General features: G+C 31.1%; 6 protein-coding genes and 1 pseudogene across 11 annotated transcripts; 3 read left to right on the forward strand and 4 right to left on the reverse strand.

Annotated features, from left to right (window-relative positions):
- Positions 1-1007: 1007 nt before the first annotated feature.
- LOC100801305 (dnaJ homolog subfamily C member 15-like) lies at positions 1008-5330 on the reverse strand. Of its 4 annotated transcripts, none has more exons than NM_001252832.2 (3): positions 4949-5035; positions 4224-4396; positions 1008-1397 (listed from the first exon to the last, which is right to left on the reverse strand). In NM_001252832.2, exons 1-3 carry the CDS (start codon positions 4949-4951, stop codon positions 1241-1243), a joined length of 333 nt encoding a protein of 110 aa, NP_001239761.1. In that variant the 5' UTR covers positions 4952-5035; the 3' UTR covers positions 1008-1240. The 4 variants fall into 4 exon arrangements, with proteins under 4 accessions (NP_001239761.1, XP_014618051.1, XP_040861538.1 ...); XM_014762565.3 differs by having other exon boundaries at positions 1016-1397; positions 4224-4405; positions 4949-5171; XM_041005604.1 differs by lacking the exon at positions 1008-1397 and adding an exon at positions 3214-3360 and having other exon boundaries at positions 4224-4405; positions 4949-5330.
- Positions 5331-6849: 1519 nt separating this feature from the next.
- Positions 6850-10539, reverse strand: IQD35 (protein IQ-DOMAIN 35). The gene is made up of 6 exons (NM_001357599.1): positions 10379-10539; positions 9577-9680; positions 9201-9500; positions 8631-8852; positions 8401-8520; positions 6850-7902 (listed from the first exon to the last, which is right to left on the reverse strand). Exons 2-6 carry the CDS (start codon positions 9652-9654, stop codon positions 7198-7200), a joined length of 1425 nt encoding a protein of 474 aa, NP_001344528.1. The 5' UTR covers positions 9655-9680; positions 10379-10539; the 3' UTR covers positions 6850-7197.
- Positions 10540-16549: 6010 nt separating this feature from the next.
- LOC100803434 (beta-1,4-xylosyltransferase IRX9) lies at positions 16550-18890 on the reverse strand. The gene is made up of 3 exons (XM_003537218.5): positions 18134-18890; positions 17591-17822; positions 16550-16771 (listed from the first exon to the last, which is right to left on the reverse strand). Exons 1-3 carry the CDS (start codon positions 18775-18777, stop codon positions 16604-16606), a joined length of 1044 nt encoding a protein of 347 aa, XP_003537266.1. The 5' UTR covers positions 18778-18890; the 3' UTR covers positions 16550-16603.
- A 992-nt stretch (positions 18891-19882) lies between these two features.
- LOC100809124 (importin subunit alpha-9-like) lies at positions 19883-22609 on the reverse strand (annotated as a pseudogene).
- Positions 22610-26511: 3902 nt separating this feature from the next.
- LOC100806625 (lipid phosphate phosphatase gamma) lies at positions 26512-30651 on the forward strand. Of its 2 annotated transcripts, none has more exons than XM_003537221.5 (2): positions 26512-27345; positions 30289-30651. In XM_003537221.5, the coding sequence occupies exon 1, from the start codon at positions 26665-26667 to the stop codon at positions 27340-27342; it is 678 nt and encodes a 225-aa protein (XP_003537269.1). In that variant the 5' UTR covers positions 26512-26664; the 3' UTR covers positions 27343-27345; positions 30289-30651. The 2 variants fall into 2 exon arrangements, with proteins under 2 accessions (XP_003537269.1, XP_003537270.1); XM_003537222.4 differs by having other exon boundaries at positions 26525-27372.
- A 2822-nt stretch (positions 30652-33473) lies between these two features.
- Positions 33474-37569, forward strand: LOC102659621 (uncharacterized). Of its 2 annotated transcripts, XM_041006336.1 has the most exons (5): positions 33474-33991; positions 34733-35187; positions 35752-35980; positions 36297-36470; positions 37001-37569. In XM_041006336.1, exons 1-4 carry the CDS (start codon positions 33607-33609, stop codon positions 36431-36433), a joined length of 1206 nt encoding a protein of 401 aa, XP_040862270.1. In that variant the 5' UTR covers positions 33474-33606; the 3' UTR covers positions 36434-36470; positions 37001-37569. The 2 variants fall into 2 exon arrangements, with proteins under 2 accessions (XP_040862270.1, XP_006588767.1); XM_006588704.4 differs by lacking the exon at positions 37001-37569 and having other exon boundaries at positions 36297-36788.
- A 2851-nt stretch (positions 37570-40420) lies between these two features.
- On the forward strand, positions 40421-41317 carry LOC102660188 (uncharacterized). Its single transcript, XM_006589761.1, has one exon. The coding sequence runs from the start codon at positions 40421-40423 to the stop codon at positions 41315-41317; it is 897 nt and encodes a 298-aa protein (XP_006589824.1).
- Positions 41318-58947: the final 17630 nt, after the last annotated feature.

Here is a 58947-nt window from a genome sequence, read left to right on the forward strand (position 1 = left end):
TTGATGAATAAGTCCCTGTTTATATACGTAGTCAATTTGGGTTTGTTAAAAAAATATGGCTTTTGATAAAATTGGTACGTACCGGGCCGTGTAATATAGTGTTTATGGTGAAAAAAGTACCGGATATGATCATACTTTAAGCTTTTTTATTTTGAAAAAAAATGTTTTGTATTTTTAGTTTTAATCATAAGAATACTTTTTATTTATAATGATTTATTTTGGAATTTTTATTATATAATTTTATATGAATCTTTAAAAGTAAAAGATAGAATGAAAAAAGTTAATATTTTTTGTAATTAAAAATAGTAGTTAATAACAAATACTTTTTTTCAAATTAAAAGGGAGAGATTGGCTGTTAAGGAGTATGAATTGATGAATAATTAATTGAGCATAAGTAATTAATATATTAAAATTAAGATTAAATCGTTTGGATATTACTTAAATTTAATCTTTGATTTTGGTGAAAATAATTTTTTTTTATCAGATTTTACTTTTCTTCTGATTAGTCGGGTGTTTCTTTTTTCCGATGAATCAGAATGAATTAATGTAACCTCATACTTCATCGATGTGTGTGCATGTGAATTGATTGCAATTAACAGAATATTTGGTGTCAATTGGTCTTGTGATTAAATGATTAATTTCATTTATGCACAAATTTAAGCAATAGAACAAGTGAGAGAATTGTTTTCATCGATGTTGAAGATCCATCGCAATGTAACTGTTTAAAAAAGGTTTTGACATTTTGAAAATTTTATGACTTGTGAGAGTTCATACAATGGTATGTTTTAATCTTGATTATTTATGATAAGATATAATGGTTATTATTAATTTCTCTCTCCAAAAAAAAGGTCTCTCACTAGATACATCTCTGAATTTTTTAAGAAATAAATAATAACCATTATATCTTATCATAAATAATCAAAGATTAAAACACACCATCGTATGAACTCTCATAGGGGCATGAACTCAACCAGAAGGGAGACATCACCTAAAAAGGCAAGAACTGGTAGTAAAATGCGCGAGTAAAAATCAATTTTATTGATAGCAATCTTAACTTCTATAGCACATGCCAAGTTACAATGGAGCTTTATCATCCTGATACAAGCATACCCATGTTCAACTTTCTCACAATGGGACTACAAGAATTAATTAGGCGATGACCAAAAAATTAATAATTGACATCTAATGAGGACCCCGGTCTGCACTGTCAAAATGATGGAAAGAAAGGCTTGAGCAGGCTTCAAAATGCTGACCCACCACCTTTGGTCTTTCCAATTAACATATCTTTTGCCTCATTAATTTTGGATGCAAGGTAATGGCTGCCACCTGCATCTGGATGGTTTGCAACCATCACCCTCCTATGTGCTTCTTTAATCTTATCTGTTGGAGTGCGTTCCCTGAAACATGACAATTGGAAATCAGTAAGAGAAACACAAAATACATCTGCTAAAACTTTGTCAAGGGCAAGACTCGTAATAAAAATTCATATCAACCAATTGAAATTCCATTTGATGGCACAGAAAGAAAATGTAGATTAAGGGAGACACAATTCAGCTCATAAAGCCTTTTAAGCCCTTACTATGGACCAATTAGCAATCTGGCCTCTGAAAGAAACGTTTGAAATTTTATTCTTGTATTGTTATGCAATTTATAATAAATGGGCGGTATATTCCCAAATTTAAACCCAGCACCTTTTTCATCCTTACTTTCTAAGCACAGGAGGGAGCAACGGTTCAAACCGATTGAATGTGGGAATATTTTACCAATCTAGAAGGAAGGATTTAAGTTTCATAAGTCATGATTTTCATAATTTCCTAAGCAGAGAAAGTATACAATACAAGAAGACACCAATGTGGCAAAACTAAAATAATACACACACACACAAGATACAATACTGCATGTGCATACACACTAAAACAAAATCAATCAATGCCAAATATTAAACATGAAAAGAACTAAACAAATCAAACTTTTGACTAATTTCAGTTCAAATTTACTTCCACCAAACAAATTATAATCAGTAATAGTACTCGTCAGTCATCACCAACTTATCACCATTTGACAACACAAGCATTGAAGCTTAAAATCAGTAATCAGTATGATTGGACGGAACTACAGTCCAATCCAAACCTCATGGCAAACGAAAGATGGAAAACAAAGTCGGAAGCCAATTCTCAACAACAATTGGAGAACTAAATCTGCTTTTCTTTTCAATTGGATACAAAACTGTACAAAATATGCCCTCTACACATGCTGCAATTTGCAAATCACAACTTGCAATAGAGGCAGAGTAACTTCGAAATACAATCACAAGATTCCGTTCAAGCAAATTAAAGAGGAATGAGTAACAACATCAATTGAACAGGAATTGATAGTAAGTTCTGATTCCCTTTCTTGATTTACATGCAGTCTGAACAGATTCAGAAGTATAGCAATTGGACACTGAATAAAATGAGTGCCATGGTTACTAATCCAGGATCACAGTGCCAAGTAGCTGACCTAAGAAATGCTATAGCAAGATAGTGGATAACTGCTATGCCAAAGGCGATAGATGCATACAAAATCTATGATTTATATCATACACATATAAAACTTCGTACCCCATTGCCCAGAGGCTCTTCGCTATGCGAAGGTATGGGGGAGGGATGTTGTACGCAGCCTTACCCTTGCATATGCAAAGAGGCTGTTTCCGGATTCGAACAATTGCACAAAAATAAAAAGATATGTTCATAATTAATAATAGAAAGTCATAATCTAAACCACAAGCACCGGCAATCTAAGACTTCATTTTAACAAGTCAATAACAACAAAAGCCATGTTCTAATTTGGTTGGATGATACCATGGCTGTCATGAGCAATGAGAACATAGGTAAGAAGTAAAGAAAAAAATAGTAGAATTGATAGGGGAAAAAGCACAATACATCAGATACATGAACAGAAGACTGAGTTGGAAAGAGAAAAGAACAGATGCGAATTAAGGGAATATGAAATGTGAAGTGTGAAGGAAGAACACAATTTAGATTAAAAAGGGAATAGAGAACAGCAAGCCATGCTGCCTGATGTGAACATAGATCAAATGATGAAGGGGAAAAACAGGGTTCCAGCCTTACAGGAGAGCAGTGGTTCTATACAACAACAACAACAAAGCCTTTCCCCCTAGGTGAGGTTCTATGAAAAAAAAATAAAAAAATCAAGGTTCAGCAGAAATAATACCACTAAGCAGTAGGGACTGAGCTGGAAAGGAAATAGAGGTCACACTTCATGTTTTCTTGTCTAACCAGAGGTAACGCTGGTTTTGTGTTGAAGATAGGAACACCATATATACTTCCGATGTGAAAAGAGGCCAAATAATAAAGATTCCTGCATTAACGGTTTCAATAACTTAAAAAAAAGAACAACCAGAATGGCTGCATTTTACTGCAATAGTAGCTCAGCAGAATCATGGCTGCGACAGAAAAGCACTCCATGATGGAAGTCTCGGTCACCATAATGCCACAATAATGCGCTATTGACTACCTCGGTGATGTGTTCAAATTAGACAATAGATGTGCAGTTTTGAAGTTTTTTAAACACAAAGCACTGCGCCTACAAAGCACCATATCTACACCATATTGTTCCATATCTCTCAAGTCTCAACCATCTACGATATCCAATTTGTTTGATAGAAGCATAAGATGTGACGGAAAGAAGAAAGGGGAGAAGGATTTGTTTGATAGAAGCATAATGGTACAGCCTGAATATTAGAGTGCTGGTGGGAAGTTGTTATTTTGGTGCTTTATAGATATTTCTAATATTCTAACTAATGACATCAGAAGTTATATGCATTGCCGTAGAGTCCATAACAAATCAAAGACCCTTCCTGCACAGTGCACACACTTGCAAGCCACAAGCAAGGCCAGTATTGGACATAATTAGATGGTTGTGACTGTCATGTGATTTTTCCATGAAGACACTTAACCTTTATTACATGTTGGGTACACATACATGCAGGGTTGTAAAGATATCACGAGAAAGACCAATATCTCAATTTTCAAATCAAGAAATACCATAAATTAATTCGATCAATCAATCACCCAAAATAAAAGGTGGTGACAACCATCATTACAGACATCATAACATAAGCAAAATTCGATACTCCAGGCCTTTTTCTCCCTGTAGATTATCATTTCAATGCCTTAACACAAATCAACACATTAGAATCTTCAAGCAAAAATGGCAGTTACCTAACACCCAGTATAAGAGCTGCTTCCCTCCTAGTCATGGTAGCCGGGAAACCACCTTCATAAAATTTTCGCATACTCGGTGGCCTAGCCTTGAATGCTTGCCAAGCCTGGATACCATATCTACCAGCATAAGCCGCAGCCGCCACTGCAATCCCTGCCACCAATGGTGTAGCCTGTTCCAACTTCCAATTTCAGTTCCACAAACCCAAAGGCAATATCAAAATCAACAAACTTAAAAATAAAAAAAAACCTTATCCCCTAGACCCCTACCCTACCCTCTGCTGGTCACAGTATAGCCAGAAAAACTAAATTCCAAATTATGCTTATCAATGCAACAAGAATACAAATCCATGTTCTGTTTTCTATACATCAACATAAAACCCTACCCCAAAAACCTCTCCAATCCCAGAGCCCCAAACAAAATTTGAAGACTGAAAAAAATAATTAATCCAATACAATTAACAACTTATCAAATTTGTATAAAAAATTAGGCAAAACGAAAGCGAAAATATAAAAAGGAGGACAAAGAGACAAAGGGGCAAGAGGAGCTTCAAATCAAGTCAGGAGAAGGGGAAAGAATTATCCCTTTTGCAAAAAAAAAATAAACAACATTTTTCGATCCAAAATTAAAGGGGAAGAAAACAGTTGAGAGGTTGCGAATGGTTTCCCAGTTCGAAATCGAAATAAAAGGAATGAAATTTTAAGAATAACGATGAAGGGCTTACCATAACGTTAAAAAGCTTAAACGAGTGAATGGAGAATTCGAATAGGGTTTTGATTTGCCCGCAAAGAGGGTTTCAGTTGAGGAACATGAACGAAGCTTGGCTTCTTTTTTTTTTATATTTATATTTATTTTCCTTTTTCCTTTTTAATTGCCTTGCTCTGCACAACTGATTTTTCTCGTAACTTCTAGTCCAATTCTTCTGATAGATTTTTTTGCTATGAATTCTTGTGGTAGTTTACCGCCAATAATGTACTATTTAATAATCTATAACTAATTATTTATCTTTAAAATTGTAATTATTTCAACATGTTTTTTTTATTTCTCTATTTTTTTCATATCAATTATCATAAAATTGAGGTAAATTGAGTCTGGAGACTCAGGCTTAAGACAAGCCTTAATGCTCGAAGATAACTTAGAAAAGTATTAAATTTTGGAATATAAATTTATTTTTTCTTACCAACTATATTAACCTTTATTAATTGTTTCAACATGAAACATTTACTTTTTTATGATAATATGAAATATTTACTTAAATTTGAATATATATTTTAAAAAATAAAGGATAACAAAGATTGGAATTTTGTTATGCTATGAATTTAATTTTGATATATTGACAAAACAATTATAATTTAAATTAATTAAAAATTTTCTTATATATAATTTTAAGATATTTATATAAATATAATAATTTTATCTACAATTAAATAAAAATATAAAATATTTATATTAATGTATTCTTATTAAATTCTAAAATTATTTATCAATATATTAACTTGTTTATGTTTAGAGGTGATAACAAATTACCTAATTATAGATCAATTCGTTACAAGTCACACTATCTGTGTTAAATCAAGCTAAAAAAACTCGAATTCAACTTATACTTCTAAAATAAAATCCAAACTTGATTTTTGTATACTTTTAATTTTTTATTAAGACAAAATTAATCATTATCAAATCAAGTTAAAACATCATGAGTTAATTTTGGTTCAAAATTTTAAATTAAAGCCTTATATTCAATTAAATGGGTTCGATACCAACTCAATTCAAGTTATTTATTATTTACTTTTATTGTTAAAAGAATAGTTCTAATATTTATAAAAAAAATAATATTTTAATATATTATTTTAACATAAGTTATAAGTAAGATCGACCTAACACATTGATAGTGTATATGTTTAATATAAATATATTAATACTAAAGAATTTATTTTTTGATATACTTAATGCAAGGGCTTGAGCCGCCTCACCCTTAAACTAACCCTAATTATAAGAATATATATGGATTGAACTTCACTAAACTTGGAACCCAAATCAATTTAAACACTTTGATTTGAGTTAGAGTAGGATTTCGATAAAAAAAAAATTAGGAGAAAAATAAAACAATAGAAAAAGAGATCAGCTACCCTTAGAAAAATAACTCATTACCTGAACCAAAAGGTATTACATCATCGGGTCGAATTTAATCCAAGTAACATTAAAATTTAGATCAATGTGTGAAGGTTGGGTGAGATTCATAGGTTACCCAAACCCATGAACACCACTAATAACTTGATTAAAATCCAATATAAAACATTGAAAATCATAATTTGGTTGAATCAAGCAATGCTCACTGAAATATTTATAATAAATAAAAAGTATGCTATTTTGTAAAAATGACAAGTTGTCATGAAAACTTCGGTCCTCCAAGGTCCATTGTGGAGGAAGTAGGAACTTAGTTTTTCATTTGAGATTTATTGAAATACATTTGCATATAGATTACCGAGGGATGAGACCTGTGTACAAAGCAATTTTTCTTGGGTCTGTTCACAAATTCTCTGCTCCGGATCATACAGCATAACGGTCCAAGAAAGCCATACACAACATAAATATCATAGATTACCAAACATAGTAACATCTAAGAAATGAGACAATGAAATTAAATATACATTTTATATCACATGTAAGAATCAATAGTAACAGAAAGATACTGGGGAAGCTCCGAAAGGCTTCTAACTTTGTCCATAATACTATCATGAATCACACCTTTCAACTTCTCAGTGCAAATTGTGAGCTACATGAGAATACAAATAGATAAAATGTAGAAGGTAAAACAGTTTTCACCCCCAAACCAATAGCCTCCAAGAAATCACAAGATTGAGATACACATGATAAATAAATAAAGGAACAATTCAAATGAACTTTTGTCTTATTTTTTGCCATGGCATTTCAAATGCTTGCTTGCATTGCATCATTTTTTCTGTGGCTACATAATCAACCAGCCACACCATTTCCCACAGTGATTTCAGCATTGAAGCTGCTTTCTACCTTTGGTGGACCTGAATGCCTCCTTGGCCTAGCAGGCGAAGCTGGGAAAGAAAGACGTTTCTTTGCAGTCCCGGAGGACCCTTTTTCTGGTGTTCCGTATTCTGCTGCTAATGGACTTTGCATCCGGGACTTGGCTTTCGCAGATTTAGTTGGCACCATGTAACTTGGAATAGATGGAGAGCTTGCAAGGCTTTCGTCATCTCCAACTATCGATCCAGCAATGGAGTGCCTCCGCGGCCGCTCTGACTGCACGCTTATCATGCTTTTGGTGTCATCATCTATAGCCAAGATATCCTTAGGACTTGCTTTCTTCAGTTTCTTAGCAACTGCTGGAGAAGGTGGCTTGGGAGGATTTGAATGGGATTGGGAATGCGACTCGAAGTTAGGTGAGCCTGGATTTTGGCTGGCTGTTGGAGAATGCTTCTCAGAATTGAGCTGAAACTTAGCAAATGCTTTGCTGATTTCAGCACTGGTAATGCCACGGCTAGAACTTCTTAGAGATTTATTGCCATTCTTCTCTTTCTCCATCTGGCTATGGCTCTCCCAGGGCCGGGCTGCCGTCCATCGTTCCAACCAACTCCAACCCCAGGCTGGATTGGTTGGATCCATGAACATTGGGTTTATAGATCTTGATGCATTCTTCCAGTTATGCTGTCAAGATATAAACATTTTTATTTATTTAATTAAGGTCAAACTTTGAAGCTTAATTTGTTCAAAATGTCAAGGAACTCAAACTAGTAGCCATATTCTTATTTTAGTTCTTTATACTATGTGTTATTTTGTAAGGAGTGTTAGCAACACTGTTATTTTGTAAGGAGTGTTAGCAGCACACTCTCTTTATATTACACTCTCACCTATTGGCTGAAATTCATGTGGATCCCCCTAATTTGGGAATTGGACCCACCAAACGAGGAATGTGACTCACATATTTAGTGGGACCTGCATGAATTTCAACAATTGAGAGTGTATTGAAAAGAAAGTATTAAAGAGTGTGTTGCTAGCATCTCTTGTTTATAATATAACAGACTAAGTCAATTTTCCTATGATCTTCAAGTTCACCAACAATTTGCTTTCATTTATTTTTTTCATTTGTTTGTTTCACTATCCTTATCCTAACAAATGTAAATTCATAAGAGAAATAAAAAAAACCTGATGAGAGAATGAATAAGCCATTGCTCTTTCTCTTCTCATAGAAGCTTCATACTTGCTCAGTAACTTGGCTTCAACTTGTTCTTTTGATTGTACGCTGTCATCCCATTCCTCCCCAAGCTGTTATGAGAATTTGAAATAATTTAAAAGCATCCCAAAATTCATACGCTAAAACTTTCATGTCAATAGATTAACATTTGAAAATATATCAAGGAAAATGAAACACAGACCCGCATGCTCTCTAGCTCTTTTGCGTGCTTCTGTAAGAGCTGTTTTTGTAGTGCTTGATTCTCCTCTAACATCCTGAGCCTCCTAGAACGAATCTGAGTTTGCAAATGAGCAAAAGTCTGCATAGAACGGAGGGTACTAATGGCTTGACGTTTCACCACTGGCCCTTCCATCAGTGATCTCAACCTGACCAACCCCCTTAAAGCCCGCAATGCTCTTCTTGCCTAAATGATTTTAAAAGAAAATTCAGCTTAAAAGTAGTTTAGCATTGAATCAAAAAGCTTTCTTTTGCAGCAACTATTGATTACTTACCATGTATGACCTTAAAACATAACATGCCTAAGTAGGACATTTAGTAAATATAAGATTTTTATATGGATTCACATTTAAAGAGTTTGAATTTGATCAACTGTTAAGTGTACAATAAACAATAAAGTGCTATATTACTATTGTAACTGAGGTTTTTCACTTGTAGTAAAAACATTCAACAGATAAATGGTAAGTTGGAGGCTGAAAAAAATAGATGAATGAATTAAGTTACATTGGTTTCAATAAAAAGTTGCAAAACATACCAAGTATCCACGAAAAGCTTTTTGAATCCTGATTGCTGCCATTTCTTCTGTTGGTTTATTGTCAAACTGAACAATTGTTGTGGCTTGAACCTCAGCAGCTGCTGTCTGAACTGCAAGAACAGGTTCCTCAGCATCCACTGCAGTTGCAACTTCAACCCGATCATGGTTGATTTCACTCTCGACATGAGTTAAAATAATCTCAGGTAGAGGAAGAGGTGGTGCATTATCAGATTGTGAGGTTGATTCTGAAGTCTGCAATTTTTGCTTCTGAAACCATTTCTTCTTTGATCTACTTGAATTCTGCAAAAGCAGTTGCTAACAGAATAAGGAACATCCTGGATACCTGAGATAGGTTAAATATAAATTTTATCTTAACCTGATCGTTCTTCTCCTTTGGCTCAGGGCTTAGAGCTTTCTTCACAGTAGAAAACCAACTATTTCCTTTCCTCCCCATTTTCTTCGCATTCCTCACTTTGAGCCCTTTATACGGAAAATATGTAAATTTCAAGATATCATACCTCACAAGTCACAAAGCAAAAAAAAAAAAATCACGGATTCATCTTGCGTTTGAATAGGAGATCCAGTGGCATTAGCTGACATTATTAAATACTATTAGAACTATGAAATTTGATACTGAAAATGACAGAGTCTCATAAATTATGTAAGCCTCTTAGCTCTTAAAGAAAAAGGAAATGAGGAATTAGCTTCTGGCTTCTACTAGAGAAAATCACCATCAAGGGATGGAGAAAAAGAGGGAAAAGTTAACTCAAATTATGAGCAATTCAAAATCCTAATCCCTAAAGGAATCTAAATATCATCTATATAAACAAAGTATAATTTGAAATCTTCATTATCCGAATAATGTTGAATCCAACAGTATGAACAACTTAGTTATCTTCCTTAAGCAACACATAGAATGCAGATTTATCTACTCAAAATAGAATTTCCAGTCAAAATTGTACAACACCCTGGTTGCTAAAACTTCAACAATTTTCACCAAACCAAAACAAAGAAAGAAATTAAAGAACTTTAAACATTAAACAACCCCCACCAACATTTAATTGCATAGAAAAGAGGAAATGGGAAAGTGCAAAAATAGCAATTTTTCTTAAAAATTGAAAAAGGGGGGGGGGGGGGGGGGGGCGGTTCCAAAGTCCAATAAAAATGAATGAGAGTACCTGAAGTGAAACCAAAGAGACAGACAGATCTCAAATCAAAATAGGTTGTAGCAATTTGTTCTTCTGGGGCCTATGTATGTCTCTGAAAACAAAAGGGAACAAAAAAGATGAGAACTTGGAGATTACGCTTCTCTTGCACTATCTAAATTCTATCTCCCCTGTAAAGGGAGGGAAATGCAATGAGATCTTGAGAAGAAGGGACAAAGGGTCTCTCAATGATAAGAGAATATGGAAAGAGAAACCAGCTGGTTCAGCAAATACTGTGACCCCACCACAATAGTACTTGTGTTAATTAAGGACAGTGGACCCCACTCAGTTACCATGAATTCGTGAAAACTGAAAACACCCTTCTTTTCTGTCCAAGGTGGTTGTTTTGTGCGTTTAGTTTAGTTACCCTTGTTAACCGTGTGTCCCATGATCAATGATGACCCCTTTCTGTGGATGTTGATGTTGCTTCCACTTATGACAGTGTTTGGTTCTTGGTTGCCAGTTGCCACTGGCAGTGGCATTATAATTCATGTTTTTCATTCATTCTTTTTTTTTTTCTCTCTCTCTCTCTGCTCTTCGCTGTTTTTGTTTTTGTCTTGTCTACTTTCTCATTAAACCATTTAACTGTTTTTCTTTGTCTTGATTATTTTATTTTCTTATAAATTTTTGTTTAAGATATAATCCAACATTAAACAAAAATATTTTTTAAATAAAAATTTAAACTTTCATTCATCACATTATATCCGAACCCACTCAATTCTTGTCTTAACGGTTGGTTGCATAGATTTTTCATTGTTCATATAGCTTAAGTTATCAATGTCTCTTGTTTTGTTTATTCATGTAACAACAAACCCTCAACAAATCTTCAAAAGTTTTAATTATCAAACCACTTCCTTCTTTTTTACAAGCAATTATCAAATCAGTTCCTAACTTCTTATAATATTTAAATGAGTAAATACCGACCGCGATTTGTCAATGCAAGAGTCTAATGTAAAAAAGAGTTATTACATTTTCATTCAATTTATTATGGATAGTAAATTTATAATTTTTATAATAATTTTTTTAAAATCATATCTATTATAGTTTTTAATTGGTAGATAAGGTATAAAATTTACACTAATAATAAAAATTAAATTATCTTTTTTATGACAAAAACAATAATTATATTTAAATCATCACTATATTATTTTTTGAAAATCTCATTAAATTATTTTAAAAAAATCATTGGTAGTCTCTCAAAGACTTAAAATATTATCATATATCAGTCTTTATAAAGGATTAAGCCGGTAAGAAAATGAAATTTTGAAAGTCTAGTTCATTGACAGAGTAAATCTATGAGGAAAAAAAATTAAAATATGATCATATTAATTCATATGAAAAATTAAACTAAAATAATGATAAAATAAATGTTTAAGAATTAATTTAATAAAAAATATTTCTTAACAAACTAATTCAGTAATGAAATGATTGATTAATGTATGACTAGTGATCGAAAACACATACATTTCGTACTTGTGCATTTGTATTTTTATTTTATTATTGTATTTTTTCGTTAATAAAGAAAATGACATTTTAAGATTTAATTTAAAAAATCTCAAGATGAAGAATTTTGAAATTTAGTGTGTTGTAACTTATTAAAACCCTACCTTGTTAAAATATCTGACGTACAAGATAAAAACTAGATTCCTTGCTTCCTTTCTTTCTTTCCTTTTTCATACGAATAAGTAGACTTTTGCGTTTTCTTGTTCACGTAACAAAATAATTTTGAGGAACTTTGCTTTTGCTTTTAGCCTACTAAACGAGATTACTATCTAAAGTGAAAAGTTCTCATTAGCGGCGATAACTTACCAACACACCATTCTGAAAACGTGTAATTCATAAACTACTCGTTAAGCTTATATGACCAGCGATTTGTGAACGACAACCTTATCACACAATTTCGGATCTTTTAATTACAAGTAAACACCTTAATGACCTTTTTTATTTTTTTAACCATAATTAAGAATTAAACCTTAAGTTCCAGGACTAATAACATATTTAAATCATTATAAACTCTTGATATTATTCTTACAAATAAAAAAATCTTAAATTTTCATGTATAGTTAGACACTTTATCCATTTATAAGAAATCAAACTCAGATAAAATCTACAATAACTTAAATATAGTTCAACCAAACGTTGTTTTAGTAGCCACATGGATGGTCAAACAAGATCATTGAGGAACATGCAAGCCAGGTGGCAAGAGACAACTGGGCAAACAGGAGTTAGAATGAACCACTCTGGAAGGCATGGTTGGTAGCTTAATTTGTTAGAAGAAAATGCCCTAACTATTTTGTCGGTGATGTTTTTTAGCACAATATTCTATTCCTCCATCCGTTTATTTTTTGTTTGTGGTGTTAGCATAAATAAAGCCAAATTACCAAATATCTACAAAGAACAAAAGGCCAAATTACTGAATGATGATTAATCAAAACCGTGGGGCTACACTTGTTCCAGCTTACATCTTGATTAATAATAATAGCTAGCAACGATAATAATTATAAATAATGATTTGAAGTTAATAGAATTTTCATGACTAATTATGTGACTTTTTTTTAAGGTGGTTGTGTGGGATTTATTAATTGGTGCAGTTGTATTAAGAGTATATAACCACCAGAGGTGTCGATATTCCATTAATTACTTGATCTTTTTATAGGCTAAATTGTGTCCATTTTATGTAATTTTATTGGCAAACTTGAATCGAACTAGTCCAATCATAAAAATATTAGTTCGAGTTAGATTAATTGGATATAAATATTTAAAAAATATTTTTTATTTTATAAAAAAATTATAACAACATTTTGTTTTCACCTAGAGTTATATAAATATATAATGATTAAATATCTTTCAAAGAGGCCAAATTATAGCAATATTTAATTAATAGAAGAAATTATTTTAATATTAATATAAAATTTTTATTTTAAATAAAAAATAAAAAATAAAATAATATATTATAATATTAGCATCAGAAAACATAAATACAATCAAGATAGAAATAAATATAACATATAAAATAATCAAGGGTAGGTTAATTTAATAGTTTAATAAACTATAACAAAAAAAATATTTTTTTATTTAATAATTTAATATATATATAAAGGCAATGACCCTCTTTACATATTTCTTATTCCTAACTCACCCTTTAATATATATAATTGTTTTTATTTTCTTCATTCAAGATATAAATGATGTCACTTATCTTAAAAAAAAAACAACTGTTATCACTATATTCTTTAATTTTATTTTTTATCTTTTAAAAAATAAACATAGAGGCACAAAATGTTTCTTTTTAATTAATATATGATAAATTTACTTTGATTTTATGGGTAAAATTAGATCGGGTCACGGGTTAAAAAAACTTATTATTCAACCCATACATTTAGCGGGTGTATGCCTCATAAATTTCACAAAATTTTCTCCAAGCTGGAAAAAAAGGTAAAGAAGATGCTACTTCAAATTTTGCCTTAGCATATGAGGAAATCCAAATTTTGGGGAAGTGTTTGAACTTTGAAGAACATATCGAAGATGATCGTGTAAAAGATAAGTTTCTTTGCTCGTTGACTTTGAGTTTTATTATTTACTTGTGTTTTTGACAATTCAAATGATTTAGACATTGCGAGTATTAATGGGTTATGAGAAGCAAATATGTTTAAAAAGACAAAAAATGAACATTTGGAAGCTGGAGCACGCCCACAAAGCACATGTGTCATAAAGGACTATTGAATAAGACAAGAGTTTAAATGGACTTGGATGTGGACAAGAAAGATGGTATAACCATGATCCAGGAGGAAAAAATAAAATTTAAATACAATATGATAGCAACTGTTGACTTTGTTTTTTTTTATTAAAAATACTAACATTTTATTCTGGTAATTGCTGTCTAATTTTGATGATTAAAATTAATACTAATTGTTAGATGAAATGCCAATTTTAATTAGATAAGAATAACAACAGTATCTTTATATCTAATTTAAAAAAAAAAAGAAAGAAAAAAGAGAAAAAGAAACAGCTATGACAAGTTAAATGATAAAAAGACAAGCAAGTCATTTCATCATGAACAAGTTGTGGAAAGAGGAAGAAAACAACTATCTAAAACCAAATGGAAAGGTCAGAAATATGCTTCAACATTTCATTTGTGTATTTGATGGTTCTACTTAGGACAAGCCTTGGTTGTTAGCAAGCCAAAAACAAACGGGGGGACGAAATTAAAAATTGTTTCTTTTTGTTAAGCCAACAACTGAAATTATGAACCCTTAAAAAAAACTGAAATTATGAAATTAAGCACAATATACACAACATTTATTCATAACATTTAGACTTTTTCACCTAATTAACACTACATCTATATATATTTAATAGTACTATAACACCAATCAAAGAAAGAGAGAAAACTACTAAAAAGAGAGGAGAAATATGAATAAGACCTTATCTTGATCAAATCCAACAATTCTGAAAGACCAAATGCTGATTTCTGAAGAATGAAGATCACCGCACTACTTAGGCTTAAGCTATGTTGTACAAAAATAATATAAAAACTAGTTGAAACTAAAAAATTAACTGTTTAAATAATTAAAAAGTATAAAATAACATAAAAATAATAAAATTATGATTTATTTAAAAATAATAATAAAAAGTATGATAAATATATTAAAAATAAAGCATGAATAAAATATAAAAAAAAACTAGAAACTAAAAGCTAATGTTTTAAATTATGTTACTTTAGCTCACATTTCTAGAAATGTTAAAAATTATTTAAAAAAATTGTTTATCACGTAATCAAATAATATTTTTAGACAATAAAAACATGTAAAGATTAACTGAAATATTTTGTGGAAGATAATCTTAATAACTAAAATATCATATTGAGGAGAATAACCATATTTGCATACTTTAATTTGTTGAAAAGAATCCCCGGTGCTATAGATTAAAAAAAGTTGTTACCTACATATGTTTACCAGTCAATGTAAACTACTCAGAGGAAATATGCAAAATTAGTTTTGGTATTTACTTCATTCAGTTCGTTGAATAACAAACGCAGAAAGGAAATACGCAAAATGAGTTTTCCTAATATGCATGTACTGCATATTATGATTTTGCTGTGAAGAATTTGATTTGAATTGGGGTTTCAATGAATACAACAAAGTAGACACCTTCGATTATATTTATATGGTCCCGAGTAATGATTTCATCAAATATGTATGGCATAAAAATCGATACATGAACTCACACAAAAAGTAGGCCAGACCACATTTATATTTGAATTCCAGATGCAGAACCATATTTGTATTTATGCATATCCAATTCTCCATTTATGTACACATGACATCATTATTCAAACAATATTATATATTTAATTTATGAAAAAAAGGGAGGGCTAGCCATATTTATATTTGAATTGCATTTGTCCAAGAAGTATACTATGAGAAAATAGTATAAATAATGAAAGTGTACATTTTTTATATATACATTATCATCCAATTATAAATTGTTTATATTATAAGTTTGGTAATTTTAATAAGGCTGAAATAAATAACTTCTTGATCATTATAAAATATGGTATTTTTTAAATTAGTTCTTTAAAGTTTTTTTTTGTTTTAAACTTATTATTAAGTAATAACATTAACCGATAATTACTATTAACTTTTCATATCATCAAAATGTTTAACTAGACAATTGAGTACTTTACTTCTTTTTTTTATTAACTGTATGACGCTATCATTGTTTTGAACGGATCTGGATTTAAAATTGCCACCAAATGCACTCTTATTATAATAATGTTACATTATGATTTTAAATGCACTGCATTCTTTAAAGTGAAATATGACCTTATAGAGGATCTCAAATCTAATTTTCTATAGCAAAAGAAATATGGAAATGCTAGTATCCTTAAATCTAGATTAAGGGTTAATATGAAAAAAAATTAATAAAAACTTTTTATTTGTTAATTATCTAACGAACGCGCCTGGAATTTATGTCAGCAGTAATATCAAAAGAAAAATATATGTTAGCAGAACCCAAAAATATATATATGATAAAATGTTTTTGCTTCCCATCAGAAGACACTTAGACTTATCTAAGCCAACAAAACTTGTGAAAATAGCAGGGACGTATAAAATATACAGGAGAACTTTGTACAAGTAAAAGTAAAAAATAATGAATAAATTCCTGCAGTTGGAAAGTTGAATATTTTGCTATACATTATTTTCGGATAACACCAGATGTAGTAGTCAGAAATTTATGATTTGAAGTCGTGCGAGCATGAAAATTGAAGCGCCAAAGCAAGATTCTGGAGCAGTCCTCTGGGGGAATTCCCTTCAACTTTGCTTCATCCTCTAGAACTACTTCCTTCACGAATTTGATTGAATTCTAAGAAAACCAAATTAAAAGCCACGTCAATAATAAGAATTATATATATATATATATATATATATATATATATATAAGAATGGAAAAGTAACTCTTTGGTACATTCATAGGAATTGAAGACATATATCTGAAGTTTATAACAACTCACACATTTTACTTAGTTAATTGATCTAGACCCCTTGGTCAGAATTATATATATGTGTGATTGATATAAGATATTAAGATTGTTGTGATTTATGTCATCTAAACTCATTTGGTACGTGTGGGTGTAAGCAAAATAAGCCATTGGGTTATATACATATCCCGGAGTAATCGGAAGTAGAATAGTGAGAATACTATCATTATCAGTGAGACAGTGACATTATGCTAGAGCAGAGAACACTATAATAATTAGAATTGTGAATAGTTGAAATGATCAATCAAAATGTCATTATATTGCCTAATATGCTACTATTTCTTTTGTCCACTTTTCATTTGCACTTTTTAAAGTGGTAGTAGGTTGGCCAAATGTTAAGCAAACGTAAGTAATGACTCAAGGTTCAGGCAGAGAAGGTACGATCATGTTTTGGACCATACAAATTACATTTTGACATCTACATCACTGTTTTATTAATTTCTCATTATAACACGAGTTATAAAATTATTTTTTAATTACTATGTGTAAGTTCTTAATTCTAGATGCAAATATTCATGACTTGGAGACACACACACTTGAGCATGAATAAATGGTGGAGACAACGTGGATATTAACACCCAATTAATTTTTTATTTTCTTAAAAAAATTATAGTAATACTTTGGCTATAGGATATAATCTGTACCTGAGAGGTGTCTTGAAGAGAGGAAGTGCGACCCCATCTCTCCGGGTCCCAGAGAATGGAGCTATTGAATGCAAAACTTGAAATATGAATTGGAGGAGTAATTGTATCAGTTTCATTGTTCATATTCCTTAAATGCCATCCTATGACTTGTGAAGAATCACACACAGGTCCTTCTATGATCACTTTCTTCATGTTTGCTGCTAACAATGCTGTTGGCCACGTTCCAAATACCCTGCTCAGTTTCCAAATCATCAAGGAGCATGTTTCTCATGTTAGTTCTAACTTTTAAATCAAATTGCAAGTGCGAAATATAGTGCATTATTGTTAGGATTGTAGTTATCATTAGTCATTGGTATACCTCATGACTTGAAATTTAATTTTTTTTAAGCTTACCATTTCACCCATTAGCAATATTTTTCCCTTTTCTTAACATGGTCATAAAGACATAGTGCCAATTAATCAATGTTTATAATCATCATCATCATCATCAAAGTAATAAGAGAAATAGAACTAGTGCATAAAATAGAAAGGGAAGAATCATACTCAATATGTCTTAGTTGTTGGAAGAATTCAAGATCATAAACATTGGAAAGCTCAGCAAAGTGTACTATCCCACTTAGCCTGTGATGCACAATATGCTTGAGTGCAAGATTTCTCTGGTGATTCAATTCAGCTTCCAAGTCCGTGAAGTTTTCCTTGGAAACCAAATGCCTATACATGATGCCAGTCTTCCTAAGCATCTTCCAAAGTTCCGTGGAATCTGTTTGCCCTTCCACAACAATCCACAGCAATGGTTGAGGAACCAGCTTTATAGTGTTTGCCAACCTTGTCAAAATCACTGTTTGGAAAGGATGTTTTGTGCTTGTTGGAGTTACAATGATTATAAGTCTTCTAGGCTTCAACTGGGGCACTATTTTTACATGTAATTTTGTATTTTGCTTGTGTACTAAAGACCTTGCTGTTGGAGCTATCCAACTTCTATTGACATTTGTTAATGTCTTCTGTGACATTTCAATAGGTTGTGGTGCAAATTCTGACCTATTTGAATAATCAACATGGCTGTGAAATATAGATTTACCTGTTGGAGCAAAGCCAGTGAAGAACCCCATCACAAAACATAGAGAAAAGTGCACCATGGCTTTCTTCCATAACATGACTTTCTTTCTTGATCTTTCTAGTGATCCCATCTTCTATCACTAGCTTCCACAGAATTTGAGTATTTAATGTATAGATGCTGGAAATGAATATGAAGGGTGTGTAATATAAAATTGAAACATTAAGGACACCACACTTTTTTTGTGTAAAACGTTTAAACTGTAAAAAGCTATGATTGGTACTGCCAAACTAAATCATTTTGTGTAGGTATTTCATTGGCAAGGTATTGCTTCACAGGGATGTCACTTGAAGCACAAGAAAAAAATAGAAATAAAAAAAAAATACTTTGTGTGATGGCTAGAGTTGCTATCTAACACCAAATAGTAGTTGGCGTGGCACCCATCTATGTATCTATGTATCCAAAATATGTTCTCTGACATTTAACTAATACTAGTGATTGTGATTAAGGGTCTAATTATTATTTGGGGTTGACCGGTAGTCCCCCTAGGGGGGTTGTTAATTTTTTTAAAAAATTAATAATCAACCTCGGGATGTCATCAAAGAATCATGATTATGCTGAAAAAATATCAGATTATGACAGTAGGTTGAGTTTGGACAGTTTGTATAAATCAACAATAATCTCCAACGTCAGGAGAGATTTGGATTCTCTCAAGAATCTTAAGTGAAAGTATGGGTGCATAGAGATTAATTAAGAAGGTAATTTTATTCAAGTCAAGGCCACACTTTTCATTTAACACACTAATTCACTAGTTACAAGCAACATTTACGTATGCTTAATGTGCAAGCAAGCAAGCAACAGCATTGCAATGAAGCACGTAAAGAATTCTAATCCAACATAGATTTAGCATCCGGATAGAACAAAGAGGTGAACCAATTTATCTGGTTTGGTTCCGACTTTATATCTGTCGACGATGGCTGGTAAATCCATGGACGCCTTTGAACAACTTTTGATATGAAGCCACAAAATTGTGATCTCTTGAGCTGTTAAGTAAAAATTTAAATCATTGTGCAATTATTGTACCACACTCAAATATTTGGACTGCGTTATACAGTCAAGGTTACTGGAAGAGATGTTCAATTTAGCCATATTGAAAATCCAGGACTCGAATTCTGGGAGTAAATTGCGCTTAGTGGTAACTGGTATCTTTTGCAGGTACTAAATTATAACGCAAAGAGAACTGGAACAGAATTACAAACAAAAATTTACATTTCAGTCTAACGTGTATGTACTCTCACAAAAAGGGCCACGGAAAGTGTACAACCACAAGCCCTTGATAATTTTATCAAACACCTCAATAATACCAATACAGATCCTATTGGCCTTCAATAATGAATCATCGATCAGCAATCAGCAATGTCAAGTAAAGTACTTGCCATACTTCTCAGATCTTCATTTTCATGAAACTGAAGGCTCCATATTTGAGATGCGGCTGATGCAAGGCATGCATTATAAGGACAAAAACAACAGTGGATCTCACTATTCTGACCCCTACTATTATTCATCAAGCCCATAGTCCTCTCCAAAATACTTGTCAATTAGAGTATTTGCCATAGTTCTCAGATCTTCATTTTCATGAAACTGAAATCCTTGATTAGGTTAGACAAAGCCCAGGCAGCTGTTCTAGCAGTTGAACCTCTGTTTGGTAGCATCATTCTTGCAAGAGGTAGTAATGCCCCTTGAACTAGCAGAACATTCCTCAACTCTTCACCTTCACCAGCCACATTTCCCAGCGCCAAGCACACTGTTCAGCAACCGGTGGGTAGCTCTTTTCTGCAGAATAGGATCATTCATGAATTTGAAAGGTAATTGTAAATGCTAAAATTATTAAATTAGTCTCAGCCTTGAAGAAAAATTTGTTATAAATGATGGATACAGACGAAAAATGGGCATTTAAGAAAAAGAATGACGTGTCAGTAGGTTAAGTTCCCTCCATCACATTTCTTCTTTTACATAATATATATCTTATAATGCTTTAAGAATTTAGACTATAAGAATTCCTCTTAATCTTTATCTTTATCTTTATTATATACAGAGAAAAATAAAAAACTAATTCATTTCTTTACATGCAAAAGAATCTTAAAGTGATCACTCACCCCCAAGATGAGCAATAAGCAAGGGCAATGCAGGCAACAGAGCTTCTGTTTCTTCTGGATTCCCTGCAGCAATATTTGTGAGACACCAAGCAGCCTCAAGCACCTGCAGAAGACATTCACCACAGAATGTAAGCATTAAGAAAATTTCTTCCCACCACTGGTTCCGTATTATCTTGCATAGCATGCACAGAGATGTGCTTGCTCAAGCGTTTTGAGAGCACAAATATTCATAGAAGTCATTGAACATCATTCAAAGGAAGATGAAACTTCAGACCTGTTCTTCTGGGGAACCAAATGAAAGGCACTGCATAAGCAAGGGTACAGCTCCAGCATTAATAGCAGACTCAACAGGAGGAAATTCAGATCTTGACAGCAAACGCCTTAACTCTTGAAGAGCCCCAACTCTTTTCTTTACTGCACCCTTCCCCCTACCAATTGAACATATATATAGTTTAATGCTTTAGCCAAAGTTGATGAGTATGAGAACTTGCAGCTACATAATCAAAGCCTTTCCCAGTTTGTATTAAAAATACAGCCTAGACAATACTAAAGATTTAATAAATGACCCATCTAAGACTAATATATTAAAAAAATAAAACAATAACACCATTCTTGTAGTGTATGTACAAGCTTGCTTCATTGTTATATCATCCCACCTCAATCAGAAGACAAGCACTTGGTGGGCTTTACTTCCTCAGGCCAACAAAGAATTGGCTAATCATATGTTCACCTACATAATTTGTTTTTGATAATAATATATGAACAGCAGGTATCCTCCATGAAAGACAATTCAACTCAAGTCGGGTAAGATCACTATGGGCCGCAAAATAATTCCTCTGAGTATTTAATGCAACTACATATCTAAGACTCAAACTCGAAATCATCGGTTAAACTAAAACAACCTCATGCCAGTTGACTCACGCACTCAGTGGTTCAACTGCAAAATTTCAATTAAAAACAACTCATCACACAATTGCAAGTATTTGGCCTCCACTTTATTATACTAGTCTTCTGAGTTCATCATAAACTACAAAAAATTTACCAAAAAAAAAAAATGTTTTATGGACTTCCTACAACCACCTAACCTGTTTCTACCACTCCAGATAGCAGTAGCATGTTACCTGGCAGTAATTATTACAAAAACCAAAACTACCAGCACAACAAAAAAAAAGAAACAATGAAACATTGAGGCACCAACAAGTTTGGAAGATCTTACTGAAAAGCAAGGGCAGATTTCAAATTTTCCACTGCCGCTAAAGTCTGGGACTCCAAAATGGATTGCTCTTCATCAGTTAACATGACACTGTCAACGGAAAATTCGCCATTACCGCCACCAATGCCCACCCTACAGAGTCTTTTCGCGCGCATCAGCGATTCCCTCCTTTCTTTCCCCACTGTGACTGCATGCTGTCGTCTCCTACTAGCCGCAGCATTGCCAACTGAAACAAAAAAAAAAAAAAAACACGCGATTGAATCTCTCGGATTAGGCCTTAGTGTCAGAAATCAAAACGGGGTTTTGCAAACCTTAACATTCCTCTCTGATTTTAGTTTTATTTTTTTCGATTTTAATTGCCTTGAAATGAAAAAAAACGCACCTGAGGACTTAATGGGGTCCCTCCTGTCACTGGTGAAGCCAGAATCGGCCATTTGAGTATGCTAATCACGTTTCGTGAGTTACCAGAGCTTCGTTTTTGCGTTCGGTGCTTGCGACCTCCCAAGTGAAACTAGCTCTTTACCGAGGGTGTTTGCAAAGTCGAAAATGAAGTTTTTGTAAGCTTGGAACAGGGCTTAACGGGGATCAAAATAAAAGTGTTCTACTCAACGAGATTTTATTTTTTAAATAAGTCCCTATTTTATAGGGGATTTTTTTTTGCCCATTAAATTATCATTTTTTAATCTCTAATGTGAAGTAAGTCACGTGTAATTTTTACTGTAAATCGTGTTTTTGGTAAATCTTTTGGGCATCATACACTAGTGGCATCTATGTGATTTTATCTATTCACAAAAAGTATATCTACATTTATCAATTCTTCCACTTTCTCATTTTTAGTAGGTTTTGAAAAGCTCAAGTTTGGAACAACCTAAGAATTCTGTTAATAAAGACTTTCTCGTTCGAGCAAGACAACATAGATAAAACATCAATTTTATATATATGCTAATGCTAGTCCCACCCAGTGCCATCCATTTTATTATACTTTCTGGCCTATATATCTCTGTTGTAATAATTCATCCTGACAGCAGCAATAGTTATAGGATTGCAAAATTATATCTTCCTTTGAATGCTAACTTGCCTGGACATTTTCCTTTGGGATTTGTTGTTTCCTCAACTATTATTGTCATTAATGTGTTCATTTGAAGGCATTGTGAGTCATGTGCATTGGGTCTGTTTAATTTAATATTCACCATATTGAGTTTCTAATATATGCAAATGGTGGAAATATAAAATTATAACTACAAGGTTCACATATGCTTTGGTATGTTTTGGTGTAGCTGGCCTTGCTCTTTTTCCGTTTTCCAGGCACATTGCTCCGAATTTTTCTTCTAGGGTTTGTATTCACAAGTATTTATGGCAGTATTACTATAGCTTTATTTTGTGGAGCTTTCCACTATAGAAGCCAACTGGCTGAGCCACTCAGGTATAAATGGCATCTATGAAGAGAGCAGCAGAGCACACTGACATGGTACTACGGACCTATGATGTCTGTGATGTTAGATTTCATCTTAAAACCAATTGGCATTAAGTGAAGTTGCACAACAGACAGATATATAAGCTGCACTCCAAGGATTGAGGCAGCCGATGTGAGACTTGGGTATTTTCCCAATACACCCCTTTCACGCCCAGCACTTATTGGGCTTGGTGCGTGAACCACAAATCGTGGGTGCTTGTCGCAGCGGAGGCGAATGCGAGGTCCCAGGGTTAGAGTCTGCTCTGATACCATGTTAGATTTCATCTTAAAACCAATTGACATTAAGTGAAGTTGCCCAACAAATATATAAGCTACACTCCAAGAATTGAGGCAGCCGATGTGAGACTTGGGTATTTTCCCAATATGTGAAATAGAACTGATGTATGAATAGATGGTTACCTGATGTTATAGATAGACATGAATATTTTATCTTGTTTTCTTACATGGGTTTTAGACAACATACATTGACACAAATACAACCAAGGATTGTTCAAATCATTGATAAATTTATAAATTTCTGGTTTGCACCTAAAATATATTGTGCAAGCTCTATATTGTGTTTTACATGTTTTTTGTTTTGCTTAAAATTGGGTGTTCGATTTACATCTCCTTTTAGCCGATAATGCTTTGCTTGGTTTAAATGTTTTGGGTGTCATGGTGTTTCCTTTGATTTTATTTATTTATTATCATGTAATACATATTTTGAGGGTAGAGGTAGTGAGGTACTACTATGGGACCTTACTTGAGCTTAGGAGAAGGAATCCTCATGCCAACATAGGGAACTAGAACGTGCTTGTTTGGATTCCAGTTGTAGTTGCGGTGGTGCACGTTTCGAGGTGAAACGCTGTTTGGAGGATGCCACCGGATTTTTTTTTTGCCCATTAAATTATTATTTTTTAATCTCTAATGTGAAGTAAGTCACGTGTAATTTTTACTGTAAATCGTGTTTTTGGTAAATCTTTTGGGCATTATACACTAGTGGCATCTATGTGATTTTAACTTTAAATTAATTTAAATCAAATGAGAAAATTAAGTGTGGTGTAATTTTATTTGGTTTAAATTATTTATAAATTTGAACTAAATTAAATTAATCTTTTGTAGTTTAATTTGATCAGATTTTTACAATTTAAAAATTCTGTTAGTAAATATTAAAAAATTGTTTAAAAAATTTGTTATTAATTTGATAAAACTTAAATAATACCTAGTTTAATAATCAATGGTATAAATGGACAACAAAAGTTTGAACAATTGAACTCAAAGTAAAACAATAATTATTTTCAAGTTGAATAATAATCATTTAACTTAAAAGTAAAAGTAATACATAATACTTACTTATAAGTTTCAACAATTGAACTTAAAAAAAGTAATAAAACAACATTCATAGTACTTATTTTCAACCATGAAAACTTTGAAAGTAGATATCTAACACCAAAGCAATAATTGCAACAATAGTTTCTAGGGGTGTTCGCAATGCGGTTTAATTTGGTTCGATTTTTTAGCATCAAACCACAAATTGAATCAAACCGCATGGTTTGAAAAATAAAAAAATCAAACCAAAATAATGACCATCAATTTTGTTTCGATTTTCAATTTTTTAGGTCAATTTTTTGTTATTCTTGATTTGATTTGGTTTTGAACATCTCTATGATACAAATAGTTGTTTCTCATTAATGAAAAAAATTGACGTGTTGATTAGAAATGACTATCTAAATATATATATATATATATCAATAGGTAGTAAAAGGCATTCTTTGAATCTCTGATTATATGTTGGTTTTATTCCAATTAATTTTGAATTATATTTTAGTTAATCAATTTTTGTGTTGCATTAAGAATTCAATGTAAGCTTCATTATTTATGATGAAAAAGTTTATTTAAAGATCAAACTCAACAATGATGCATACTTCGACGACCAAACAAAAACTTAAAATTAGTCATTACTCTAATAGGAGGTCAACCAATTAAGACCTAAGCAATTCAACAAGTAAATATAAACTTAAGTGTGATCCTCACTCTTGTTAGAGGTAAACCAATCAAGACTTGAGTAATTGAACAAGCAAATAAAGTTCTAGGTGTTACTTTCATTTCAACAAGAATCTATTAAGAGAAGTGAACAAATCACATCTAAGGAAACTTTTTCTTGTTTTTTTTTTTCCTTTTTTCTTTTTAAACTTGAGTTTGATGGGTTGTGGACCAATGTTATAATAATCATATCAATCATCGCCTTGGTCAATTATTGGAATTAATGGTCACTAGTTGAACTAGTAAATTAGTGGTTAAATTTTGTGTGGAATACATGTATGTATGGCTAGTAAAATGGTTTCTCCATCATTTTGTCTATTGCTTTGTCTAATATTACAAGGAATTTTTTCTTCTTCCATTTTTATTTTATTTTTATGAACACAAATGATTCAATCAGTTAAATATGTGTCTAAGTCATTAGTATTTTAAAAAAACAACTAAGTTATATCAATCCATACTTCAATTGAATACACAACTTATCTGTAAAGGTTCTTGGACTAATTATATAATTAATTTTTAGTTTCATCACCTCGTCAGAGTTGAGTTTTATAATATTATTATGCATCGTTTAAAGTTCTTAGTCCATCATGAGTCGATCTTGTATTAAGCCAACCTTAGATGCATTGTGGGTATGAGCTCCACTTCATAAGTTGACCTTGTATTATGCTAACCTAAAGTCCTTCAAATTACTTGACATTGTAATAGGTGAACCTTAAATCTATCACAAGTCGAATTTGTATTATTGGCCAACTACTTACCTTGGTAGACCTTAGGTCCTTTGCAGGTAAAGTTTTGAATAGACTGACCTTGTAGGCTTGTACTAATCACACAACACCTACTTAGGCTCGAATACTTATTTCCCAAATAAAAAATCACCCACAAAATATTCTTTCGAGCACAATCTTCATTTTTAAAATTATTAAAAAATTATAAACTTTAGAGTTGACCATTTTTAATAAAACTTACTAGTAAGTAGCAATAAAGTGCATATTATTTAATTTAGTAACGTTTATTCAATTTTTTGAGGCCATGAAAAATCTGAGTAATCAATGAGGCGAGATGTAACGTAGTAACGGGGAAAGAAAGAGCCATTCTCCGTTGTCACTTTTCACTATCACCCACTCCAAACCCTTCGTCGATCTCAGATCTTCCACAATGACAACTCCGACGCCGCTGAAGGCCGTGACGCTAACCCACGTGCGCTACCAAAGAGGCGACGGCGTGGGCCATTTCCTGGCCTGGATATCCCTCGTCCCCGTCTTCATCTCTCTGGGTGGCTTCGTCTCGCACTTCATCTTCCGCCGCGAGCTCCAAGGCATCTTCTTCGCCCTCGGCCTTATCGTCTCCCAATTCATCAACGAAGTCATCAAAACCTCCGTCCAGCAAGCCCGCCCCGCCACCTGCGCGCTCCTCGAGATGTGCGACTCTCACGGCTGGCCCTCCAGTCACTGCCAGTACATGTTCTTCTTCGCCACCTATCTCACCCTCCTCTCCCTCAGGGGCCTCTCCTTCTGGCACGTGCGCGATAATCCCCTCCTCCACGCCCTCACGTGGTCCCTCGCGGTTCTCACTATGTATTCTCGGGTTTACTTGGGCTACCATACGGTTGCGCAGGTGTTCGCCGGAACCGCGCTTGGGGTTTTTCTCGGCGCGGTTTGGTTTTGGGTTGTGAACTCCGTTTTGCATCCGTACTTTCCGATTATTGAAGAGAGCGCGTTTGGGAGGTGGTTTTACGTGAAGGACACTTCTCATATACCTAATGTGTTGAAGTTTGAGTATGATATGGCCAGGGCTGAGAGACGGAAGGTGGCGTTGAATTCTAAGTCGGATTGATTGGTATGTTTGAACCTGCTTCATGTTTAGGTTCGTATAATGTGATTGATGCAAGTTCTTAGGATAGTTTTTGGGAATTGTAAAATCAGAAAATTTGGTTTGGAAATGTTTGTAGAGGGAAAATTGTGGTGGTCTTGTTCTGTGAATGCTAAGTGCATGTTTGGATTGATGTTAGAAATGTTGTTTGTGGATGGGTTCCAATGCAAATTCAACGGATAAAAACAAAAACAAGGGTCCTGATCCTCTGGCAAAATTACTTTTGCCTCAAACGTACTTTTTCACCTGAAAACTGAACATGAGAAATCAGAGGGGAAACTTGTGTTTGATTATAATATATCACCCTATATGATTTGATTCCATCATGTTTGTGCGTTCATAATGGAATTAAATTCAAATACCTTCTTTCACAAGTCTCAAGTGGGTGATAGTGGTGTTTTTAGTGAGTGATATAAATGTGTGTGTGTGTGTTTTCTTTTTGTGTTGATTTGTTTTTGTAGGATTGACTGATCTTGTGAATGCTGTGTAGTGTGTACATTTTAATTGGAGTAACTTTTAGTTGTCTGGACTCTGGAATGGTAGAGGAAGTACTTGCAATTGTATTATGCTTGTTTTTGGTCTGAATAGATATGTTTCTAGTTGGTTAAGTATGATGTGATCTGTAAACTGAGTAAATCATGGATTAATGTACCAAACCTGACAAAATGAGGCTTGCAAATCTTGTGAACTGAAGCTCAAGATTATTTGGTTACAATCATTCTTTATGTTTAGTATTGTGACACTGCCACACTGGGACCTTCTTCACTTCATGTTAGACTCCTTGTTGAAACTCACTCCATTTATGATATATCCTGAGCATGTTTCTTATTCACATTTGTGATATGTAGTTTGTTAAATACTTGTTATGGCATTCTTATGTAAGATGGATAAATTCCATTGCATAAGATAGGAAATCCAAGTGGTGGCTCTCAATAATGTTTTGTATGATAATTGACCCAAGAATAGGCACTTAGTTAGTTAGAAACTTAGAAAAGACTTGATAACACTACATTACTGTTGATATCTGTATCAACAGCTAAAAGCATGGATGTGACATGTTGCAAGTGACAGATATGATACCTGACAAAGGGATGCAGCAACTTTCAAAATTTTTAAGACAGCATGACTAAAATACATCATATACAAGTAAGTAACATGAAAAGTTAATCTTAAATCCAAAGAGGGAATTTATGTTTTAAGAGTGAACACAAGTAATCACTGACATTATGGAATGCTATATTTTATTTAAGTGCTGTGGTATTCTTATTTGTGTTCATATAAAAGTTTAAAAAGAAATTTAAAATAATGGTAAGATGCAGTTAGTAATATTCAAATGCACTTTTGGTTTAAAGGAGGAGAATCGAGGAACTTTATTTCAAGGGAGAAGCACCTTGTTTGTTTCACAAGGGAAAGGGGGAAGGGGGGGATTTTAACCCCCTCCCCTTCCCATCCATTTCCCTCCAACTAAACACTGGAAATGTTAGTGAAGTACCCCACACAGCTATGACATGGTTACTATTTTGAAGTGTTTGTGCTTCCTTGATTCAGCTATTAGTTAGTTAGCTAGAACAGTGGACAATACTAGAGGAGAGCTTTTAGATTTCCTGTAGGGATTGGGGGAAAGAGCCAGGACTCTCAAATTTGCGAGGACTGTGGTATACACTTGAGATTCCTGTACTACTTGTACTATATACTAGAGTCTACAATCACATCTGGTTCAGATTCAGGGAGAAGAGTGATATTGATAAAGGTTATTTTTTACTCTGTTTTTCTACTTTCCCCCTTCCAGTTCTATAATCTATTCTAACAAGTCATGATCCGTGCATACTGTCTTCCTTTCTAATATTAGCCTCAACTATTCAAAGTCAGCAGCCTGTCCTATTAACTATGATAGACTGCTGATCAGACTGAAGTGCTGAATTGAGGAGGCATACATATTTCAGGGTTTAGAATCTTGATGGTGGCATGTAATTGTTTCTTAGCTTAGGCAAGTGTTACACCCTGGAGAAAAAAAGGGGTAAGGGATTGTGGAGGTATATTTAGGTTGACTATAATAGTTATTCTTTATTCAATGTTGTTCCTTCTGCACCACTTTCATGGTATTCATGTTAAAACATGGTTAAGATATCACCCAGGCTGCTCTTAATATTCAATTCATACGAATATAAGGAACCTGATCTTCAGTGTGCTTAGTCTTAGGCTGATACCGAAAGCCCAGTTTTATTTTTTATTGTAATATTTTGGGTTTTAGGTCTATTTCCTTTCCGTTCTATTTTCATATGGGTAAGTAAAGGCTTATTTATGTTCTAATTTTTTAAGACGATAAAAGATGGTTGATTCAGGGGAAAATTTTATCTGTATTTGCCGCTACGAAAGAAAATGTCAATCTATTCACAAAAAGTATATCTACATTTATCAATTCTTCCACTTTCTCATTTTTAGTAGGTTTTGAAAAGCTCAAGTTTGGAACAACCTAAGAATTCTGTTAATAAAGACTTTCTCGTTCAAGCAAGACAACATAGATAAAACATCAATTTTATATATATGCTAATGCTAGTCCCACCCAGTGCCATCCATTTTATTATACTTTCTGGCCTATATATCTCTGTTGTAATAATCCATCCTGACAGCAGCAATAGTTATAGGATTGCAAAATTATATCTTCCTTTGAATGCTAACTTGCCTGGACATTTTCCTTTGGGATTTGTTGTTTCCTCAACTATTATTGTCATTAATGTATTCATTTGAAGGCATTGTGAGTCATGTGCATTGGGTCTGTTTAATTTAATATTCACCATATTGAGTTTCTAATATATGCAAACGGTGGAAATATAAAATTATAACTACAAGGTTCACATATGCTTTGGTATGTTTTGGTGTAGCTGACCTTGCTCTTTTTCCGTTTTCCAGGCACATTGCTTCGAATTTTTCTTCTAGGATTTGTATTCACAAGTATTTATGGCAGTATTACTATAGCTTTATTTTGTGGAGCTTTCCACTATAGAAGCCAACTGGCTGAGCCACTCAGGTATAAATGGCATCTATGAAGAGAGCAGCAGAGCACACTGACATGGTACTACGGACCTATGATGCCTGTGAAATAGAACTGATGTATGAATAGATGGCTACCTGATGTTATAGATAGACATGAATATTTTATCTTGTTTTCTTACATGGGTTTTAGACAACATACATTGACACAAATACAACCAAGGGATTGTTCAAATCATTGATAAATTTATAAATTTATAAATTTCTGGTTTGCACCTAAAATATATTGTGCAAGCTCTATATTGTGTTTTACATGTTTTTTTTTTTTTGCTTAAAATTGGGTGTTCGATTTGCATCTCCTTTTAGCCGATTATGCTTTGCTTGGTTTAAATGTTTTGGGTGTCATGGTGTTTCCTTTGATTTTTTTATTTATTTATTATCATGTAATACATATTTTGAGGGTAGAGGTAGTGAGGTACTACTATGGGACCTTACTTGAGCTTAGGAGAAGGAATCCTCATGCCAACATAGGGAACTAGAACGTGCTTGTTTGGATTCCAGTTGTAGTTGCGGTGGTGCACGTTTCGAGGTGAAACGCTGTTTGGAGGATGCCACCGGATACTCAAACATAGCTTAGTAGTTACTAGAAATATACCTCTGAACTCAAACAACGAGACGAAGCCACAAGAAGGCTAGCAAGATCCAGCCATTATTTTGTCTTTTTATTTCTTTTCTTTTCTAATAAAGAGAGGATTCTGTTTCTATCTTTCCCCCATCCTATTTTCCTATTAAAGGAGGTCTGCAGGTTTTGTTGAGTATCAGTTATCTCAAACAAAAAAGTGAAGCCACACGAATATTTTGCTATATAAAGTTTGTATTTATTACAAAGTTTTCATACAAAACATAAGATCTACACACCATTCAAAAAAGGAAAAAGAAAATCCTTTACCCTTTACCTTGGTTATTAACCACAACCAGGATCTAAATTTTTTAAGGTTTATAAAATTTCTCTCCTCCTTTATAAAGTTTATAAAAATAGTTCATTCTTTCCCTGTTGATTTCTTTTCTATGATGTTTATCCTCTTGTTTGTGTGATGTTAAATATGATGAGGATCTATTCCTTTTATAAGATTCTATTTATCTTATGTAATTATATTTGCATTTAATCAACCACCGACAGTTTGATGTAGGAAACTTAATAATGGACTAGACAGAAAAACTTCATAAATAACTTATAAATTTGTATATGTTTAAAAATGAGTGTTCAATTACCAAAACTATAAGAGGAATCAAAACTCTATAAAAAAAAAAAAATTATCAACGAATTTTTTTATGCCAAGACAACAATGATATATACAAGAAAAATAGGTAGTTTTTGGATACACAATTATAATAATAACAAAAGAATTTAATAATGGTACAGACAATGTAAAAAATTTACATTATTTATCCTCATAAATAATAAATAATTGTAGATATGACTTTTTAAAAAAATTATTATAAAATTTAACACTTATCATACATAATAATTTATAATTAAATAATGGTAAAAAAAATTATATTGTCCGTGCATAATCTATTTTTTATGAAAAAAATAGGTTAAATTTTAATTTTGATCCCCTATAATTTAAACTTACAATTTTAATTCTTCTATTTCTAAATTAAGATATTCGTGGAAAAAAATTAAATTAAATAAAAAATAAAAAATATTTTAATAAAAATTGAACTCACGATGCTTTATTTATATATGAAATAATAAACCACTAAAACACTTAGTTTGTTTAGATAGCTACATTAACATTATTTTCTATGTATCATTATTCAAGAGTTATTATTATTTTTTTCAAATTATCAAAATTTATAAATTAAAAAATAGTTAATATATAATTTTTTTATTTTATTTTATATAATTTATATGTTTTATTTTGAATATTTTACATATTTTTTTATTTTATTTTATATAATTTATATGTTTTATTTTGAATATTTTACATATTTTTTTATTTTAACCATTTATAATTAAATTTCATAAATTAATATGTGAATTATTTACATATTTTTTTATAAATTTATTTTAATACAAAAATTATTTTTACTCTAATTATTTACATAAAATTATTCATAAATAATGCAATAAAACAATTGCTTGATTTAGTTAGCTATATTAACATTATTTTCTATATATCACTAGTAAGACTTATTATTTTTTTAAAATCATAAAATTTTTATAAATATTTTTAATTAAATGTCTTGACAATTTAGTCAAAAAATATATATAATGTGCTATTAATAAGCATCTGAATTAAAAATATCTGTATAATAAAAAAAGTACTAAATATTTAAAAATATTTGTATAATGTTAAAAATTAAGTATTAAATATTTATGTTTTAAACATTCAAAAAAAGATATTAAGACATTATTGTGAATCTCATCTCTTCGATTTTTACGAATAAAAAAAATAAAATTAGATGCTTTATTTGTAAAAAAAAAAGATGTTTCATTAAATGTTCATATTTATTTTAAAAAGTAAATATTAATAATTTCAGTACAATATCTATTGCTAAATACTTTTGATTTTAAAAAAATTTCAACCATCATTATCATTTTCTAAAAAGTATGAAAACCCCTTAATTAGTTTGAAATAAATGATTTTATCATTTGAATGATTCGGTCAACGATACTCTACCAAATTAGTTTCATGAATTATTATTTTTTGACTGATAGTTTCATAAATTATTAAAATCCTTGAAGTTATAAAAAGTGTCATCTTAACAATAAAAATGATCAACCAACGGTTATTTTAATGTTGACATTATTCAATGGCATTCTAAAATCATAAAATAATAATTAAAATAAGTAAAATCAAATGACTTCAAGAAATAAAATAATGTATTTATATTATTATTTTAAACATTAAACTGATGAACATATGTAATTTCACATAGGAAAGAAACTGATAGATACATTAGTCATTGGTATTTGGTTGAACAATGGTAAATTGGTAGTAGTAGTGATATAAAAATGGAAAGAAGCGGGAAGCACGTGACACACGTGACACCCAAGTTTTCGCGCACTGCATAAGTGCATAGCATAGCATGTAATTCTCTCTCCTCTTTCTTATGGTTGATCACTTGCAATTTGCAAACTGTGTAATTGTTTGTTTGTCACAGAAATAACAGTGAAGAAGAAACTCTCAGTTGAAAAATTCAACCGCGCTTAGATTTCGTTTTTTCTGAATGTGGCCCATTCTCTTACTCGTTGCCGTGGCCGGATCCACTGGTTTCGCCACCAAACGCTTCCTTACTCGCAGAAACACCATTGAAGGTGAAAACGTCAATCTCCACGATCCAAGTGCTTTTGACTTTTCCAGTTCGGAAAGCACTTCTCAGATGCATAACAATGATGGAGTGTTCACGTTTTCCAGTTCAAAATCTGAATCTCTGACACAACAAGATGGACCTGAGAGTAGACGATCCCGAGCTTCAAATGACGGAGTTAGGGCTCCGAAGGTTGAGGCGCGATCGGAGAAGCGGAACGGTGGAACTAAACTACATTTTCGTATGAAGAAGAGGGAGATTACAAGGAATGTCGCTGCAAAGGCTCCGGTCCGTTCTTCTAAAGGTTAGATTTGTGTTTTAATAATTTATAGGTCTGTTAGAAACTTAGAATGATAGTTTTTTAGTATTTTGTGTTCAATGCAATTGAGGTTTTGAAGGTGTTGGTGTATAGAGGTCGTAGTGTTTGTGGTTAATGATTTACAATTGAAAATTAAAGGCTCTGTGTATGATTCTCAAATCAAGGGAAATTTGTTTGTGAAATTTCGTATGGTTAGTGAGTTTGATAGCAATAGTGTTGTATGACATGATGGATTGAATACAGGGGATGGAAATTCGTGAGTGATGGCTAATAATGTTGTGTTTTGATCTGGGAAATTCCATTGCATGAACCAAATGATTGTTTTCCATGGAATCATTTCACAAATGGAAGAGATCTTTGATATTATGGGAAATGCGGCTTCAAATGGGGTTGCAGTGACTCTGAAAACCTTGATGTTGTGGCCAAAATCGTTGTCGCTGGCTGTTTCTTGAAACCTTGCTTATACTATTGGGATTTTTTGAAATCTTGATGGCTCATATTTCGTCATTCATTGTTGCTTGTTTGCTAGATTGGTGCTTTTCTTTTGGCCGTGTTATTGGATCTGTTCAATCTGCTTTTGTGCTTTTTTGCACAATAGTAAATAATTAATTGGTTTAAAAAATAATTTCTTGATTTTTTTCCAAGGTATTCTTTTTAAATATATAATATAATGTCCTTGTTCTTAATCTGTGGAAAATAAGTTTAGCTTCATGTTGTATCCTTCAGATGACTCCTTATTTGGTCGGGGACTTTGCTCTGGCATCATGTGTATGATGTCTGCTGGAAAAGCTGAGATCAATAAGCTGAACAAGACCATGGACGAGACAGCTAAACTTGTTCAGGAACTGAAATCTGAGCTCAACAGAAGAAAATCGTCACATGCTCTTCAAAATTTGGATTCTGTTGGCAATGGTGTTACGAACTCTTGCAAAATCAGTGGCAGGAACGAAGTGATGCTCAAGAAGACAAACAGTGAGCTCAGAGATGTTGATGTCAAAATTTGGAGTCCTTGTGTAAATGATTGTGGTGAATGTGGAAGCAGTGCTCTTACTGAAGAACCAGAACCACAGGTTCTGGAAATGGATCAACTGGAAGCAGAACTTGAGTTTGAACTCCAAAAGCTTTCTGGGTGTGCTACTGACGGCCCTTGCGATGAAAAAATAAAGCCTAACTTAGATGAGGTGAACTTCTTCGGATCATTCTTTCTTTTGTTGTCTTAGACTCAGTATATTAAATATGCCATCTAGGTATTCTGCAGAATGCAGTTAGTTGTGTGTTGTCAATTCTATGGTGCAATTTTTTGCTCTTTTCTCTCTTTCTTTTGATCACCCAGGGCTTTGGTGGCTTTTTTTCTTCTGCTCTGGATTTTCTTTTTAAGTAATCTGTTTATTAACCATTCAAGTTGTATGTTTGCTCTCATTTCTCTTATTTCCAGTATGGGCAGGCAACTTCTTTGCACCATGGTTTAGTAGAGAAAACAGTCTAAACTCAAATTGCATGTCAATGTTCCTTTTCTAAATATAATTTAATTTATTTATGGATTGCCATACGGTGTGTGTGTGTGTGTTGATGCAGCAGAATTTTGGCAAGTCTTCTATGATGGTTGATAATTATTTTTTTAATAGGAGAAACATGTCTTTAGACTGTCTAAATTTTGTAGTCCGCCTTCTTTCATATCCAATTTACTTGGTTGAGCAACATTTTGTTTTTGTGAATTAATGTTTGATCAATAAAATGTTGTGCAGCTTGAAGCTCCAGGTGAAGGCTATCATGGAACAGATCATGGAGTATCAGCATCTGAATTGCATCAGAAACTAAGCCACTTGCTAATAAAACAGCAAGAAAATCAGATCATGGAGCTAGAATCTGAACTGCACCAAGCTCAGTCAAATCTGCATGAGAAGGAGGCTGAACTTCAGGCACTAAAGGACTGTGTCAAACGCCTTACTGAACTCTCGTTATCCACAGTTTCAGGCATGATTATCTCTAGAATAATGACACATTCTTCATGCTCACAAACTCCTCATAGACTTGCATGTTTGCCATTGATAACATTTTGATGATCCTATTTAAACTACTTATGAATGGTCAAAATGAGTTCATCTTAGAAAAGTTCGTGCATGTATTATTTTCCTTATCTCTATTATTGATAATTTGTTTCAAGACAACGCCTTGTCACTTTATCCCCTTGAACTTGAAGCTGTATTTTTTTATTTTCAAATTTATTTTACTTAACTAGAGGCTTTATTAGTGAAACTTGTCTCTATGACACTACTATATTATTTCTCAGATGATGAAGCTCAGGTTCTCTCTGATCCAAAGGGAACAAGCGATTATGGCAACAATAACATGCACTCTGAATCAAAACATTCAGTTATTGGGACGAAAAGACCTCTTGATTCTGAATCTTTCTCGTGTTACATGTGAAACGACACTTATCTCTGTGGGGATACAACCATACAAGGTATATAGACAACTTTATCTGCATTCGGATAAAAGTGTAAATTACTGTAGTTGACAACTCCCTTCCATATTATAACCTAATTATTATGCCTTATGTTGTATATGTATAAATTATTTAGGCAGATATAATTATAAAATTTAGCAACTCAGTACTCGGATACCGATATGTTCCATAACATGAAGTTCTACCATATTCATTTTTAATACATTATAACTTGCAGAGCAGGTCATGTTACTAATGTTAGTACTCTAGTATTAACTATGAGCATGCCAATTTTTTATTATATAAATACTATATAGTAACAGATCTGATTATTTGATATTTTGTCGTCTACTTTTTGGAGCTGAACTGATACTGATTCTAGAGTGAGTTGGGGGCCATTTTCTGTTTAATGGTCAAGCTATATTTATGAGTGGCAGCAGGAAAAAAGGGTGTTTCAGCTTTTTGTTTGACTTTTGGTTCTCTTGTTGGGAGATTATGGGTCAGCCCACTTTCTAGAGTCATGTCACTAAAAAATAGGATTATTGCAGAGACTCGGAAGTCCAATGAGGTTAGGAGTGGAAACATGCGCTGCGCTATCAGCGGAATCTGTGGTTGACTCTATGGTAAGACATTGCTAAAAGGCTTTTGTATGGCCATCGTAGTGGGGTTTCACTTTTTCAGAGGCTTGCTTCTTTCTTTTTTCTCTCCCAATTTTGCTAACCATTGTCCCATGGAATTAAAAGTGATACAAAATTTATTGGAAAGTACTAACTAATAGAATGAGTAAAAGATTGTCGGAAAAAAAGATAAGAAAAAGAATGATATTTGTCCAAATCAATTTGACCTAAATTTAGGTGTTTAGAAAAAATAATATAAAATAAAGGAAAAATATTTGCAATCACCAATAATATCAATAATTATTTTGGCTTAAATATATTTTTGTTGATTATAAGTTAGTATTTTTTTAAAATTTTTGTTGTAAGTTTATTTTTCTAATTTTAGTTTATCCAAGTTTGTATTTTTTAAATTTTGATTTCTGTAATTTTTTTTGTTTATTTTTAGTCCTTCTAAATTTGTACTTTTTTAATTATAATCTTTTTAAAATTTTAATTTTTTTTATTTCTAGTCTTATAAGTTTAAACTTATATGGATCGAAATTGAAAAAATATAAACTTAAACAAAATTAAAAATAAACAAAATATGTTAAATGAATCAAAATTTAAAAAATACAAACTTCCCTAAATTAAATTTGAATAAAAATTATAACAGACTAAAATTAAAAAAATATCAAATGTATTTAAGTCATGATATTAAGTCTGAAATTATTTGTCCTTTTCCAAGGGACAGTAGTCTTTTAAAATATTTGAATCCATGTTCAAATGACAGTATGATTAGTTCCACATTATAATCGATACATTTGTGTTAAGTGAGAAACGATACAGTGATTTGCTCTAATTCCATTTTGACATGAAAATGGAAGCTGGACTTGGATGCGTTGTTTTAAAACCCGGACCAAACACACTAAATCTGAAGAGGCAATTACTAGATCAAATCACGACTAACGCATGAAATTCTATATTTACTTTTGCATATGCTTAATGGAAACGTCTCAAACGAAAAATAATCAGAACAAGGAAATTAATCACGTCTAAGAAATTCTAATGTGAATTCATTACACGCAAGCATTATTTTCGTTGGCTATCTGCTCGCTCAACTACGGACACCAGCAAACAGTTAAGTTGACGTGAACAAGCAAAAATAATATCGTGGCAAATTCAAAGTTCAAAGTGAAAAAAAAAAGCAATTTATTTTTAAATAAAAATAGCCTGTGAGTTGCACTCTTCCATCCCTCGAATTCTTTCCGTCCTGTGTAGAGTTTTTGGAATTAACTCAGAATGATGAACAACGTGGGGCAGGAAATGTCATGTCTAAATAATATTATGAATCATGAAATTGATTTAGTGAAAGAACATTCAAGTGACTGAACACCCACCCTCTGGATATTCTTCCTCCTTTTTTCTCTGTTACGGATTGGCGTGTATGAGAGTAATTTGAGGTTAAATCAAACTTTTAGTTTTTATACAAGTGTAATGATAGCTAATTTTTTTAATAAAAATAATTAAAAACTATCCTAACAATTATAACAATAATTAAAAGGACCAATCATCATTTTAGTTCTTCGATGCGTAAAAGATTGATCATTTAGTTTATGAAAAAATAAAAATTCTGATTTAGTCATTGAATGTGTAAAATAATGATAATTACATCTTTTATATAATTTAACGACAAATTAACCTCAATATTTTATAATTTAATGTTAGATTATTCTTTAAATATTATGGCTTAATAATAAAATAATCTTACAAAACTAACTACAAGACTTAATTATTGTCCTTTTTACACATTTAAGAAATAAATCAATTTTTTTTTCATTTTTTCAAAGAATTAAATTCTTAATAATTTACATATTCAAGTACCAAAGTGTTCAATTATCCTAACTAAAAATTATTAACAGAACTTTTTTAGAAATATGTTTATAATGTTGAATTGAAATTTTAAAAATATAAAAAACTTTTATTGCTATAATATAGGTTAAATTGAAACCACTTCATGTTAATTGATCTAGATAGTATCAAAAACTTTTGCTTTTGAAAAAAAAGTAAAATTAAAATAGGAGGTATTTAATAAATAAATTCATATATTAAATATTTAATGTACAATTTAATAATTAAAAATTAATATAATTAAGAGCAAAGTTGTATTCTCTCTCTATCTAAATTCAATTGAAATTATCTTTAAGCACATTGATCAACGGATATAGGATTGTTTTATATTAATCAACAATCTCAATTTCAAATCTTAAATATACAGTTAAATTATATATTTGAAGAAAAAAATTATGGTCCATAATAATTCTAAAAAACTCTTGAACTTGATTTTTTAATTATTTAATCCGAGTCGAGTAACATTGTGTATTGGGAAAGATACATATAGTATGTAAAAGAAAACGTCATCATCATAATTCTTCAATTAAATTTAATAATTTTAACTTGTTAAAATGCTCTTAAAAATCGGTTAATATATATACGATTATTCAGGTAAGAATTTTTTTTATCCATATCATTTAAACCGAACGTATTAAGTCAATTATTAAATTAATTTTTACAACCAATGTAAAACTAAATATTAAAATTAGTTCGTCCCACTCTCTGAATCTGGGTAGCATCTTTTTTCATTGCACTTTTACTAATTATTACCTCCCCCATTTCTTTTTATTTATATTATAAGATTTTTTATATATAAAAATAAAAATGTAATAAATTTTCTTCTTATAGTGAAATCCTTGAGAAATAAATAATCAGTTACCTAGACTAGTAGGCCAAAGAGAACCTTACGTTCCAACACCCATCCAAATCATCAAAACTCATCCATCCGTGCGATAAGATCAAAACCAAATTTACATGAAAACAAAATATCATAAACAAACACCTTTTTCTTTCCTTATTTTTGAATAACTACACACATAAATCACTTTTTATTTTAAATATCTAATCATAACCCTTACTTTATTTTTAATAACCATCAACATCTTTTATTAATTTCTATCTCTTTTTTTATATTACATCATAAATTCTACTATCTTATATATTTTTCCCCCTCTTTTTAAGTGTTAAATAACACATTAAAATGTATATCCCTTTTTACTATTTTACGAGAAAGACAAGCTTCCCATATCTTGAGTGCGTTTCACTAAATAACATGGCAGAGCATAAAAGTCAAGTGTACCAAATTTGATAAAAAGTAGAAACAAAACAAGGGTGAACAAAGAAAGAGATATATCCTAATATCTTCTCTTCTTTCCCTCTTTCACTCTCTCTCTCCAACACCAACAATAAGAACAGAACAAGAGTTAAGAAACAGAGCATAGAGTGATTTGGTGGGTGGAGAGAGGAACAGAACAGAGCAACATGAAGCCACCAACGAAACCCATTTCGAGCCCTGGTCGAACCGAGAAGTTTCCACCACCGTTGATGAGATTCTTGAGAAACAATGCCTCAAGCAGAAGCAGAGGAAGGTCAAGAACCACCACCGCCATGTTTCTGAGAAAGAAGAACACCAACAATATTGAAACACAAGAACCCTCTTCCCCCAAAGTCACTTGCATGGGGCAAGTCCGCGTTAAACGCTCCGCCTCCAAAAGGGTGCCCTCCGCCGGCGCCGGAACTCCGACCAAGTTTCGGTGCTGCTCATGGGTCCCACATGCTCTGTTTTTTCACCGTTTAATAAAACCCGAAGTTTGTTTCCCCTTTCAGTGCAAACAAGTTTGGCCCAATTGGAGGTTCTTACAAAGAAAGAAAAGGGATTCCAAAGTCACGGAAACTTCTTCGCCGAAAACAGAGTTGAATTTCAGGGGAAGGTTTAACCCTAATTACGACGACTCAGAGCATAAAGATAGAGTTATTGTTAACCCTCCCGCTTTTGTTTCCAACACTTCAAGTACTCCACCGAGGAACGCTTTGTTATTGACACGCTGCAGATCCGCGCCGGGGAGGAGGTTCTTGAACGAAGAGACAGAGGTGGTTGAAAAAAATAGAGTAAACAGAGAACACTCTGAGAATAACAGAGACCGGAAGTTGGAGGCGAAGTTACGGTTCTTCAAAGAGCTTGAAGAGTCACTGAGGGAGAGAATAATAATGGAGTCAGAAAAAGCAAGGGAAGAATCTGACTCTGTTCATCCTCTGGTTCTGACGAGGTGCAAATCTGAACCCGCGAGAACCGCACAAAAACTCGATCCTGAAATGAACGGGCTTTCGAAGAAGACAACGTTGGGGTTCGCTCATGCTTGGTTTTCACATGGTTTGTGATTATTCTATTCTTACCTCTGTAACTCTGTTACCTGTTCTGTTTTAGTGTTTTTTTTTTTTTGGTTTAGTTTATTATCTTATTTTATTCTTATTATTACTGAGTTCGATATATAGTTATATAATATAAAGAATTTTATAGGCAAATTGTGGTGACGTATTTTCTTCTTTTTGACATCTGGAGCTGTCGAGAGAATCTCTATGCTCTATGTATTAAAAAGATACCTTGGAATTAAATAGAAGAAACATGGAAACTTGTCCCGAGTTAATGTATTATTCACTGTCTCACTCTCTTTTGTTGTTATAGTTTGAAGTGTTGCTTTTCAATGCTTTCTCAGTGGTTTCTGGTTTTGCTTTTGCACTTTGTTTTTCTTAGGGGGTGCAATTTCCTTCATGTGTCGGTTTCAGTTTGTTATGGTCATCGTCCAATTTATTAGAAATTATATTGTATAGATTGAGATTTACATGTTTTTGGTGAATCTTCGTGTACTACATAAATAAGTTTTATTAATTTTTTAGGTAAATTTAAAACTTAATTATCTATTATATAAAAATTGGTTTATATCATAAACTCGCGATGCCATGGTATCATATTATACAATTTATACAAGAACTTTTATCAATTTAGGCATAGATCTGCTTACTCTTGCCAACTTCCCAACTGGAATTTGGAAGTGGAGACAGAGTTAATTTTTTTGGTACATCAATTCAAGAGGAGAAAAGTAAAAATAGTCGTTTTAAGACACTAAAATTTAAGAATTAAAATAAAAATATTTTGTATAAGACAGTGTTATCGTTATTTTAATCATATTTTTATTTAACCCATATGTTAGTAGGATTCAATTTAGTATCTTTTATGACTTTGAGGACTGAGTATGGTAAACATGACATCCGTTTAAGCCATTAAAAACAATAAAATGTGTAGTTGTGAACGTTCAGAGTATGGTAAAATATAGTAATTATTAATAATGGTAGTGATTTCTTATTTACTTTCTTAAAGCTTGTTTTCAATTTTCTTGGTTTCGGACAAGGTATGTGGTCATTGTCAATGCAAATAGGTTAAGAAACACAATGACCAACATCCATTAAGGATTAGGTACCAAACCACTTTGCCTTGCTTAATTACTTTTTTGTGGGGTTAACAGCTTACTCAACTAAATTCACAGTAGCCTTAACAGTGCATATATGTTTTTATTTATTTATTTATGGCACCATATATGTTTTAGTAAATTAGTGTAATAATTTTTATATTAGTTTACTTGAGCATTATTCCTGGTTTATCTTTTGCAATAAATATTTCCAATATCCTTATAAAATGGCCCACTTGTGAAACTACAACTATTATCCAAATTGTATTACACTATTAGTCTCTTACGATTTTATCGTTCAACTTGATATGAAAATAAAGAGCATAAAAAGGAAGAAAGATGTTAACTAAGTGTCTTTCGATACTAAGAAAATAAAATAAAAATATTTAATGAAGAAAAATACTTGCATGTATTTTTTAAAACAATGGTTAAAAATTGGAAGTTAAAAGTATTTAATAAAAATAAATTATTTATGAAATTAATATAAAATAATTTAAAATTTACTTTTTAATCGATTGGGAATATTTAATAGAGTACACGAAATGCTTTGTAGTTACTGCACTAAGAATACCTTTTAGCGAAAAGGGAGATATTCATTATAGTAAAATATAAACAATATTTATTATTTTTAAATAAGATCTTATTTAATGAATGTTCAAAAGATAATGGCTAAAAAATATTTTAAACACTTTATTAAATACTTTTAACTATATAAAGATTTGTCTATTAAACAATTTTTAATATATTGAATATTTTCTTGTACATTAAATAATTTTTAAGAATTTTCGTTAGTGTATATTATTAAGTTTTGATAATACTACGTACGGTGATCTAGTGGCGACAGTTTAAATGATGTACATAAGAATCTCCGTGTGACCATTATAAAAAAAAGTTATTCAGTTTTGATAATCAGGAATTCAGGACTATACGAACACTAATTAGAGTATATTTTTCCTCAACTAATAACAACAAACTAAATCTTTTTTTTATGAGTAGAGATAGTCAAGAAGACTTTACATTTTTCACTAAATTATTTTGAAAAATATTAAAAAAACACATCTTTTAACTTATTCTTCCAGATACTCTTTTTATTATTAATTAAAATTTATTAGAAATTATAATTTTTGGTGGTTTTACTTTTTATTTAATAAGTATCTTTTCTTATTTTGTAGTTTCAAATTTTTTAACTAATAATAAAAAAATATGTATACAAAAGTGTGCTATTAACACTTGGAATTTTTCATACGGAAAAATCTTTTTCATAATATTTAAACAATGCTAACTTATCAAGTAATAAATAAGTTCATAAAATTGTCCCTTTTTGAAAAGATTTTATTAATTAAAGAAGAAAGTATGTATCATGTCAATAATGCAACAAAAAAAAAACATATTTTCAACAATTTTTTATATTTTCTTAACAAAATTATTCTTTTTTTTAAACATCAACCTCTACAATTGACATTAAAGAAATACAAGTAAATTTTTTTTACTAGAAAAAATTTTCTTACACTGAAAAATACAAGTTTAATTTTCATTTATTTATTTTCCTAATAAAATTTTCTCTTTTTATTTTCATGAAATTAGCCCTAAGGACTGGCGTTAACAAAATTGTTTCTTTTTCAATAGTTTTTTAATATTTTCTAAACTAATGTCTATAGGGTATTAATTAACATTTACACCTATATTTTTATCATAATATTCCCCCATTCCATTTGGATTGATGGTTAACATTTTTTCTCACAGTTTAAGCAAAACAAGTACTCTAAGATAATAGTATTTATTAATAATTAATTTTACTAAAATATCATTACTCTCTTTTTTTAATTTTAATAATGTATTATTAAGTATTTTTAGAAAATAATATTTATTAGAGAATAAAACTAAATAAATATTTTAATGACACATAAATAAAGTTGCATCTATGGACTCCGGTCAATTGGTTCGTTTATTGTGAGTGTATACAGTTTGCTCTACATATCAAATTTTGTACTTTATAACGACTGATTCAAAATGTAAAATTATATTTTGGAATGCAATTTTTTGTTGACTTATGAAATGATCAATCCAAAAAATAAAAAAGAAATATTATTCAAAAGACATAATAAATACAGGAAACAACAATCCAAATGAGTTGAGCTTGTGAGTTCATGACCAATTGTTTCCCAAGAAATAATTTAAAAAATGCATTTCATATTATTAGTTGTTTTAAAGTAGAAACAAGAAGAAAATGTAAGTAATTAGAAAATTAAAAATTGATCATATGCAAAATAGCAAGCATAACGATTCGTTTAATCTTGGACCTACGTAGACTTATCAAATATACTTATTTCAATATGAGTCTATGCGTATCAACTCGTTTAATAATGGTTTACTTGCTTAGACACTATCCTAAATATGATGTTTTAGGCACATCCAATCAAATGTTGTCACCTCATCAACAAATATAAAATAATATAGTTTGGAGAATAGATTCCTTATTATCATTGCATTCTATTCTATTTTCATCCCCAAATAAGTTTGTCTAAACATTCGATGTTATAGTAACCAAACTAGGCAATATTAAGAGTGCCAATAACATGTTTGATGAAATGCCAAAGAGAAATGACGTGAAAACTTGAGAGGTTAGACATGTCTAGCATACTTCAATTTTTTTCTGAAATCCCATCCAATATCGAGTATATCTTTTTAGTAAAAGGATTGGAGCTATCACCCACTAGAAACTCATAAACAATACCATCAGTGTATTAACCACAATTGAGCTACACATAGGTTCCTTCTTCGTACCAGAATTTGTCATAAGCTTTCTTAGATTGCAAACTTTCCAGACAGGACAGAGGCTCCATGATTACTAGGTTCTAATTCAAGCAGATTATGATAAACAAGTTCAGCAAGCTCAACATTGCCATGGCATACCCAAAGGAGAGCTCCCAATATTAGCATGGACACATAAGTGTATTCCAAGCAGCCAAATATTGTTGTGAGCAGAGTCAGCTCTGGAACAAGAAGGGTTTATGGGTGTAAAAGGGGGTTTTATGATGTCAAAGTTTTAGATTTGTAAGTTGGTTTAATTGTTGTAAAAGGGATTCTAGGTTTACTTGACCACCATAATGTAAAAATTTCACGATATTATAATTAAGTTATGTTGATTTAGAATTACTAATAGTTTTTTCATATTGCAGTATAATGTAAAATTTTCACGATTTTGAACATCACAAATAATGCTTGTGAAAAACTTGTCATATTAAAATCTAAAAGAGTACGCAATATCATTGAGCTCTAATATGTGATCTGGAAGTGAAATGCCAAACATTGCTGGACTCTCAACCCTCATCCTACAAAAACAGGAGATGAATAAAACTCAATCTAATCTATTCATTATTTACGAACCTTAGACTATGCAATTTTCTAATACATTCATATATCACGAAATGGAAAATTTCCTTGTCATGCAACTACTGCCTATGGAAGAATTTCCCTAAAATGCAAGCATGAAGCTTATAGGCAAAGAAGTAAACACCAACAAATATTGCAATTCTTGGAAATTGTCAGCAATCATTCTTAATTTACAATTAAAAGATTTTCCAAGGAACAATCGCTTATAACATAAACCACGTCTAAATAAGCATATCCCTCTCCACAGCTCGATTTTCGTCCAACAATTGTTGTGACCCTTGAAAACAGAAGCCTTAACTCAATAGAAGAAGAAACGGGGAGAACCAAAGGAAACGTGACAGTATTTTTAATGAGGTGCCAACATCTTATTTGACATGTCCAACACCTCATATTTGGGTCAGTGTCTACCCAAGTCTTTCTTTTAATAATAGGCTTATGTAATTCAGGACAAGTCTACTCACATACCAGCTACCACTTGTACATATAAATTTAGAAATGCAATTAATACCTTTATTCAAATTAAAATTATTATTAACTTGTTTCTATAATTTTGTTTGATACAAATAACTAAAAATCAATTGATCAACTAACTAGTGTATGCACTACTAGAAAAATTAAATTTAGTGATGACATATATTTCATCACTAACAGTGTCGACTTCTGCAACGGATAATAAGATTTTGTGATAGACCCAATTGAAGTTAATTTGTGATGAATTTTGTGACAAAATTATCCCCTCTCCAAATTATCCGCAACAAATTCTAGCTATATAAGATGACATAAAAGGACATGATTGTGTAGGCATGTGTGTGTCCATATAATTTTATTGATTGATAGTAACATCTATATTCACATTTAACAGTGGTGAAGTCAATGAATGAAGATTGTCAGAGTTGGGTGGTGGTAGTGATGCTGAAGGATGAATATTTTTTTTTAAGTAGTATCTATATATATATAGGGAGAGAGTTGTCTTTTATTGAAAAAAATATTAAATTTTTCATTGTTTAAAATTGAATTAGGTTTAAATCTATGTTCTAAGATGATATTATGCATACCTAGTATCTTCTCAACCATGGCTGATAACTCAACAACCTTAAGCCCAAAGAACGATGGCAGCACTGGCAATGTTCCAACAAAAGAATCCAACCATCATGTGGTTTCAAGTGTCATAAAATCGGGTATTATTTCTCATCCAAATTCTGTTCGGATCTTGGATTCAGGTGCAAGTGATCATGCATGCTTACATTCAATGTTTTTTTTTTACCACTTACAATAGAATTAAACCTATTGTTGTTAAATTACCAAATGGTGCTAAAGTGTACCTCCTCGCTTTGAAGGAGACGTTGATTATAAACTAATTTATTGAATTATAAATATTTAAAATTTAATATATTATCTGATTAAACTAAGAAGATGTTTAGCAAAACTTTTATGGAACTTCTAACTTGTTTGATTACTTTAGAAACATGTTTAGTTAATTAAGTCAGGCTTTTTTAGTAAAATAATTTAGTGAAATTAATCGTTAAATTATCTAATACGTAAAAGACATTAAAGATAAAAATAAATTATGATAAGTTATTAGGAATAACAACAGAAAAAATGCAGTAAAAAAAACAGAAAAAGAAAAAGAGTTAGGAGCTTATATAAATTCAAGAGTTAATAGTATATACACCAACAAAATAAAAACTTTTTATATTATCATCTAATATTAAATTGTCATGAATAATAAATTTGTTAATTTTTATAATAATTATTTAAAAATTATTATCATAATTTTTGATTGGTGGATAGTATTTTTTTTACACTAACAATACATAACTATGTAAAAATAATATATTTTTAAAAAAAATGCTATTAAAAGACTATAAGTTATTAAATAAGTTCCTTTATTACATAACTTAGAAACAAACTTTTAAGATAATGAAATAAGTTAAAAAGTAATCAAGTAATTAAATATAAATAACTAATATGTTGAAGTTAAAATTAAATCATTCGAATATTATTTAGACTTTATTTATCTCTTGACTGAATTCCAAATTAATCAAGGTCATTTCCCTCAAACCGAAAGATTAAAAAAAAAAGACATTGAACTAAGAATGTTTCCCAAATGACTCTTAAAGGTCAAATCAGACCCTTAATTAAAATTTTCAAAGCACATGATGGAAGTGTCCTACTAGTGCAGAATTAGACAATTGGCAACAGGCATGCCTCCAGTCCAGCCATGAAATGGTTGTTGATATAGGCCCAATTCCATCAAACCTAACTGCTCATTAAAGTCTAGAACCACTACCAGTGGGTTTTAGACAACATCAACACCGACATATAAGTTGATTTAAGGAATCATTTGACTTGATTTTCTTTTTAAAATTTAAAAGTGAATTCAAGGTTAAATTAAAAATAAATAAAAATTTAAATTTAGAGATAAAATTAATTGATATTTTTGTAGTTTTTAAATTAAAACAATTAGATTTTAATCTTGAGATTTGAAGTAAATAAGGAAAAGAGAAAGTGTAAACTAAAATCTCCAAAAAATATCTTATTTTAAATCTATTTTTTCATTAAAACTATATTTTTAATAAAAAAATTAATTTTCTTAAAATTGTCTTGTTCATCCTTTTCTTTTAAGAAAAATATAATATCAAAATAGTTAAGATAAATATACTACCTGTTTTTTTTTTTTTTTTACATTTCTTTGACATGCCCTAAAAAATAAATTAAAAAACATGTACATATATGCGTGTGTGTGTTTTCCAATATTAAAATTAGCAAAACTTCAAATTAATTATATATATCTCTCTCATAAGTATTTCAACCAACACTTTGTCATTAGCTTCAGATTTCTATGGTAGTAGGGATATCCATCATTTGGAGTATTTACTGCTCCAGGAACTTTTCTATTTATTTAATATTGAAAGCAAAAGGCCCACTATTTATTTTCAGACCAATCTTTTGGACATATGGACCTCTGGATTCCATAGCGGATTAATTCATTTTTTTATTTATAAAATAACTATTTTCAATTTTTTTAAGAATATTTTAAAAAATAAACTAATTCAACTTAGATTGCAGGAAAAAATGGGTCCTTTTTTTTACAGGAAGGAAAAAATGGATCTTAACATGCTGCCATTTTGATTGAGATAAACATATATACTCTCTTGTCTTACATGAAAGCAGAGTTGTTTACATGAAATGTTAGCTTTAATTAATAATTATAGTTTGGTAAATGCTAACCAGTGTGCTTTTAGAGCATTGATTAAAGAATCAAAAAAATTTTTTTTATTCAAATGTACAAAATTGCGATATTCATGATTTTTTTTATGCTCTCTTATAATTTTTACAATAAATATTTTTTTCTTATATTTCATTAAATAGTGTCCTAAAGATATCGATCAGCAAGATCCTTATAATTTTCACATTCTAAAAGTGATTCTTCTTATCTTAACGTGTTTTTAAACATGTTGGAAAAGTGAATGTACTTCAGTTAATCATAAAACAAAATGAATAGATGACCTTTTTGACAAATTTTCGTAACTAGCAACTCATGTAAATTACACGAGCCAATGATCACAACAAATAATTTCCTGAGTCAAATTACAAATATCAATTGTATATGTACACAATGCCTAGAGGAAACTCAGCATCAAAATCTTTTTAAACATGCTACTAGTTTAAGAAAGCAAGAACAATAAAGGTAATAAAGATTGATCCAAGAAGAATCAGACTTATATTTAAAAAAAACATGGGTTCAAATTTGACTGTTAATGTAAAAATCTTATTAAGAATGACATGAAAGTACTTTTGTAGGTATTCCTTAAATCTTAAGGTATATTTTAACTCTCATGAACTCTCAAGACCTAATTCACCTAAACTTTTGTAAAGAAAAAAAAAAAGACAAGCAAACAAAACAAGCAAAAATAATGCTGAACACTTCTTGATATATGATTCTCATTAATGAGTAAGTTATGCTCAATGTATCTAATTAGAGTTTGGGACATTGAAAGTAATTTTCTCAAATCTTTCCAAAATTAAACTTGCCCAACTAAAAGTTTTTGTGCTTCCAAACACACTGCCTCAAAATTGATCCACCCTTAATATCAAAGGAAATTAATTAACTTTAATATTTTTATTTTTATTTTTAGGAATCCAAGATCATACCAAAGAATATAAAATACTCACTATTCTATTCAATCAAATTAGACTCAATTGATGATTAAGCCTCGTATATGTGTGTGTTAAATATATGGGTATGGAATAGAAGCATTAATGTTGCATACCAACACATCTACACCATCATCTCACAACTTGTTGCTGTGTGATTGTGTGGATGGCGACAACTTCAATATATATTATTGTCTTAAAAATAAATAAATCTGAAAAAGATAAACAAATCAGAGACATGAGCACACTGAGCCTTAGCTGTGAATTTTCCGCGAGCGTGCCCACTTAGCCCCCACCACTTGTAATAATTCATTAAAACCCTTGCAACCCTCTTTCTTTCTTTCTTTGCTTTTTCCTCCTTATAAATGATCCCAACCTTTGCTTTATTCTATTAGTTTCAAGTTTTAACAAAAAAAATCTCAACAAAATTTGAGCATGCCACATATGGAGCTTAGGTCTACCTTCACCACCTGCTTCTTTCTCTTGATTCTCATCCTGGCTCTCCCTCGTTTCTCAAGAGGTTTGCATCTTTAATTTACAAAACACTTTCTCTTTATTTATATACATGCATGTTTATAGGATAGTATTTACTGATGCCTAGCTAAGAATTTTTTTCTTCTTACCACAATATTAAGGATTGAACTTAAGTCCTCATGCATCTATTCAAAGTCCACTAGTGAGTTTATGACATAGCTAAGGTGTTAATGTGTTGGTGATATATATTAATTAATTAATTGTGAATGTTACAGGGGAATCTGAAGCATTGCATACAGAGATATATGAGATTGATTATAGAGGTCCAGAGACACACTCTTCAGGTGTTCCTCCTCCTCATCACTTCCATATTGGTAAGCAGCATTCAACTTCTCATCCTCAAAAAGGCTCAGTCAGAGGAACCAAAGCTTTGGGCTTAAGGGATAGCACTTACGATGAAAATAAGGCAAGTTTTTTTTTTTTTTTTTACTTCTCGAAACTCTTTGAATGTCTCTCTTTACTGCAGAGTACTCAACTATTCATTCATCTTGATCTGAAAACAATTTGGCAGTACAACTTTAAGGATTTTAAAAACATAGGAATATAGGATACTTTACTGAAAGGAAAATTTAATGCCCAATACAACTTTAATTTGGCAGTTATTCCATACGTCTGAAAATAATTATGGTTTCAAATTCTGGCTACAAATTAAGTAAAAATTTAATGGTTATCCAATGAAAATGTAAACCAACTTTGTATGGTTAATCAATAAAAAATTACTCTTTAATACATTTAAGATAATAATTATAAAAATTAACAAACTTATTATATATAATTATTTATGATTGATTGATAATTTAAAACTATTTTACATTATTATATCATTACATAGTCTATTTTTTCATTAAGAAAATTATTTTTATTTTGTTCAATAAAAATATTATAAAGCGAAGAATAATATAGTTGGAAAAATTATTAATCTTTTATTGTTTTAAATAGCAAATAATTTGAAGCAAATTAGAGTTTATAAAATAATAATAATTTTGATTAAAAGGAGCTATAACCAAAATACTAGTTTAGTTTTGGACTACATGAAACACAGACATGCATGAATCTGGCGGTTTTTTATCTTTAGTAAATTTTCATTCTATAGTTTGTTAGTTTTTTTTTTATTATCAACAAATACTAGTTTAGTTTTATTAGAAATATTAATTGAAAAATTCGAACCCACTCTCTTTTCTCTCTCCCTTCTCCATTCACAGTTCTCAAACAAGTGAATCAATTTTATATCTCCTAAATTTTCTTTTCATAGTGTAAAAGGTTATTTTATGAGGCTAAAGATCACTATAGTTAAAATTTTAATTACAAAAGATCTTTATCCGAAATAGAGAGATATATCATCTGTTAAGTTCGATTTTCGCTAAAAAGCTGTCAAACCACTATATATATAGGAAAAACATTATATAAATAAAACTATCATAAAATTTCCAATAATTTCAACCCAATCAAACTAACAATTATCGGCGAGCAAATTAGTAAAAAAAATAGTTTATGTTTTTCTTTTCATTTGTATATTATTTAAGAATTTCTTTTATTTGTTTGTTCATTTAAAATTTTAAAAAATATTAATTATTTTTAAAATTATTTACACTGAGCTATTTTAAAATATCTAACATTTTTTTAATAATGATAAATAATAATAAATTGGAATTAATGCACCTGTTTTCATTTTTATTTTTAAATATTTTAATTAATTTTTTTTACAAAAGCTAAAAAAAGCTCATATTTTTAAGAATATTTAAACCTACATTTAATTATTTTTTTAAAGTAATTCCTCCAAGCATATATTCTAGTTTTTTTCTTTCTGTTTTTCTCTCTCTTTTATCATATTTTTTGCTCTTCTCCGGTGCAGGTCAAGAAAGTACATGAATGATCATCAGGAAGCTTTACAAATTAAATGGAGTATGACTTTGATTAGTGCTCTCATACATAAATATTTTTGTTAGAGAGTGTAATGATAGTAAAGTTGAGACTTGAGATATTGTATCATTATGGTTTGCTCATGTGTATAATTGATAATAGACAAAAAATAACATTTGAATATATATATATATATATATATATATATATATATATATATATATATATATATATATATATATATCTATTTTTGAAAAACTAGCTGGACTGATTGATTGAACTACTTGTCGGACTGTGAATCGGCTACATCTCTTATTTGAAACATTATTTCTGGATCACGATCTTTTGTTGCAGTTAATTAAAAAAGAAACTTTAAAATTTAAATGATCCTTGAATAATTTTTTGTACAATTATATTTTAAAAATAAACAAAGACTGTTATATAATGATTTGAATGATTGGGTGATGAACAGCACCGCGAGCAATTTCCTTAAAATAATCAATAAGGAATCTTTGTGGACATTATATCAAGTTGAACAAACGGTTTAATCATGTACATAAATTATTCAACCAATTAAATTATAATTACGAAGATTATTCAACCAATCAAATTATATATATATGAGTCTATTATAGTGGTAATTATCATTAATTCTGCTAAGAATCCGCTAAGTATTTCTCATGAAATGTTTGTATGAATTGTTTAACTTTCAATAAGGTTATTTTTTTTATCATAATAAAAGACATGCATAAATCATTGCTTAAAACATTAATCTATATAAAAAATAATATATTTTTCAAACGTGGTAGAATGATCCATAAAATTAAGTTAAGAATTGATTTTAGGAAGCTTAATATTAAAGTGAATTTTTGTGTAAGATATTTGAATGTATGTGAAATTATAAGTATAATAAAATTAAAATAAATAATTCATTTATTTTTGTTATTATATATTGTAGATGCTATCAAGATAGTGAGAGTTTGAGTGAGCGAGATAAATGAAATTATCGCTTCTAATTTCAATGCATTACCAAAATCTCTTCTGGTCATTATGGACTAAATGAAATTATCTTAAAAAATATTTATGCAGGTTTTTTGTATAAAAATTATTGGATTATAATACAATTAATACACGGATATAATTATACATGTAAAAGTTTATTAAAATTTATAGTTTATCCTTAATTATTTTTGGTGGGTCGACCCCTGTTACATATATGTTCCATTAGTTTTGTTATCTGTTACCAAAAACAATTTACAGCAGGTCCCGTTAACTGTCGTTTTGTCAAGTTGGTACAAAAACTATCGTATTTAGTATTAACAAAGATTACTCTTTCTTTTTTGTTAAGGATCTTGCCCTCTTCGTTCTTATCCATGCAGAAGCAATGCAACAATGAATTTTTAAAGGAAAAAAAAAAAAACCTATATTCCTAGCTAAGCACTTTGCACGATGATTCCATGACCAATAAAATGCATCGTATTTTTTTTAAAGGCTAATTTATCGTATTTTTAATTATTAATATTGTAGCAGTTTGGTTTTCAACATCCAGTACTGTCTATAAACATTCCGTTAAAAATAAAATCCATTTGAATCTTATTACAAATTGAATTTTCTTCTTCTTAAATCACTCTATTAATCCTAATTTTATAAAATGCATTTATGTAATTTTTATCTTATGTTTTTTCTATAATTTTACATTAAAAAACTAAAATGAATGATATTTTATAAATGGCTAACAGAATTTTTAAAATCTAAAGAACTAAAACATTTAACCCATATATATATAATTTTAAAAAAGCTTAAATATATTTGTCGTCCCATAAAATTACTCTAAGTTTGTTTTTTTTTTCTTTCAAAAATTTATTTATTGTTTGTTCTCCAAGAATTAAAATATGTGACTTTTTGACTAGGAGTTAGGTTTGAATGAATATAAACCTATCCAAATCTATGTAGCATTTTTAATTCAATTTAAAATTTAAAATATAATTTATAGGGTTGGAAATCTCCACAAATACAAAAAAAACTGCCACAAATCTTTGTATCCCTCCTCCCTCACCTTATTCATCTTCAAAGTTAAGATTACATTACAATTTGAATTTCTTCACAAATGCAATATTTCTTCACAAATGCAGTTTAATGTGACCAGAATTGAAATTGTAGAATCCAAGAAATCTTGATGTTATTCTCACAATTAAAGTTACACACATTGTTTCCTAAATCCTTAAGAATAACTAGAACCTCTTAGACAACATAAATTTCTCATTTTATTCTCACATTTTCCACACCCAAAATTTAGAAAAGCCGAATCCAAACACAACCAACATACTTCAGTTTCTTCTCAAAAATCCTCCACTGAAAATAAAAAACCTCAGTTTCTTTCTTCTCAACATTTCCAAAACTTCGGCCCTTCGAACTTCATTCTTCCGAGACCAGCATACAGTTTGGTGGCATGGCGAGGCATAAACAACATGCCCGAAACCAGCGATGGTCCTAGATCTAAAGCCTTTGTCAGAGCCATCGATGTTCCTCCGACGAAGTCCGATCACCGTTGAATGGTGTTTGAAGAAGATGAAGACGACGACAAAGAAAGAAGGATTCGAAAATTTGTCACGTTTTTTTTATTATATATTTTTAGAAGTTTTTAATCTTCTCAAATCATATTTTGAAATTTAAAATAAAAAGGACACCGTATCTGGACATAATCAAAATTAATTTCGTAAAAAAAAATTACATATTTTAATTTTATATGAATAAAAAAAGATAAAAATAAATTTTTTTATAAGGACTAAAGTCAAACTTTAAAAGTTTTATAGGGACGAAAATATTTTAACCTTTTAAAAAATAACTTAAAACTTTACTCCAAAATCCATATATAAAAGTTTACCATGTAAATAAGAACTATTTTTAAAAAAGTGTAAAAAATATGTATACCAAAAAAACAATACGAGCTGCAGTAGTTGAACTGGACCTAGATAATAAATTTTCATATTTCTTGATCGATGAATAATTAATGGAGAACACGTATATATAGCCTTATGTGATAAAGGGATTGATGAAATTGGATGACAGAAACACGTAACCACAAATGCATGTTTGAAAGTCAGATCCAGGGAACCACCTGGACTCCAGGCCAGCTAAGCTTATCGTCTCAATATTAATGCTTTCGTCCTGAAACCGTTCCTTTAAATTAGATTCATAAATATAGATACAAAAAATAGATTAATAAAATAAAATTAAGCAGCCTCAGAATATGCTGTATAAGTGATGTATAATTTTAAAAAATAGGTTCAAACTAGGAACAAATGAACAATCAATGTCATTGCTATAGATACTAGCAATAATAGGAACTCCCTAAAAAAAGAGAGAGATTGGAAGCAAATAGCAATCATGAGAAAATTAGGAAAATCATAGTTTTAGCTAAGGCTTCTTAGTTTAGACATAGATAAGTACCAACTGTTAAATTGAAATGTTAACTTGTATCCATTCTGATAAGATAGTTTAATTTGCTAAAAGATGTTTAGTGAAATGTATCAATACACACAATTTTACATGGTATCCAAACTAAAAGCTTGGTTCTACTCCAATAACCTCTAGTTCCCTTCACACCGCTATTCATAAAATCATGTTTATAGATAAAAGGGAGATGATGATACGAAGAAAACAAACCATTGATAAAATAATTGCAGTGAGAAGAAAAATATTACCATTGACACACAAAAGTGTAGCATTAATGTGATGTTTATATATATATATATATATATATATATATATATATATATATATATATATATATATATTCATCCCTTAAATAACACACAGTAGGTTTTTGTTAGTGAACTCTTTCATAATGAAAACTGCGTGATGATAAGAGTGATGTATTATACATCAAGAACAAAATAGGATTTGTTAATGGAACGATCTAAATGCCAGGTATTATACAAAGATGAAACGATTATAGGATAAAATCTAGTCTATTGTGTTAGGAATAATTCAAAGATTGAAAGTTAGTTAAATAACAATATTCAGTTAGTTACCTATTAAGGAAGTTAGTTGAGTTAGTTACTCCTAACCAATGTTTGTTACTTGTTATATAAGCAAGGTTCATAATATTGTATATGCATAATTTTGAAGTTTGCTATTAAATATAATTTTTCATTCATTCAATTGTGTGTTTTACTTTTGAATGCATTTGAGTGAGTTTAACATGGTATCAAGAGCTTTTGAATGCATTTGAGTGAGGAATGTTAGTTAGAGAGTCTTGATTGTTTTCAACAAAGTGTGTCTTCTTTCTTAGAGATTCTTTCTGTTTTCTTGCAAGTTTTGTGTATTAAGTCTTCTTTTCCACCATTTTTTTTCGTGAAGTGCGGTGACTGAGTGAGAGTTCTTGGTTAGAAGAACAATTAAGGAAAAACTAATCGTGTACTCGCATTGTGATTGAAGAAAGGAGCAGGGTGTAGACATGGCAAACCCCAACAATATTGTTCGAAGGGTCTCTTCTAGTCTTTGATGGCAAATTATTTGATAACTGGCGGATCAAAATGTTGGCAATTTTTGGCTTCTAAGATGTGGTAGAAGTAGTGACAACTGATTTTACAGAATCAAACAAGAATGTCACGAAGGAGCAAAAACTGACCTTTAAATAGTAGCAAAAACTTGCTAGCAAGGCACATTTTCTCATCTACCAATGTGTGAATTCAAAGATATTCAATAAAATCCCCAAAGCCTCCACGTCGAAGGAAGCATGGGATATTCTAGAGAAAACATATGGAGACGGAGAGAAGAATAAGAATATTATGTTGCAGACACTGAGAAGGCAATATGAACTTCTCACCATGGAGGACAAAGAATCCGTAGCATATTAATTTGATAGAATTCCAGAACTGGTTAATGCAATGAGGGCCTGCAAGGAGATAATCTCCGATCAACAAGTGGTAGACAAAATATTGAGAACTTTACCTCCACAATTTCATCATGTAGCTATTGTAATTGAGGAATCAAAGGACTTAGACACAATGCGAATTGAAGAATTGCAGCACTCTCTTAAGGACATGAGATGAGGATCCATGAGCGAAGATCCCATCAAGAATAGGGACTTCATGCACGACCCAATAACAAAGGGAATGAGAAATGACCATGGAAAGGAAACAAGTCAAACACCACCACCAAGAACCAGGAACAAGTGACAGATGAAGGCAGTGAATCCTCCAAAGGAAAAACAACATGCCAAACTTCTCAGAAATCAAACTCTAACAACAACAAGGAGTGAAAGTTCAACAAAAAAGGTGAAATGCTACAATTGTCAAAAACTTGGTCATTATGCAAAAGAATGTTTGCAAGGAGAAGGTTCCAAGAACAAACTAAGTAATCATGTAAATCTGGCTCAGATTCTGAACCTGTATTGCTTATGGCTATCACTAGCAGTGAATCATCAAGTGACTCCTAAGGTACTTAGATTCTGGTTCCTCCACCCATATGACAGGGAAGAGGGATTACTTCATCAATCTGAATGGATCATCCAAGAGCAAAGTTCGCTTTGCATATGATAGTACATTGACTACTGCAGGTATTGGAAGAGTAGCATTCAAGGGGAAGGATGGAAAAGACATTGTCATTGAGGAGGTGTTGTTTGTACCTAGCATAAAGACTAATTTGTTAAGCCTAGGCCAACTACTTGAAAAAAGGGTTTGTTATGAGGATGGAGGACAATTGTCTCAAAGTGTTTGATAAAGATAAAAAACTTGTGGTTAAGGCAAACCTGTCTCAGAACCGGACCTTTAGAATTGGGATGAATATTTTGAAGCATGGGTGTCTTGCAACCTTAGAAAACAAGATGGAGTGGTTATGGCATCATAGATTTGGTTATCTCAACTTCAAGGACCTACACCTTCTTACCAGACACAAAATGGTTAAAGGACCACCTCAGGTCTCATCCCCAAAATAGGTGCGCAAGGAGTGCATTGAATACAAGCAAGCCAGAAGCAACTTCGACAAGTATCTTCCCACAAAAGCAATTGAGAAACTTGGCATCATACACTCTGATGTTTGTGGCCCTATGCAAGTGAAGACTCCAGGAGGCAATAAGTACTTTATCTCTTTCATTGATGATTTAACTAGGAAAGTTTGGACCTACCTAGTTAAGAGGAAGCGTGAAGTACTAGAAGTCTTTAGAAGATTTAAATGTCTAGTAGAGAAATAAACTGGAAAAGTGATCAAGATCCTAAGGACAAATGGTGGGGACGAATATGTGTCAAATGATTTCAAACAGTTATGTGAAAGTGAATGGCTAATTCATAAATTAACACCACCTTACACACCTCAACAAAATGGTACAATTGAGAGAAAGAACCAAACAATAATGAATATGGTGAGGTGTATGCTGAAAAATAAAAACCTACCAAGCTACTTATAGGGAGAAGTTGTATCAACAACAACTTATATTCTGAATCGATCTCCTACTAAGAGACTTAAAGGTACAACACCAGAAGAAGCCTGAACTGGATTAAAACCAGATGTGACACACTTGAGGGTATTTGATTCAATTTGCTAAAAACATGTTCTTGATTAGCTAAGAAGAAAGCTAGATGACAAAGGCACTTAACA

Source organism: Glycine max, chromosome 10 (assembly GCF_000004515.6).
Source record: "Glycine max cultivar Williams 82 chromosome 10, Glycine_max_v4.0, whole genome shotgun sequence".
NCBI classification, from domain to species: Eukaryota; Viridiplantae; Streptophyta; class Magnoliopsida; order Fabales; family Fabaceae; genus Glycine; species Glycine max.

Excerpts from the sequence above, each read along its gene's own strand:
- LOC102660188 (XM_006589761.1), top strand. The coding sequence starts at position 40,421 with ATGAAGCCACCAACGAAACCCATTTCGAGCCCTGGTCGAACCGAGAAG.
- LOC102659621 (XM_041006336.1), top strand. The coding sequence starts at position 33,607 with ATGTGGCCCATTCTCTTACTCGTTGCCGTGGCCGGATCCACTGGTTTC. Across the intron at positions 33,992-34,732 it reads TCCGGTCCGTTCTTCTAAAG|ATGACTCCTTATTTGGTCGG; the intron begins GTTAGATTTGTG and ends TGTATCCTTCAG. Across the intron at positions 35,188-35,751 it reads TAAAGCCTAACTTAGATGAG|CTTGAAGCTCCAGGTGAAGG; the intron begins GTGAACTTCTTC and ends AATGTTGTGCAG.
- IQD35 (NM_001357599.1), bottom strand. The coding sequence starts at position 9,654 with ATGGGGAGGAAAGGAAATAGTTGGTTTTCTACTGTGAAGAAAGCTCTA. Across the intron at positions 9,501-9,576 it reads CAAAGGAGAAGAACGATCAG|AATTCAAGTAGATCAAAGAA; the intron begins GTTAAGATAAAA and ends CTGCTTTTGCAG. Across the intron at positions 8,521-8,630 it reads AAGAGCTAGAGAGCATGCGG|CTTGGGGAGGAATGGGATGA; the intron begins GTCTGTGTTTCA and ends TTCTCATAACAG.
- LOC100801305 (XM_014762565.3), bottom strand. Across the intron at positions 1,398-4,223 it reads GCTCTTATACTGGGTGTTAG|GGAACGCACTCCAACAGATA; the intron begins GTAACTGCCATT and ends GTCATGTTTCAG.
- LOC100803434 (XM_003537218.5), bottom strand. The coding sequence starts at position 18,777 with ATGGGATCACTAGAAAGATCAAGAAAGAAAGTCATGTTATGGAAGAAA. Across the intron at positions 17,823-18,133 it reads CAACAACTAAGACATATTGA|GGTATTTGGAACGTGGCCAA; the intron begins GTATGATTCTTC and ends GAAACTGAGCAG. Across the intron at positions 16,772-17,590 it reads CTCTTCAAGACACCTCTCAG|AATTCAATCAAATTCGTGAA; the intron begins GTACAGATTATA and ends TGGTTTTCTTAG.
- LOC100806625 (XM_003537221.5), top strand. The coding sequence starts at position 26,665 with ATGACAACTCCGACGCCGCTGAAGGCCGTGACGCTAACCCACGTGCGC.